Here is a 68,522-nt window from a genome sequence, read left to right as displayed (position 1 = left end):
TAGCATTGCAGTAATAATTTTACATTTATTCCAGTTGTCTTTTTTATTTTTCTGCAGAGGATCTCAAAGCCTCATTACCCTATACAGAAGATGCAGCATGACAAGCAGGCAAGCCAAGAAAAAGTTCTTGTTCAATTATAAGTGTGCAGTCATTTATAAATATGACTAATATGTAAGTTTTCAAATCCTGTTTCATTGGCCTTTGTTGACTCCATCTTTTAATCCATTATGCATCACAGCGAGCTGTTTGAAAAAAAGACCTGCCTGTTCTATTCAAGCCTGTGTTAATGCATACATTCAAAATGAGGATCAATGGACCATAAAAATACACGATTAGATGAGCATGCCTGTGTCCATCTGTAGGTACGCACAGTAAGGAATAAACAAAGTCCATCTACTGAACAACATTAAACATCTTCTGGGCTTTTTAGTTTGATGCTCTAGCAGCTGAACGAGTGGTGTCATTTGAAAGGCTTTACATATTCCAATCTAGAAAAGAATAAAGCCTGCCCAGAAGCACTAAGAGGCTCTTTTATTTGTTTGAGTTGTCAAGCTAAAAGCTTTCGGTTCTGAGTGTTGGTGTCTTATGGAGGTGTGCAGAAGGTGCCTTATTTCCTCTGGGTATCTTTACAGTCTCCTTAGTTCATTATCCTGGATGTTTTCAGTGGCCTGCATAAGACTAATGGCTTCACACCTTTTATTGCTCACTGCAGTGCTGTGGTGGTGAGGGCCATTACATCCGAGTGGCTTAAATTTACCTCTCTGCTGCAAGCTAGTTCACAGTAAGGTTTAATGAGGGGAGAGACCCGCTTGAAAATAAATCCTCCATGCGAGGTCAATGATTTTTTTTTACCTTCCTTCCCAAAGAGACCGTCAGGACATCTCTTAAATTAGGAAGCCAGGGCTGTTGTTCTGGATGCCAGTGGCATTGACAACTTATTCCACACTTGTCACGCCTCCATCTGAGCTCTTGTCCTTGTAAGTGGTGGAACTGGTGGAAATGGCAAACACATCTAAATATCAATCTTGGCTGAGATTTAACGTAAAAACACATGGATGTGCTGAGACCTTACTGCATAAAATTGCTTTTCACTTAATTGATTTTACTCCATGAGGTCAATTAACTTCTGTGCAATTTATTATTCATTGATATAAATATTAATCTAGCCTGTCTCACTTAATGCAGCGTTCCACTTTTCTGAAACACTGAAATAGCTTGTAAACTAGAATATGAATGATATGTGAAGCTGATATAACCACATATGGACATATGCAAATGGACAGGGAACACAGCTAAAAAGAAAAGAAGTGAAAATCCCGGGAAAAAAACACAAGGCTGAATGGATGATATAACTGTTATAACTGAATGTGCTTTCACTGGTTTGAGTTTTTTTTAGCCGTTTTCATCTTTTTTTTTCTTTGACTTGTCACACCGGCATCACTATAGAAGATCAACTCACTCTAACATGGATTACCTGATCGTCCCAAACTTCTGCAGTCTATACTCAGATATTTAACACAGCATTTAATGGAAACAGAAAAATTGTAAGTTTTAACCCAGCCACTAGGGATACACACGACAGTATATTTCTAGATGCCGGTACCAGGTCCAGGTAATAGTGGAGGATAGTGCCAGGAAGGACATCCAGCGTAAAACTTTTGTGGACAACCAGACAGTGCGAACAAGAGCACCCAAAGGATAAAGAAGTAGAAGAAGATAAATATTTGAGCTCATGAGTGTGAGTTTTTGAAATCAATTTAGACACCAGGACCCCCACATCAAGGTAAACACAACAAATACATGTCTAGAATCCCAGGAGATTAGACACACACTCATCCTGTGTCTGAAATGTCAACTCATTTACCACACACTGGACTTGTAATGCTGTCCAAAATCTCCACTACACATTGCATACAGTATACAGTGCGCTACATAGTAGCAATCGTAATGCACACCATTACGATTCTCACCTGTATCCTGACAGTTTTCATCATAGTCTACCCTATTTACCTCAATCATCCCCAGCAACACTCTGTCCCCCCACACGACATCTGCAGACCCTTATTGTTGTACCACCCTCTAGGTCTTTGGCAAACAAACTGCCTTCTGCGCCAGCCAAATATTTCAAATTTAACTCCCCAGTCCAGATCACGTGCTGCTATTTTTGTGAGCTTATACCTGAATATAATCGCTGCAAGTATATCTACAAGTATATGATATGAAGCTGGTTTGAAAGCAAGGGGCAGTAACACCATATATCAAATATCTATCTATACAGTTCTCAAGAAATTATTAAATAAGACCTGCCTGACAAAGTGGTGAAGACAAAAAAATTAATCAAAAACTAGAGAGCCAAAGATGCAGAGAGCCAAAGAGATTCAGGAACAAATGAGAAGTTAAAGTTGAAAGTTAAGCTTTATTGTCATTTCAGTTATATATGTGTTAGCTAGTACATAACAATGTTTCTCCGGAACCTGGTACTACATGTAACATTTAAACAATTAAACAAAGTTACATACTGACATAAAGTGCACACAGACGAACTGGGCTACATAAAGTGCAAACAGGGGACACAAGTAGTGCAAGAGTAACATTTAACAAAAAATGTAGACAATGAGTCAAAACAGGTGAAATGATAAATAAATGTGTGAATTAAAAATAGTACAAATACTGCTGTGCAAAATGGAACAGTGCAATAATAGATAATATTACTCAATATGAAAGTGAAGTGATTGTCACAGTGAAATTTGACCTCTGCATTTATCCCATCACCCTGAGTGAGCAGTGGGCAGCAGTGTCAGTCCAGAGTGGAAAGTCCCGTGTTCAGGTGTCTGATGGTCTGTGGGATGAAGCTGTTGCAGTCAGGGCCCGAATACTTCGGTACCTTTTCTGGATGGCAGGAGGGTGAAGAGTGCATGTGAGAGGTGTGTATATTCCTTCACAATGTGGGTGGCTTTCCAGATCCAGTGTTTGTGGTAAATTCATGTAATTGAGAATGATCCGTCTCGAAAAGGTTATGATGACAATGATTCAAGATACACCAGCAAGTCCACCTCTGGCTGAAGAAAAGCAGAATGAAGACTTTGGAGGGGCCTATTCAAAGTCCTGACCAGAATCCCATTGAGATACTGTGGCATGACCTTAAATAGGCAGTTCATCCTGCAAAATCCTCCAATGTGGCTGAATTACAACAATTCCGCAAAGATGAGTGGACCAAAATTCCTCCACAGCGCTGTAAAAGACTCCCTGCAAGTTATCACAAATGCTTGATTGCACATGTTGCTAATAAGGGTGACCCAACCAGTCATTAGGTTTAGAGGGCAATCACTCTGTTACACAGGGCATTGTAGGTTTGGATTTTCTTTCTTTGTTAATAATAAAATCCTTCCATTAACCCCATTTTGTGTTTACTTGTGTTGTCTTTGATTAACATTTCCATTTGTTTGATAATCTGAAATATTTAAGCATGACTTACATGGAAAAATACATGAAATCAAGCGAGGGGGCAAACAGTTTTTCACACCACTGTATGTGTGTGTGTGTGTGTGTGTGTGTGTGTGTGTGTGTGTGTGTGTGTCTGTGTGTGTGTATACTTAGAGTCACTTAGAGGATCAGACTCTACACCTTCTTTTTGTAAATTATAATAATTTGTTTAAATAATAAAAGCACACTAATCATTTCAAATCAAGCTAACATAGCATCTAACCTAAACCACTTCATTTATTTTTTGTTCAAAACACACAAAGACTCAGTCTTTACACAAAGACTCATTAACCATGAATGATTTATAAAACTCATAAAAAAAGGACAAATTTGCAGCATTACAATCTTTCACATATCACAATGTTGTGAATATTAATACACCTGAAATATACAGGTTGTTATGGCAATCCATTTGATCATTTCAGTGGATCAATGATCAATGAATGGATTAGAAATAATTGCTAATGAAATCCATTTCTATGTAGTAATAAATAAATGTATAGAAGAACCGTAATTCTTATTTGCAAAAGTATGGACCTTTGGTATGGAACATCCAAACACATAGATGTTAAATTTTTAAAGCCAGTGGTACCATAACAAAAGTCATTGGATGGGCATAGTTATGTCCCACCATGCAATGTGTGGTAGTTGGAAAAGCTACTGTAGCAGTTCACTGCTTTTTCCTCATTCAATTAATCCAATTTAACAGTGTGCTGTGACGTGAGGCTGACAGCTGCACACACACAATCTCAGGGAAAGCAGTGTGAGTGTGATACATAGAGGCTCACACCATACCACCCTGTCTGTGTCCATGGACTCCTGGTGGGGACTAAGAGAGGGGAAAACAATAGAAAAATTGTTTACATCTTCTTGAATTACATCTTCTTTGGTCTTTGCCCAAAGGATGACTAAAACAAAACTGGCTCTACACTGCTGTAATTATACTGGACATTACAAGAGCCACCAGCCAGGGTTCATGACTTACTGTTTAGGTTTTTGTACTGATAAGCTGAAACATCACAAACAAACTTTTTTTAAATGCAGTGTTGCATGACTGATCTTCCTCCAAAGGATGAACAAATGAATGAACAAATGAATGCCCAAATGCATGGTTACGAATCAGCTCGTAAACTGATTCATAAGCATGTGATTTCAGTAACTTATTTAAATCCCCATGTGTTTGACACTTCGTAGACATTAATAATATACTGATTCTGGCAATGTACGAAAAAGAGGGCGTCCCCAGAATTATTCACAATTACTATGATCTGTAGGGGTAGTGACCTTTTATTTTAACCAGGAAAACTCGCTACACCCTCCAGAAATGTCTTTTATATGTTTTATTAAACAAAGAATACAAACCCCTAGAAGTATAGAAGTATAGAAACGTATATGATTAGATTTCATTCATCCCCACATTCATGATACCAGTATAATGATAAGATGGTAGCTCTCGCTTAACTCGATATCAGGTTAAAACTTGTATGAGCAGAATGGTGCAGCAGATGTACGCAGACCCTTGTTTAAGCTGACAGACGAGATGCAACGAGTGTATACCCCACCATTAGTAACACACCAGCAGCTTGACATGTGTCTGTGCGTGAGTACTACTCTCAGGCAGGCTGTGACGTCAGCTGGCTGCGGGCCGCAGATTCCGCTTCTTGCTCGGGCCTTTCGCGGGTGGTTGCCGGATTGTTGGACGCCTGGTGGTCGGTGATAGGCTACGAAGTCGTGTGGTGCACGAGTCGAGCCTAAGTTTGGAGTCCGAGCGGAGGCAGGTCAAGGGTATGCTGGCGGGAGATCAGGCGGCAAAAAGATCGGCGAAAAGACGATCAGCGATAAAACTATTTACAAAAGAAAAGGAAATTTGGAGGATCAGCGCTATTATTGTAAAACTGGGTAGAGAACCGAGCAAAAAACTCTCTCTCCACCCACAAAAGCACTTTATTCAAACCACTCCAACTTGATGTTACCTGGCAGAAAGAAAGGTTAAAAAAGGCACAATAGGGGTTAAAAATGAACAGTTTCTAATTTATTAACACCGGTAAATTATTATTGCAGTTACATGTGAATATTGTATGTAAAAAGGTACCAATGTTACAGAGAAAACAAAAATGAGAAGAAAGAGTAAAGGGAGGGAGAGCGAGAGAGAGAGAGTGAAAAGCCATTAGAAAAAATGAGAGGATAGAGCAGACTCTAAAACCAGAAAATCTGGAAAGGCAGCTGGGAAAGAAAGTGAAGCCCCTTCGCCACATGTGAACAGATCTTTATACCCCTGGCCTACAGGAAGCTGTCACAGACCAATCAGAACCTGTTGTTTCTGACGTCACGGCCCCAGTGCCTCCCGTCTGAGGAAGACAAAGAGAGTGGTCCCAATGGCCGACACCTCACACGTTTGGCTCGGGGGAGGACCGGAAAATGTTGCAATGCTGTCCGACAAAACACATGTAAAACGGAGGTGTTGAATCTTCATGCACAACAAAGGCACAGGAATGTCATGACTCTGCGACATCTCTTCTTACAGACGACCGCTATGCAAAACAAATGCGTAGAAATGCCATGGGTCCCATGGTCCCATCTTACATTATGCTTACTATTGATCCCTGCCTTAGAAAATGCCGTGGACCAATAAGCGGAGTTCTAAGAAACAGATCTGAATCTTGAGGCAAACCCCCCCCCATCCCTGGTTGTGCAGGGTTGGTCTGTGTCCTTTGCGACTCTGTTGAACTTTCTTTAAGCACAAAGTTGTCTTCAAACACCATACCGTAAAAAATCTATTTCTTCTCATTCAGACACATTCATCAGCATTTCTATCACACAATTCCGAAGAGAAAGATTCCAAACATGACCTACTCAGTGTTTCAACATAGCATAAAATACCGTTTATACTAATACACTTCAATAGAACATGGTGGTATATTAATAAAGTCTGAGGTATTAATGCTGATGAAGGTGGAATGATTTTCGGTTCCTTTAGAGTCCTTTGGAATCCTGTATGTCCTGTATTTTATTGATCGTTCTGAGTTCTGTCAGTGAGTCTTGCTTGTGAACACATTCCAACAGGAGAGGGGGGAAGCGGTGGAACTCCCCTCTCAGCACTGAATCTACATGGGTTGTGATGGGTTAATGCCTGTGATCTGTGAATTACGGCGCGTGGTCATGGGTTGTCTGTTCAGAGCTTCACTCCCGAACCACAGGAGGGAAAGTAATTAATTATTAGTTATTAATTAATTCATTAACCTGAAGAAAGATGTTCGGCCATCTAGATTGTGACCTCTGGTTTTGTGGTGTCAGTGACCTCTGGTTCTGTGGTGTATTTAGGGTTCTAATGCCATAAACCCTGGAATGTGAATAAGAAGGTCTGTTTTGAGATGATTCAGGTTAGTAGTGCAGTATCCAACCTGTATGTTCCCTCCAACAAGATTACTTGAAGTAAAAAGCAGACGTTTCAGGAGATTTGGATGCACAAGATGCTCCATTTCCTTATGTAGTGACCTTTGGAAGTGGAACCCAAGGTAGATCAGTGATGTGAGGGGAATTGCTGTATATCCACCAACTGGCCGGGAAACATATGCACTGTGAGAAGAAAGGATGAATGGCTTGCCATTGTGGAATCATTTCGCGTCTGAATGAAATAAATCCCAAGGCCCTCTTCAACAAGCTTTGCCCCTATTTCATCATGTGGAATTTGTATTTTATTCACTTGGGCATCATCTGCTCAGTTAATCAGCGATAAATATTTCATCTGCTGATGTGTCAAGAAGGCTCATAATTTAGTATTACTTGTGAAAAGACAACAGCTGAATATGGATCTGTATAAATATTGCATGTTTCTCTTTTAGGAAGCTCCTTTTCATGCTTTGCATCATGCCTTTCAGAATTAAAATGATCCTCTATACCGCATTCAGGCCTCAAAAGCTCTACTGGGGTTAAATAAATCATATACATATTTTTTTCCAGCCAGGTCCAGAAGGACAATTATAATGGGAAAGAACAAAGCGCAGTAACCTGATAGAACTGTGTAGCACTATTTATTTATTTTTTTAAAAAGTTCTTCATTATATATATAAAGAAATTATATGTTCTTACTACAAAATAAAGATTTAGAACACACACACACACACAAACACAGAACAGTTAAATGGTTTTAGGTCAAAAAAATTTTAGGTCATCATAGCTAACATTATATATTATTACTAACTATGAAAAAGACATATTGCATAAATGTTTTATTTAATGTTCTTCTTTATTCTGCATTTCTCAAGTTCTATGGGGCAGTGGTGGCCTAGTGAGTAAAGAAACACACCCGTAATAATCAGTACTTGGAGCCGGATTTTGAAGGTTTTTGTTTGTCGCCCGCCTCTTCAGATTTGACCACAAGTTCTCAATTAGATTAAGGTCCTGGGAGTTTTCTAGTGCTCACCTTTTCCTCACCAGGCAATCATTTTTCCCGATGCTGCAAACAATCAGAAAAAGGCATTGCAGAATATCAGCCTGTCCTTGATGTTTTTCTTGGAGAGAAGTGGCTTCTTTTCTGCCCTTCTTGACAACAGGCCATCCTCTAAAAGTCTTTGCCTTACTGTGTGTGCAGATGCACTCACACCTACCTGCTGACATTCCTGAGCAAGCTTTGCACTGGTGGCACCCCGATCCAGCAGCTGAATCATCTTTAGGAGACGGTCCTGGTACTTGCTGGGCTTTCTTTGGCACCCTGAAGCCTTCTTCACAACACTTGAACATTACTCCTTGAAGTATTTGATGATCTGATAAATGGTTGATTTAGGTGCAATCTTAGTAGCAGCAATATACTTGCCTGTGAAGCCCTTTTTATGCAATGCAATGATGACTGTATGTGTTTCCTTGCAAGTAACCATGGTTAACTGAGGTGGAACAATGATTTGAAGCATCACCCTCCTTTCAAAGCATCCAGTCTGCTATTCTAACTCAATCAGCATGACAGAATGACCTCCAGCATTCATCTGATCACTCTTCATAACATTTTGGAGTTTATGCAAATTGCCATAATAAAAACAGAAGCAGAAACTTTGTGAAAAACAGTATTTGTGTCATTCTCTAATATTTTTACCATGACTGTACATCATGTATAGCTCTAGATATCTAAATCCAGACAAAAAATATTTATGTACTGATGCTGAACTGGGAAGCAGATTGGTTTGCTCTGTTAGTAAATTCAACACTTGTGCATATCATTTCATTCTGCTACAGCAAGTCAATAGCATAGCAAGTTAACAAGATTAAATAATTTAGTGCTATTGACCAAAATAAATTCATCCAGCAAATTAGCACATCCAACCTTCTAGAACAAATAATGAGAATTTTCATGAACACTTAAACAAAAAACATCATTATTATTTTTTCTCCAAAACTAATAGCAGACATTGTGCTCCTTCTAACCACTGCAAAACTTTGCGTTCTATATATTTAAGTCAGCTGAAAAAAATGAAATTATAATTGATTCCTCTGCATCAAATAATGATAATAATTTACAATCAGTGTAACAGGAATAAGTGTCTCATCTGCATTGGTCATAACTGCTGTCATTCAGGGTCATTCATTCAGTAACGACTAAACTGCATAAATGTAACTTGTGTGGCTTGTTGTATTTTGTGTCACTCCGGGTAGCTAGGCACTGCTGCGCATTGAATAATCAGTAGGTTGATGGTTCGAATCCTGATAGGCCAAGGTGCCACTGAGGTGCCACTGAGCAAAGCACCGTCCCCCCACACACTGTTCCCTGGGTGCCTGTCATTGCTGCCTGCTTCTCACTAAGGGTGATGGGTTAAATGCAGAGGACAAATTTCACTGTGTGCACCATGTGCTGTGCTGCTGTGCATCACAATGACAATCACTTCACTTTTAATAACAGTCACAAGTCCTACGCCTCGTAGTGCGTGATGAGATTGTCCCAGTTCAATTTTAGGTGCAACCGCTCAGGAACACATTACACAAACACACAGGAGGTAGCACTCAGGATCAAATAGGCTTAAACAGGGGAGTAAACATAACAGGCTGTGAGGATCACTATTCATGCCAAAGTGTAAGTGAAGTGATTGTCATGGAGGTACAATGCACACAGTGCATTTAACCATCACCCTTAGTGAGCAGTGGCCCATGAAAGGCACCTGGGGAACAGTGTGTGGGGACGGTGCTTTGCTCTGTAGCACCTCAGTGGCACCTTGGCGGATTCGAACCGGCAACCTTCTGATTACGGGGGCCTCTTCCTTAACCGCTACAACACCACTGACCCACTAGGCCACCACTGGCCCAAATGTTGAATCTGTGTATTTTTAATGCATTGTTGCATGATTGATCTTCCACCTGAGTGTGATGGGATCAGAAGTACTTGGAGTGAAACCAAGGCTGCTCTTGAGAGGATTATTTTCAAACTTGGCACAAACATTCACTTAACCACAAACAAGGATGGAGTGTTTTTTTTAACCCATTTTGGTTGCCAAAAGTTAATGACATTGAGAGTGATTCTTTAATTCTATCCAGTACAAGAATTTTAGTGTGCAGCTGTTGTCTTTGTAATGTCATTTCAGCAGAAAATGTGTGGTCAGATGACCATAATCAGAGATCACTTAAATATTTGTGCTCTGTCTAATACGGAAAGTAAAAGCATTTTCACATGCTCTATGAACAAAATGGATCTGAAATGAAAGGCACTTCTCAGTGTGCCCAATCATATTCAGATTGCTAGATTGGAAAATCTGTTCCAGAGTGAAGGCTGTGTCCAGGTATCAAAGGAAGGGTATCAATCCATATTACCTACAGTGCAAACCTGTGGATGCAGTGCACAGGCATATTAACAATAAATTTTCTACAACTTCTGCAATTCTGCACTGAAATAAATTGCATTGGTTTTACTGAAACACATTAAAATATTCCAAAAACACAAACGGACACAGTGTCAGAAACAGAGCATGGCAGCCAGCCACAGAATCTGCACAGCCACTCCACAGGAAGCATGATCCCTAGCCATCAGATTCACCCTCAAACTGCTTCAAGCGAAATGTCTCCACACACCTCATTCCTCTTTCTGATAGCTGTTTCTCTATTCTGCTCCCACCAAGCAATCTGTTCCAATCAAGAAGAAATTGTTGATAAGCCTACACAATCAGTTCCTGGGAACAATTTCTGAAGTTCCTCACTTTGTCTTTGGATGCCGAGTAAAACAAATTGCGTTGCTGACCTGGGTAATATAGGCACCAGCTGCTTCCTGTTCATCCTTTGCTGCCTGCACACTGTAGATATGTCACTGTAGTTACTTACTGTACTGTACATAAATACAACAACGTGTAGTCTTTCCAATCAGCTTTGCAGTTTTCCAGGCTGTTCCTGATATTATCATTTGATGGATCAGTACCCCCCCCCTTGCATTTCTCTCTTCTTTTTCTTCTTCCTTTTCAGTCTTTTGTTCAGTGTTCAGACCCAGCTAAAGCAGTGTGAACTGAGATCAGGTTGTGATGAGCACAAGGTGGGATTCCAAGATGATGTGCTTCAAATTTTGACAAATGTGAAACAACAAGTGACATGATATCATATATTATATCTTAGTTGATGATAAAGTCATGAGGCTTTCAGAGATTTCAGATTTCAAAAGACTTCAAATTTCAGTTTATTAACCACTTTCATGTGGTGTGGTTACCAAAGTTGGAAGAAGAATATCAGGTGGATCATTACAATGGTGAGGTAAATATGAAAACGTGCATTTATTAGCAACTAAAGCCTATTTTTCTTCTCTTGTTCCTCCCAGTTCTGCTCTGGATTTCACACCTGGGTTATTCTACATTTTTCCTTCCATTAAACCATTAAACCTGAAAGTTATTTGGAAGGCAGAGGTGTTTATTAAGCTTATTTAATCAGTTATGCCATTTCAAGGAACCTGGTGACTGAAACCATTCATCTTCATCTCAGATTTAGTTCTCAGTTCATTTGAGGATTCTTGTTTGACTCGACAGAGGGATTGGGATTGGATGGGTGATGGGTTGATGCAGTGAACAAGTCATCCAGCTGCTTTCTGCTGATTATTTCCAGATACTGGATGAGATTTGGAGGAAAGAAGAGGGCAAATTCTGTTTCACTAAGTCCCACTAAAATGTGCATGGGTAACATCTAATATAACATTGCATGCTGAATTAGAGAAAAAGTACTTTTGATAGCGTGTCCTAGAAACTCCTCCAGCTGTTTTTTTTCTCCGCATCCTGAGCACAAAATGTGTGATCCATCAAATGCCTCAGATTCAGTGAATTCAGGCCTCTGTTTCTAGCACTAATAAATTATGTGACAGCATCCTCTCAGACAGGTCCTCTCAGACAGGCTTACTGAACTGACTGGAACTGCTTTCCATCATGCTACTGAACACAGGACATTACACATAAAGCTGTCTGTAAAGTACTTCCATAGAATTAAAATGAATATTTAAACTGTCATCAATTGTATCTAATTCCACTTGAAATATTCTAGTTGTTGTTATTTGTTTATTCACTAGAGGGCAGTGTTGAATTAAAATATAATTTTCCTAATCTGAAATGCACAGGTCATCGATGAATAATTATAATATTAAGTAATGGGTCAGTGTTACCTCTGTCCTGATGTCACTGATATGTAAATATATTGCTGAATTAATTCAACATACAAAACCTGGGTTGTTTATTGTCATACCACATTCGTTGACGCCAGAGTCTCCATGGCAACCAAGAAGACTCTCCTTGAAGACAGTGAAGGAAAGCAATGACCAAACACATTCCATATATAAAAATGAATAAATTTGACAGAAAGTGACCCTGTAACCTGTTTAAAATGAATGAGCGTTTGGCTTCAATAAAGTGTTTTTGCTGACGAGCGAGGTGAAGTGAAGGTCTTCCGACTTACTTCATTTGACCAAGGGCTCAGAGAAGGAAATTGCTTAACGCTCTTAAACATTGATACTTGCAGACAGTACAGAATGCCTGCAGAATAGGATGATGTTCTCGCTTCTAATTTCTTTGACAATTTACAATTAAATGAGGAACTGAATTTAAAGCATTTTCTCCTCAGAATTTTACACTGATTGTCTACTTTGCAGACAGCATCATCTCAGCATCATCAACTCAGACAGCATCATCAACTCAGACACTGAATGAAGTGCAGACAGATTATGAAACATAAAAAAATCAACTCCTTTACATTTGCTGATGTATGAATTATGCAGAGGACAGTGAAAAGTCCTGTAATGCAGCGTGCCACCATGTGTGATCATCTGTAAGATCCTCTATTCTGTGCTGTGTGTTCACCCCACTCATCAATTAACAGCACGTTCCACCACTACATGTAATCACTGGGGTTAAGTGGAAAGATAATTACCTGCATGGCTGAACTGTAATTGTCCTTCTGTGTTCACAGATGAAACGCTAACCACAGTGCGTTATAAATTAAATGCGTCTTTTTTGTTTCTATGGCAAGCAACCATACTCATTTCAGCAGAGCCAGAATTCATTTTTTTCTGGATCATAGCTGCTACTGCAGTCTGGATCCAAGCCACGCAAAGTAAGTATGAAATCCCACCATTCAGACGTCTGAAGTGGAGATTTTAGTGAACTGTGAGAGTAAGCATTTTTCTGGCATAAGCTGATCCTTGTTTTTTTTGTGTGTTTGTGTGTGTGTGTGTGTGTGTGTGTGTGTGTTCACTCATCATTCATGGGCTTTTGCATTTTAACAAAGGCAAAATAAAGCCACTTTCACAATTGCTATTTCACTATCAATGCAAAGGCAGGTTTCCTGATCCAGATCTTAATATCATAATTAACATGAACAAATGCTATCAGGTGAACTGGGCCTAAAGTGACCGCCTGCAAACAGACAGTGTTTGAGTTGGACTACGTGGGAAAAAATGTCCCACTGCAAAAATGAATCCCACAGATTACCAATTAGACCATAAAGTGTACACCTACGCTGACCACCATCATCCCAATGAACCCCATCCATTAGCTTAACACTGTACTTAAAGAATGTAACTTTTACAAGGAACAAAAAGCGTGATTGTCGTGCCAAATATGACTATGATTAAATCATAACAGAGCAAACAAACTCTACAGCACACCACACTGTCCTTCACTTTCTGTACAGTCAATTTGATGAAAACCTTTTGATGAAATGCATGTTTGGAGTTGGGCTTGGTTTAAACACTGAATTTTTTTTTACTAGAAAAGCAAATTTGTCGCAGGTCACAAAGTCAATAAAACAGAAATGACCTTAAAAGTGCAATACAACACACAAAGAAGACACCTGTCAAGTCAGACTTGCCATTTGCAGGTTACTGGTCAGGTGTTGCTGTCTCAGGTGCTGAAAGTAAGACAGGTTGCAATTTAACGACAGAGGCAGGTCTTAATGCAAATAATACAAATAAAATTACGGTTCGTAATATGCTTACTAATGCGTCATATCAATAATTTGACGTTCTCCGTTGCATTTTTGGAAACTGATTCATAAGATGGGATGATTTCATTTGCTTCATTTGCATCTTTTCATTTGTAGGTCTGTTGTTCCCATTCGGGTCACGCGCCGCGCGCGCTCCTGTGTCCGAGGGACGCGCGGGCGGAGACGCGCTTTTCACTTCACTCAGAACTTTTCAAACCTCCGGTCCTGGAGGAGAAATTCCGTGGATTTATCGTCGCGGAGAGGAGGTGAGAAGCGGATCTGAAATGGTATAAAAAAAACCAAATACTAAAATGCATAAACTCAAAACTATGATTAATGGCGGAATTTACTGGTTACATTTAACACGCTCTTTTTCATTTGACAGAAACACATCACATCTGTAGCGTCTTTATTTAATTTTCTGTTTACTTGAATTTACTTGATAGCTTTTAATGAAATTTCTGCGTGCCGAGAATGAGACTCCTGCTTGTGACTGGTGCATTGTGGGACGCAGCGTCATTAGTGCAGTGCTTCATTACAGTTAATAAGAATGTTTCATTAATTAATGAATAAATGTGACAAATTGTGCAAATTCAGCTTAGATATCATTAATATAGAAACAAACTCTGTTTTTGGTAAATGCTGCAGCATGTTTTATAATGTGTTACAATGAAACATGTTCATACATTTAAAGTCATATTAATGACATTTTAAAATATTTGAAACTTTCTTTTTTCTTTAATTGTTGTTCTGTTGGGGTTAAAATGAATCATGGATGGGCATTTGCTTATTTTCTTTTATGCATTTGTTTGCCTTTTGGTTAAACAAATTGTTTGAGTGCAAGGGAACGTTCACTTTGTGAAAGCGACCTGGAGAGAATAGGGGGGTCGCGGTGTGGGCACAACACCCATTCATCTCTCTGTGGCTCCCGGTGCAGAAATAGGTCGAGCCTCTCTCATTCTGAGCCCGACTGACTGGGAACTGGCAAATCCCGGGATCTTCCTGCACCCCGCTGTGATGTTATATCCAACATGCAGGACATCTTCCCTGAATCTGTCTCTGTTTCTCCCACTTCATTTCTCAGTCACACACCGGTTTGCCCTTTTTATTTCTCATATGTACATACTGAGCGGAGACACTCAGGGTTAAGTGTCTTTCTCAGGGGTTCTAACCTGGGTCTTCTGGTTCGTAAACGAGTGTGTTACGCACTAGGCCACCCACTACTACCCACACTGTATTAATGAGTAAATGATCTTTAATGCATTACAGGAAGTTGGTGGAGTGGAATGTAGCGGCTGGTTTTGTTCTTTAAGAGAAAGCAGCAGCCAATGTTGCTAATCGGGCCTTTTAAGAACTTAAGGCTTATGTCATTCAGCATCTTTACCATGTAATTAGAATTGGAGAGAGAGCCCAGTAACTATGGCAAAATAACCTCAATAATCCAATTTATACCTATCTGGATTCCCAGTCTGTCCCCCTCCCCACGCACCCACCCCCATTGTCCAGGATTTACAGGTGGTTAATGTCTGGGTTTGGATTACGTGAGCTGTTCCAGGGATAAGACCTTGTGCGAATCCTTCTCTGTCCAGTAGGGAATGGGGGCAGAAATCTTTTGTGTATTTTGTAAACAGGGAGTTGCGCAGAGCGGGCTGGAAAGGAGTAAAGGGAGCAGCTCGGCTGTATTCATTGTGGTCTATGGCTGCAACTAATGATCATTGTGGTAGTTCACTAATCTGTCAATGTATTTAAGCCTTTTTTTTATTCATTCTGATTCATCATTGGCTTTTGGTTTAGCCTTCTATGAAAGTGCTTTCTGTAGATGCGTTACTTGTTCTATGCTCTGGTTCATGTCTTTTGGTCATTAATGCAACCTTGCGTTTCAGTTAAAGTGACCAGTGTCACATTTCCACAAGAAACAAATTGTAAACATTCATTTTTTTTCACCTGAAATTGAGAAAAGCACTTTTCGTATAACCCACACAACCTTCTTGGAGTTCAGCTTCAGTCCCCAGGGGGCAATGGCATGGTTGCCCTGGGGTTTTCATGGACAAGGGAGTACCTGGCTGGTCTTGGCGGGCTTGTACTTGCGATGTCACAGTCGAGACAGCTGTGCTGAGTTGCTGCTGAGTGCTACTGGTGCCGCTGCTGTAGCTGGATGTTCACCAGCGGCTGGCTGAGCATATCGTTCATGGATGCCAGGTCCGCTGATAGGAGGACACGGTGCAGACAGAAGGTAAACAGGATCTACCAGGGCGATGCTGCAGTGAAATGCAGCAGGCTGGAGGGGAGTCAGGTGGAAGTGGTCGGCACCAGACGGGCTTGAGTTGTCATAAGATGAGGCAGTAGAATTGTGGGGAGTAGCGGTGGTCGGGGTTCATCAGGATCAGACCCGAGCAGACAGGAAAATCCAAAAGGCAAGGTCAGGGGAAATCGGAAACAAGAAAGGTAAGAATACAAGATAAAAGAATAATTATACGATTAGGATCTTTATCCTCTTCCGCTTCAGGGGCAGCGACCCTGTAGGTGGTTGTGCGCCCCCTGTGGATTCCTTGGTGGCCTGGCAACCGTGACATAATTATTTAAATGAACAGCCACGGATGTGTAGACAGTCTTTGAGACATTGATCATAATCCAAATTATCCATCTTGCTAATAAATAATGTGTTTGTGCACATCTTATAGATAGCCGATTTTTTTTTCACAAAGTGTAGCTCTTTGTCTGTAGAAATAGGCATTTTCCTTTCTGAAATATGCAGCGGGCTAGAGCCCTGCCCTGAGTCCCAGAGTCCTGGAAGTAGTTACAGTACTGTCCCTGTAACTACTGATTGTAAGTCACTCTGGATAAGGGTGTCAGATAAATGCTGTAAATGTGATTACTTGCAAAAAGTCTTTTGCAGCGCTGTAGAGGAATCATGTTGTCCAGCATGTCCCCATGCTCATCAACCATTAGAGGGTTATGGCCGAAAAACAGGGAAAACAAAGGGGAGAATGAAAACTAGTCCGCAGGTGTGTGCCGATTGAACACTATACACATAAGTAAGTCCACTGAGAAGGTCAAGTTCACAAAAATGTCACAGCTGCTGAAGGGTGGCTCAACAGTGCCTTTTAACTGCACCCTAATTGGGCACAGATTGTCTCCAGCTGCAGCCAATTCTGACAGAGCCCCCCCTCCAAGGGCTACTTCTTCGGAGCCTCAGCAGTACCATCAGCGGAGGAGGTGGGGTGGGCGGCGTCAAGCACAGGGCTCCTGCCCTGCTGTGTCCTCCCCTTGGAGGATCCGGACCCTGGCTGGCTCCCAGATGTCGTCCCGTATGGGGGCCTCGGTCCCTTCAACCTGCACACAGAAAACATCAGGGCCAACCCTTCCGGGTACGTGCGAGCCCTGTCTCCGCACGTCCCCTCTGATGCATCTTGCGTTGTTTCCTGCACTGTGCAGGGTTAGGACCCTCAGTCCTGGACCCTCAAGCAACCATTTACGGCACCTCTGACTGGTGCATTCTGGGACCATGCAGCCCCCCTCGCTGCACATCCCTGTTGGCAGAGCGACCAGCTTCTCTCCCTGCACCAGGTGGTAGTAGCCTAGTGGGTAACACACTCGCCTATGAACCAAAAGACCCAGGTTCGAAATGTCCCTGCTGGCAGAGCAACCAGCTTCTCTCCCTGCACCGTGCAGGGAGGTGGTCCCGGGCCCTCCGGCGACCTTTCACCACACCCCAGGCTGGTGTCTTCTGGGCATGTGCAGCCCCTCCCACTGCACGTCCCTGGTGCGTCCATTGGGAAAAGCAGGCCCTCTTACTGCTTGGGTCCTCATGCCTTCTAGGGGGATCTGTGGACGCAGGCCCATGCCTGGCCCGCCCTCCTTACAGCTACCAAAGGACCAACCTTCATTGCTTCCCCACCCCCCCCTCCTCTCAGGAGGAGCCCCCAACCCAAACTGCACCCCTCACAAAAAAAACTTGGCTGGACTTAGGGGTACCTTGGGGCTCGTCCACCTTATCCTGGACCAGTGCAGTCGGGTCAGGAAATTCCTCACTGCCCAACTTGCGTCTTCATCACTCTCGTTGTCGTCCGTGTCTTCCCAGTCCATGGAGAGCCTTGCCAGCAGAGTGCAGAGTTCCTGGCCAGACACGGTGAAGATCATGGGGGTCAGTTTCTCTGCGCTTGCTGCCCACGTCACTTCCTCGCTGCTGCCGACGCCATCATCCTCGCTCCGCCCACTCACCCGCCGACGGTTTTGCGGACATTTCAGGGGTTTGACGTAACACATCGGTGCTCCTCACCACGACTCAAACCTCGATTCACCAGGAGGAAAATGCTCAACCAGTACGTGGGGGTCGTATCCAAGGCCCAGAACGTCTCGGCGTGGATCTCCCCAACCCTACGGGCGACCATCCAGCGCTCCCCGCTGGCATCTGCACTCACCATGGCTGGCTGCATTCATCTGCGTGGTTCTCCTCCTCTGCCTTTTGTCTCTGCGCTTTTGGCAAGAGCTGCGACATTCTTTCACGTCAGTGAGCTGATGAGGTAAGTATGCGCAGAGGTGGAACATAATGAAAACAATAAATAAAACAATTTATTAATAAATACAAATAAACAAGGCGCAATGGTCAAAAATAAAGGGGATATCACGGTCCCCGGAATCAGAACGTGAGCACGTGTGGGAGGAGACAAGGAACCTCGGAGAGGTGGAATGCAAGGAGGCAGGTAAGTTCCCTCAGAGTTAATCTGCAAACGCGTTAGGGTACCATAGAGGACGGGACAGGACGAAAGGAAAGTTCAGCAGAAAAGGATTCGATCAGGGCAGGAACGGTCTTACGAAGTGGCGAGGAGAGAGGAGCCGAGTCTTGATGACGCATGTCAATCAATGACTGAGCGGCTGGCAGTGGCCATCTAGCCAATTTATAGGAGTCACGTTACCTCGTTTCCGTGTTACTCCCAGTCACATGCTGGAATCATGGAATCATGTTACAAGGGGAGAACGGAAACTAGCCCACATGCGTGTGCCGATTGCCAGAACTCAAACACTATACACATAAGTAAGTCCACTGAGAAGGTCAAGTTCACAAATATGTCGCAGCTGCCGACGGGTTGCTCAACAGCACCTCTTAACCCTGATTGGGCACATGTCTCCAGCTGCAGGCAATCCTGACAATAACTTTCTTTCTCATTTGTTCCTGAATCTCTTTGGCCTTCTGCAGTCTAGCTTTTGAGGATCTTTTAGTCTACACCACTTTGTCAGGCAGGTCTTTCTTTTACATTACATTTACATTAACAGCATTTATCAGACACCCTTATCCAGAGCAACTTACAATCAGTAGTTACAGGGACAGTCCCCCTGGAGCAGCTTAGGGTTAAGTGTCTTGCTCAGACACCTGGGTCTTGTGGTTCATAGACGAGTGTGTTACCCACTAGGCTACTACCACCCTTTCTTGATTGAGAGCAGGTGTGGAAGTAATCAGGCCTGGGTGTGGCTAGAGATATTAAACTCAATGTTGAACCACTGTTAAGTTGTTTTAACAGGGGGGAAATCACTTTGTCACACAGGACCATGTAGGTTTTTTTCTCCCTTATGAATAAAATCCTTCACTTGAAAAACACATTTGGTGTTTACGTGTGTTGTCTTTGACTAATATTTAGTCTAACACTTTTTTTCACCAAGCCAGTGGCCTGATGAACAAGTTTCTTGCATTCCTATATCTTCTGACTCCTCCTTATATGCAGTGAAAGGATCCAATGACAGCAACTATATTTGTGTTTCTTATTTTACATGAACAAAACAAAAATATAATATTTGGGTCAATATGCTAATTGCTCATACATATGGGCCAATTTTGCTAATTCTGAATTGACTTTGGATTGGTACTGAGTGAAATTATTAGTCAATTGTTGTTATCTCAGGGGTGTTCAATTTCTGTGCTGGAGTGGAGGAGTGTGACCAGAATGTCCAGTTCTCTTCTTTATGTCCTGTCCATCATCTGACCTTTTTGATTTGTCTCTGCCCTGGTTTCTGGTCTCCTGCCTCAAATTCTTGTCACCTGAAAGGGAGAAACTGAGGATCAGGTGTGACCCTTAGTGCCACCCCTCAATACCTTCACTCCAGAGATAATTGAAAAAGCAATATTCTTTAGCAAAGCTTACCTCCACACTCAGAATAATAGAGAGATAGAGCAGAAAGATAGAGAGACACACAGAGAGAGAAAGCTTCCCAGCCTCCCCCCTGCTGCAGCTACTGGGCACTTGGACAAGCTCTTCTTCATTCATCAGGACAATAGGGCACATTCCGCACGGTGAATATGGACATGGCTGTCTGGCACTTTAAGTGGTCCACACTTCGTTCTCTCCATCTCTCAGCATTGAAGCCAGCCACCCACCACCCTCACCCACCCCCAAACCATTATGTCCAATTCTCAGATAATATTTTCATTGTCATAATATTGGAAAAATGTATAAATAAATGTCATAATATTGTAAGTATAATATTGGCCTCAAAGCAGGAGATGACATGCTGCAGATCAGACCCACAGTCACACGTAATTTTTAAAGGACAATACATTAAATAAGCCCACTGTACTGATGACAGGCACTTCAGTGTGTGACAGCAAGTCTCAGACCTGAACAGGTATGTCTCTCAGCATGCAGAGAAAAATATTATTAAAGAAAAAAGTTTGGTCTGAATTCCTATTTGGTCAAATACAAAGGAAAAATTATATGAAAGTTTTAATTAACAGTGGTGCTCTTGGAGTTTTACTAGTGGGTTGCATGTCTTAGTAAGTGGTGGGTAAAATAAAATATAAAATCTAATAAAAAAATATGTCAGGAATTTAGTCATCTCATGTTACAGACATAAAAAATTAGGATGGACTGACTCCATGTCCAAGTCAGGCTTATTCATAGGAATGGGAATGACAGCAACATAAGCTACCAACATGCTGTACCCAATAAAAAGGACAGCACAGTTTTCTACAATGCAAGATTAATTTCAAAATGTTACATAAATTCTTGCACATGTCTCTCTGCTTTCAGCTTCTCCCTACTGTAAAAGGCAACTGGCTACGAAGCATTTTTAAGTTCTTTCATCTTCACGCCTATGCCACAACTATATGCAACTAAATGCAGCTGGTTGCCTTACATTTTTAAGTTTTCCTAACTTTTAATTTTTCTGTTTCTAACAAGAATAACTTCCATTCAAAGCTACCAACATCAGAATATAGTAATAAAGCAACAAATAAAGCATATTTTCTTTGTCCCACCTCAATTTATTCATACAATATAATTTTTCATAATAATTATTTTTTATAATTATGTGTAAAAATACACCATAAACTGTCAATAAAGTACACAGAGGAATCTAAGAAATATTAAAGCTGTAAAAAATGAAGACCCTTCTTATTCAAAGGCAGGAGTGAACAGTGCCGTTTTGCATGGTCTGGATTTAAGGTTGTGGTGGGGAGAGTCTGAGATCAATTTGATGTTTCCATGGTGCCTAAAAGCTCCTCACTATTAACAATCTACTCATGTGGTGTCTTCATTGAGGACCTGTGTGGTCTGTCTCATCCTATCCTACTTTTGGATTTATAAATCAGCATCCGCATTTCAGTACTGACTGGTGTCTGTTGTTCTGTAGTCTTTTTCAGCCTGTGGTTTGTCTTCATATCAGATTACTTTTTGATGAACTGTAACATGCTGTTTCAAGTTCTCACGCATGGGGGAGGTTTTTGGCCTGCTGAAGAGCAGAACTAATATTCTCTGCACACTGATGCTGGCATGCTCTACCATTGTTGCTGAATCTGCCATGCTTGTTCCTGAATCTGGTGGAAAGAGGATTAACTGAGACTGCAATTTATCACAATGACACATGAACTGTAGGACAGCTCTGGTGTCCTGTACTCCTAATGGGACATTTTCATCTGTCTGCACCGCAATTCATATGCAAATAGACATCCATTCATCAGCGTCTTGCCTTTATACACGCCTTCTACTGCTGAAGTTTGGCACTGTGTGCTGGGCAGCACCTATGTATGGACCACAGCAAGCTTAACGTTCATTTTCATTTGAGATCTGGCCCTGAACACCATGAAGTAAGAGTTGGTTTTGTATAATAAAAAAAGAAAAAATCATATTTGAAGACTCCTAAAGTGCTTCATGCTCTGAATTCAAGACATGCGTTCTGTGTTTGTTGTCATTTTTTTCTGAGGTATTCTTATGCATTTTAATGCAGGGTAACAGGTGTTATGAATAATGAATATATGTGGTGAATTAATCTAACATGTTGTAACGTGAAATTCTATGTCTAAATGAGTCATGACAGGTTGTTATTTTGTGGGCTGACTGTCTTTATAATACTTACTTGTGACATTTTCAGAGGATGAGAAAAGTTACTGTCGTTGTCAAACCACAATTTTGTTGTTTTTGGAAGCTGCATCAGTCACCAGAAACTGACATGTTTGCACAGGTCTGAAATTTTCTGAAGGAAACTACCCCCACCCACCTCGAATTAACCTCCAGGGCTCCGATCAAAGTACAAAAGTACAGATTGTGACGGACCTTCCACCCAGTAGAGTGGTTTTGAATTTGATTTTGGATATCAAAATGTCACCCTGGCTGAGCTATACTGAACTGAACATTTATGGGGAACTTTTTGTCTTTGAAATGTGTGCGTCTCCCGAGCACACCTTCAAAACAACATTGGAGATGAATGAGGCTCTTGGTATAGAGAGCAGAGGACCAGCCCATACTTGCAATGGTAACAATGGTACAGGAAGTAACTGTTTCAGAAAAAAATACTAAACTGAAAACTTATTTAAAGTTTTCATCAGTAAACAGGGTAGGTAACACTTAATTACAGTGCTGTGCACAGTATCTATATTTATAAAAATAAATTGCATTGTCTGTCCAAATTGGAGGAGTTTGTTGAAATATTTGCTCTATAAATACTCCATCAGTACAGCCTCACACACAAGAGGAGCATAGCAGGCTGTGGATCATAATTATTTTTAATGAGCAAAATTCTAACACTGTCCAAGTGTCTCCTTGTCCCAGGAAGTTGACTCAACTTGGATCCACTAATGAGAAACACAGACAGAACAACAGATTCATTCATCAGTCTCCAAGATGCTAATATGGCCAGATCTTAACAATTCATTCTGCGGTTATGACACTGCTATATAGACTACACGCTGCCTTTACTGAATAATAGTACTTTTCTGAGGCTGTTTCCAGGTGGGGCTGGTTCAGGATGGCAGGCCATCACTAATCACAGTGCAGGTATTTTGAATTTTATCAGTGGGACAGTATCTGTTTATCAGTTTTCTGCTGTAATACGCTGAAGATGTGTTGATATTTCAGGGAATGTCAGAAAACATTGTTATCAACAAGTTCCAACCAGTAGTGAGCTGAATGGGTAGTAGTCGCCTGCAGGCACTGGTTGAGAGCTGGTCTTGTATTTCAGTTCAAGATTTATATAGCAGGCCTAGACACACAAAGACGGGTGGTGAAACAAACTGCAAATGCTGTATACACTGGACCTCTACAGTGTAGCCTGTAAATGTGGATTTACAGTATGTGTTGTCTGGAAATAAACAAATACAGAATATTATTTTATAATAAGAATTTACTGAAGTCTGAAGATATGTTGTCTTCTCTGCAGACAGGACAATACACTTTAAAGCAGTTAAACCTTACTATCACTTATTGCATTGGTCATAAATGTAATTTAACATTCTGATGCAGTGTTGTGATAGCACAAATCTAATTAATAAGTAGTTCCATGCCCAGTATTTTACCTGGGGGACTGCTATGAGCGTAACTCATAAAAATTAAATGCTTATGGGTCCAATTTGCTGAGAGTATGCGGAATTGGCAAGTGTCAGTTGAATTTGCAATAACTGTTCCAATTGCAATTCCTGGAAGGACAGCTAAATTTCATTATTGCATTTTGTGTAAACCTGCTCATGAAACATAAGGCCGCCATCAAGGTTAAGTGTCTACATAGCAAATCCACATCCGGCCTTAGTGCAAAACACATGACAAACTAGAAACCAAATAATGGAATCTGTGCTCAGAAAGACAAATAGTACAATGAAACAATGAAACATTTACCAACACCGGGTTAAATCTCAGAGCCTTTTGTTCATGAAGAGCTTGACCTTAAACATCATAATGTGTCCCTTGAAGGTTTTAGAATAGAAACTGGAGTGCAGTTCAGTATTAACCATTTGAAACGCTTTTTCTGAGGATGAATAGAAGAGCTCCAGGTGTAACAATTGTGTGTCTGGCGGTAAACCTGCTAATCTGAAACTCTGTGGTTTTTCTCTTCGTCTTGTTTGCACAAAGCTGAATTCAAATCCAGGGTGTGTTACACTGCATGTCTTTCTGTTGAGTAAGTGGATGAATGGGGGATGAGACTTTAATTTTCCCCCAGTCTTTCCTGTCTTTCTCTGGACAGTTTTGATTTTCAGGTTGAGAAATACCACTTGGCGTGGCCAATCTCCCTCTTTCGTGTGGAGTGCTGAGAGAGGATCAGACCACAGGCAACTGGTAAATGGATGAGGCAGAATACGAGGGGGCCGAATTGTGAAAGTAATGATTTCCTTATCTCCAGCGAGCAAGCGCCATCACTGTGATTAGGACTGAGTCTGGCAAGGCATGCTGAGGGCCGGCAAGGGCCCACAATTTTGGGGGGGAGGAATGGAGAGTGACTGTCGTCGAAGGTCCTGAGATGCAGCTTTGCTTCGAGACAGCTGCAGTGGGCTGATTACGCTGCCGCCACCACCACTTACCTCATACCGATATGCTGACCTTTCAAAGGAAGGGGTGAAACGTGCTGAGCACTTCTCTGGACCCGTAGGGAACATTTTGGCAGTTTTAAATGCTGTGAAAGGGAATGAGTGCCTTGTATTAACCGAAAAGCCCATTTTTTGACATGTCAGAGGTGTCAACTTCATTGATGGAAAAATTGATTTGAAAATATGCAACTATGCATCTGTAATGTGTCTTGACTGCACACATCCATTAAAACATTCCACAGTCTCAATTTATTTAGTCATGACATTTAATGGCTCATGAAGCATCGGCTTCTATAAATAACAAACATGTTACTTTGTTTTCACAGTAGCACACTGTAATCTCCATAAATGTAGATATATTGAGTATAGTTATATAGGCATTAATAACCTCTGTTGAATGAACAATCACAGACTATGCATGCTGCAAAACCGGTTTGGTCATATCCACACAGTAGCTACCTGCTGGTGGTTCAACAAAGAGTTAATAGTTGAGTCTGTAACAGCAGTCACTTTACGTATCAGTGGAGTGAGCTGTCGAGTCACCTAAGACTAAGAGGCTCACTCCAATAACTCCATCAGAACACTTGTCATGGCACCAGTCAGGTATTTTGTGAGCATACAAATAATTTACCAGAAGTCATTGGGTCTACAGGAATCCTGTCTTGATATTTCAGACACATGAACCCCAACCTTTGTTCACTGTTACTATTGTGCCAGTTGAGTTAGTTATTTTTTGTGGTAAATGTTTTTAGATTGTAGACACCTGTTATAATAGAATGGCCAAGCCCTAGCTCGCACTCCTGGAAGACTGGAATGGTGTGAATGGGATGTGCGATGCACTGCTTGTACCTTTGGATTTTATTTTTGAACTCCAGCCAATCCAATATTTAACCATTGCATTGCTCTTCTCCTTTTGCTCCTCACCGGGCAAGCAGCTCCAGACAGACTGCACCCCTCTTCTCCCCTTTTGTGGAGGAGATTAAATCTACCTTCAGCCAAACAGACAGTGAAGTAGAAGGTTTGTTCAAACTCTACCACCTGCAGCAGGTAAGCTCATCTGTCAGCCATTATACCTCTAACTTAATGTCTGGGTAATAAGGTGTAATAAGGGTGCCATCCTGCACCCACCAATGCTCTACTTAGGTGACTGTATGTGCCAAAGATCTGCCTTCAATGGGCACTCTGCATTTTCTGAACACTGGCTGACCTTTGTCACGCTTCCTGGTGAACCACTGATCACACAGGGTAGCATTTTGTCTTGGCCTGTGCGGTGTGCAGCAGGGCCAAAATCACTAACTCACCATCTCCCAGGGAAAAACAAACCTGGTTGCACTTTGCTTTAAATTCTGTTACCAGACCTGCAGTATTTGGGAGGCAAAATCACAATCCTCACCATTGTTGACCATTTTTCCAAGGCTGTTCATCTAGTCATGTTACTTGGATTTCCCTCAGCTAAGAACCTCTGCTGGAGCATGTGGTTTATCTGCATGGGTTACATAGTCTACAAATGGGTAGTCCATGAGTCCAGAGTGACCCCAGCCTGCAACCAGCCAATAACCAGATTACTACATTCTTTATCAACTATGTTCCTGTTGCGCCATCTGCCTCCAAACCTGAGTGGACACATCTTCATCACTCATCTCCGATGTCGGTTAATATGACCGCCGGAGCAATCAGCACTGAGTGCTCCACAGCATCTCAGTGATCCTGCAGCTCCATGTCTGTAAATGCGACCCCCTGGGAACAGCGCTGACAATATGAAATTGCATTAATAAATAAAATAAAAAAAATTAGCTCAGTAAATCTCGGTGATCTGTCCATTGCCAGTCACAAGTGAACAGCTGTGTAGATTTTTGTACAGGATGTTGCAGCAGTTATTGATGAATTTACAGTGAATTGGACATCCTGATGGGAGAAGTTTTGGATGCTGGAATTTCCTGCAGATAAAACCAATGCAGCGCTTCATTTATTTGATCAGTGTTACACTCTTTCATGATCAAGTTTAAAGAGGACCACCTCAATGAAACTTTCAGGTACACCTTCCCCAACCTTACATATGCCCTGCCTTCCAATTTTTTGTCAATCATGAATATTATATATTATGTATTTATTAATTATTAATTGTAATTACAATAGTAATTATTTATACTAAATAAGTAAGAGTCTTTATTAGGCAATAGTGAAACACACCTTTTGTTGTCATCTTGTGCTAAACTTTTGTAATGCACACACTTTGCTCCCAGCTCAGAGAATAGATGTCTAATGCAATAGAGAATAGACTAATGAAAAAAGTGCAACAGTACTGAAATGGCCTATTTGCACTTTGTGCTAACTTTTAGAGAAGCTGAAGCCTGCACTCCAAATACAACAATCTGTGTTCAAAAAAGGGACAAATTAGTCCGGTGCATCTACCAAGGCATGATTTAGAGTGGCACACATCCTGACCAAGCACAAAAAGGTATGGATAATTAAAGAGGCTATGACTGCAGTAGCAGAATCTTTATTCCAAGACTGTAAAACCAACACAGAGGTTCTGTCTGCTACTGCCAGTGCTCTACTTGGTGAAAATACTGTGGTGCAAATACTGAGGATGCAGTGATGCCTGTATAAATTTTTTTTTATACAGGAATGTTTCTTTTCGCACTTTTTGAAATTTAGTAAATGCAACGTGCACATGTGAATTTAAATTTCGAAACATAAGTAGCTCTGCAACGCTTTCAGTGGGTGAAAGTAGCTCACGGTAGATAAATGGTTGGAAAACTCTGTTTTAGACATTTTAAACTGCTCTGTCTAGTGGAATCCGTTTTCATCCATGTCGTTTTTCTTTTTCATTAGTGGTGGGTATGTGTAGTACTTTTATGCAAAACTCTCAAATTGGACCTAATGATCTGAAAATCACTTGCCACTCACTTATGCCTGTATGTAAGCACATCTTATCTATTTTTATTTTCTGAATTTTAAGGAATTGAAACAAAACTTGTGCCAAAATAGAATTATATTGTGTACACAACCTACTAAGCTATTTCTTGGGATGCCAAGGCAAAATTCCTTCAGTAGGTACTGACATTTGCCTATAATGTTTTCTGAATTCAGGCCTGGGGCGAATTCCTTAAACTGGAAGCCCTTGGCCCTGGCGACAAGGTGATGAATGTAGACTGATGCTCCTGCAGGCTGTGCACAAATAAACAGGGACACTTGCTCAGTCTGCGGGCTGGTATTTCAGTAGAACAGATGGTGATTCGTTTTTTGTTTTCCCCACATTTCCACAGAAATGTTCATGATATGATCAGACTCCCTACTCCTCGAACTCCCTCTCTGCATTCAGACTTCACGGGTTTCTGTTTGTTTGATGTGCAAGAAACTTTGTACCACACCTGTCTTTCTGGTTTCACTCTGACAGTGTTATTTACTCGACTCTATAGTGTGTGTGTGTGTGTGCGCGCGCATGTGTTGGGGGGTGGACAACTATGTGTGTTTTGGATTCCTGCTGGCCTTATAGGTTGGTGCCTGTTTGCGCACTCATCAGTAGTGTGCAAAATTCAGAACAGCAGAGACGGAGACAGGGCTCTTACAGGTATGATTCTTTTAATTTAATTATATACATCCTGTTGCTGAGCTACACCAAACAGCTATTTTCATTTGTTTTGTAGTAGTAATGGGCTAAATATTAGTTATATTCTGAATGAAGTGTTGCTGTTGTTTAAACCAAACACATAGAAGATCAGGGTGATAATGTTGTTTTTATTGCTCATAATTAAAGGTTAACTGAAAAAAGGACTGAGTTAGAACATACAGAAATTTGCTGAGTAGATTTGGATGAAAACCATGAAAAGAATGTAAATTATTGTTACATTTTGATTTGTTTGCATTGAACAGCAACATATTCTTAGATGTACTGTCTGGGTGATATTGTGATTTTTTCTTTTGTATATAAAATTGATTGTTCTGTTCTGTTGGTCAAATATCATGATCACTTATAGTTAGATAAATTGTGGAGGGATTGTAACTTCTGCTTACTGAGCTGCAGTCTTCTGTATTTCTTTGAATGAATCTGTATCTGAAAATAGGGGGCCATGCTCTCCTGATGTTATATAAGATGCAGTAAATTAGCTGTTTTCACTAATGTCACATTCACAAGTGGGAGTGGTCCTGAGATGTGTACAGCATTTTACATTTACAGCATTTATCAGACGCCCTTATCCAGAGTGACTTACATTCAGTAGTTACAGGGACAGTCCTCCTGGAGCAACTTAAGGTTAAGTGTCTTGTTCAGGGACACAATGGTAGTAAGTGGGATTTGACCCTGGGTCTTCTGGTTCATAGGCGAGTTTGTTCATAGACTACTTCTACCCTGAGTAGAATGGGTATTAGAGACCAAAGAGAAATGGAGTAGAAGGGAGGGCAAGGACGCTACACCTGGGCATGTCACATATTTACAGGAGGGGGTTTAAAGCATTCAGAATGAGGAAGTTGCATGCTTGAAAGCTGTCAATAATAATCACCCCTTCTGATTAAAAGTTTTGAAGTTCACCTTCTGGATGGCAGAAATAATTACACTCCGACATCAAATATAGTCCATACTGGAAAATATTAGAATCATACAGTCATATCTCAGTACATTTCTTATGAATCTGAGCAATAATGTACAAACTGAAAATGTAACAGTTGTACAGAGATTCTAGTAAAAGTAAGTAAAGTGAAAGTATAGTGAAAGTGAAGTGATTGTCATTGCGAGCACAGCACACGGTGACACAACATTTAACCCAGCGTCACCCTTAGTGAGCAGCGGGCAGCCATGATAGGCGCCTGGGAAGCAGGGTGTGGGGACGGTGCTTTGCTCAGTGGCCTCTCAGTGGCACCTTGGCGGATTGGGACTCAAACTGCAATTATGGGTCCACTTCCTTAACCGCTAGGCCACCACTCCCCTCACTAGATTTTAAAATAATAAAACATCATATAAATAAAGATAAGAATCAAAGCTCAACCAGTTGCCGATTTAAGTAAATAAATCACTGGTAATGTCACCTGTGACACACACCCACAGAATCTGCTTCTGAAGTAACAGCAAATTCCAAAATTCCACTCACATAGCTTTGAAGTGTATGTGTATGATGTTTTGTACACCCAGTGCGAGTTTGCATGTGAAAAAAAGATTTTGATCTGTTTGTTTTTTGGCATCAAGCGGAACATTTTCCATTTGCCAGTTACCAGTGAAAAACGCTTGAAAGTCAGAATGTGCTGCTCACAGTGCAGCAGGTGCCTGCAGGGTTCCTTGCAGCAACCTGAAACGTGTCCCGTCCCCGGCGGAATGAAGATGACTGCAGGTCCTCACTTTTTTTTCCACCGAGAAACGAGACCATCCTGTTCCAAATTTACTGATGTGTTCGCAGTCAGGCCATTACAATGTTAAACTATCAGGGGTTAAAGTGGGTGAACTCCTAAACCCCGAAAATCCCAGCTGAGTTGCTGAGTTACTACTACAGCAAATTGAAACAAACGTCTTGATGGACATTCGTGGACATTTCATATTCTTCAGAGCTGTGCAGCATGTGGTGATGGTTATCAGCATGCTTTTATGCCTTAGGGATGCCATTTGAAATTCAGGGGAAGAAAAAAAACTATTCACAGAAATTTCCTGATTTCTGCTGACATGAAAGCATCTTCTTCAACACAATACTGTTCACTTTCCCTGCTCTTGCCATCAGTAAAGGTCTGTCACAATCATGAAATTAAGCTAAATAATTGGGCTTGACAAGTGCATTGTCATATTTCTGTGTTCAATTGCAAGTAAGCCGAATTATAGTTTAATTCGGCTTAATAAGTCTGCACATATACCTAATAAAGACCTATTTATTTAGTCACTCATCTGAAAGCTTGGTGACTAATATGGAACAGAGGTGGCAAATAAGGTGGGGTGAAATATGGTAGGGTCAAATAATATGAATAAAACAGAATAGAAACAGTTACGTGCAGGTAACTGTGACCCACTGAAATAACCACAATAGTTATTATGTAATAATTGTCACTATTATGTACTAATTGTCACTATGTTGATTCGCTCCCATATCCAGTAGCTCCCCAGGAAACAGGCGTGCTCTTCCCAGTCATTTTTTTCACACTAGGCTTCTTTGAGTGCGTTTGTCACATCGCCGTCTCCACTGTCACACCAGCCCGCGGACCATTGTTTGTTCAGTTGCATTTCTGAAGTGTGTTCTGAGTTCTTATGTGTACGCTGCCACGTGCTCGCACGTCCCGCTGTCCAAACACGCTGCACCACGCCTTGTGCAATCATTCCCTTTTAAGCTGTGTGCGTTGTGCAATTCGATCACATTGTAACCAAAGAAAAGAATTATAGAAAATTCTCAGTTCCTTTATCCGGAGACTTTATCCGGAGACTTACAAGTGTCTTTACAAGCAGCACATCTGCACGCCAGCATTAGGAGTTAAGATGATAGTCTTTTTCTCTCTAAGAGGATTGCCCTTGCTGGCGCTCTGCGCCAGACTGTCACTAATCAAAGCGGTATGAGTTTTAGGTTGGAGGACATCAGCTTCGAGGTGTGACTAGTCACTCTCGGCCGGGTCAGAGCCAGGCTCGCCAGGACATTCCTCCACCTTTGCCATCAATTCATTAGTTGCCTGTGAATAGCCCAGATTGGGCTTTGTTGGAATCATTGTCAGAGGCTTACTGAGCTTCCTTTTCTGAGCGGAAGGCTTTGCAGACATATGTCTTCTCGGAGAATCCCTTTTACTGCTTTGGCAGAGTGAGGGGGGTGTTATGGGTGGTTTTTTTTTTACACGTTCAGACAGACCGGTGAGGCTTGCCTGAGTCTCCAGAACAAGGAACGCTGGCCAGGTTTCTGGATGTTCTGCTCCAGGACTGCATGACTTGTGGATGTTGGATTGCAGCCTGTAAGTGCATATACTGACCTGGATTAAGTTCTTTCTGATGATGGTAGATATTGTGGTGGTCTGTTTAGGTTGAGGGATCTAGGATGCTGGCATGGTTTTATAGATTTGACGAAGCATCGTACTGTGTACCTGGACAAGTAAAAACTTGCTTTAGACCACATGAGAAGCTTGCTGTAAAGGAAGATTGTTTAAAGTCTGTAGTGTGAAGAGGTGTGGGGAATTTTTAATTGATAGTTTACTTGTTTAATAATAGCCATTAAAGCAAATCCCAAAATATATGAATTCATATCATATATATAGGGTTTCAAATTTGTATTTATTGAACTTGTTTACATAAATCTGTACTTACATGATGGATTGCTTTTTATAAGTTATCATTTTTCTACAGTCACATTTAAAGAATAAAAAAATATTCAGCTATTCATTATATGCTAATATATTAAATATTGACTCATATTCCCTGTATCATGAATTCCCTGTATCATCTATTTTTCAATAAGATTCTGGCCAATACACAGTCTTATTTGTCTTAAAACAAAAGTCGCTTCCCATTTTTCATCAGCCTGCAAATTATAATATTTCAGCATAAAAGCATATTCACATTTCCAAGCTTAATCCCAAGCTTTGAGGGTTGTTTCAGTTAACATCTTTTTTCTCTTTTTATGGATCATTCCCTGGCGTTATAATGTGCCAATCACAGCTGGAGCATATTTGCATCGCAGCACGCTGTTGTTTGTGGTTTCCATCAGCTCTTTCCATAATGCTCTAAACGGCTTGTGGTTTTAAAGTGCTCTGAATGCTGCAGTAATAAGATTTCAATACATTTACACTGCTTTCAGTTAATTAAAGCTGACAACTTCTTCTTAATAAAATATGCCCATGCTATAGTATTGATTTTATGAAATACTTCTTCACGATTCTTTACGAGCTGAAATACTTGGCCGGCGCGGCCATGCGTTAAGTGTAACCTCTGGCTACAGGACCTGGGCCTGAGGAAACGGTTAGCCTAAAAATGCAGGGTGTCAGTCAGGTCTGTCGTGTGACGGCCTGATTATGTGTGGAATGAGCCCGTGGCACAGGCAGTGGGTGTGTTTCCATCCGATCTGAAAAGGTGCATAAACACGTCAGTCTATAATCTCTGCAATTGACATTAGCGTCTGTGTTACTCTCAGGCAATTCTTTTTGGACATATTTATGTTTAAACTTTATGCTGGCAATATTACAAACTACATGTACTAAAATACAATAAGTTCTTCGCACTTGTGTTTGCGCAATGACATTATAGGCTAGAAACCCCTTTCTGAGAAACTTTAGAGATGAAACTGAGTCCATTCAGTTGTGGCAATAGCAGCAGCTGGTCATGTGAAATTGTGATGGAAGGAAACAGAGTGATATTTAAAGCGGTACCGCATCAGAGTGTCACTCCCCGAGTGTCTGCCAGCTCAGAACTACCTGTGCAATTATTGTCCAGTTTTACCCTCTTACTCACCGAGACAGACTCTGTGTCTTCTGGAGCCCATCCTGTGACGTTGGGAACAGGGTGAGGTACCAGCAATTTGTACCTTCAACACTTAAGTTGCCATGTCAATCAATTTCAGTCAGTGTTAAAAACGCCATCGGCTGATACTGGTTACACCAAATCTTTAAATGCTACTGCTGCTGGATCAGATGCACAGATTGTGAGAGATTGTGACATCCCTCCACAAACAAGCACATCATCTCTTTTTATTTTATAATTTCGAAACATTTGTTTGATGATGTACACATCATCAAACAAAAGAAATTGGACATTCAGAAATATATTTTGCTCAATGCAGGAAAAAAGACACAATGGAATATTTCCAAAAAGAATTTAAATAGTCATAAATGATTGTTCCAAGTATCTGAAGCATTGTTGTTTTCATACCTGAATAAGTTACCTCTGTTTCCTGTTATGCTCATTTTAGAGCTGCAGTATGTTGAAGGTTTCATGCTGTAACACACATGTTCAAGTAAGACTAGGCTTAAAACTTTTAAAAAGTTACTACTCTCCATGTATTTTGTATATGTTATATAAGTGGTGTATACATGCATGTTTTATGCTTTATGTTTTGTACAGTGCTTTGGTGCAGTTGGTAAAAGGCTCTAGAAATAAACTTGTCTAGACTTGACTTATTTTGGTTTTATCAGGCATCGGCTTCTTTCTGGGGAATTGTTTGAAGACGTCATTTAGACAATGTTAACAGAATCGCAGTATTACAACAAGTACGCACGTGAAAGCCAAACTTCATCTTCATCTTTCATCTCAGCTCTTTCAGTTCGTGAAAACTGCTGATAAAGCCAGAACACAAACTGCTGCAAAGTTTAACTGTTTATTCGCCTCTTACCTATGTTCATGTGTCAGGTTGTGCCAAAGCATTCTTATTTGGTAGGTGTTAATTAAATCATCCACAGTGGATTGAACATATCTGAGGGTTTGCAATGTTGGAGGTTCCTTGGGCATGTAATGTATTGACTTTGGGCATGTGATGTATTGACTTTGGGCATGTGATGTATTGACAGAGAGGGTTCCATAATGCAGAAGTACAGTGTTTCAGAGCAAAATCATTGAAATCAATCCCTCCAATTTCAAACTTTGTTCATAAAAACATCATCAATGGTCATTTAGTTGTTTTATCCTCTTTCAGATACAGAGAACTAGCAAGCCGTCCTCTCCTATTTTTATCAATTTATTTGTGTAGTTGCTGACATCACATTAGCAAAAAGACATTTACCTTTCATGTCAGGTCCTTTTGTCAAACTCCACACAATCCCCTTGGTAAATCTGACATGAAAGGTTCAGGTCCTTATAGACTTATTCCCAGAAAATTCTTGTGTCTTTTGACAATTGCTTTTTACCCACCCTGAGAGGTAACATCTGTCTCGAGGTAACATCACATCTGCTAGCAAAGTAAGAGCAGCGTCGCCATTTTCTCTATGTAACACATTTGAATTTGTTTCCCATATAGGTCTGAATGTAAAGAAAGTGTGAAGAAGTGCTGATTGGATGCCGCTCTTCAGTTTCTGGTTGAAACCACAGTAAGGGTGATGAGATTACGCTGGGGCTGCAGCCTCTGGCTCCTCTTGGCCTTGTCCACTCCCACCTTCTGTTTCCAAATTCCCACAGAGGGTTAGTGCATTGCATTTACACACATTTACATTTATCAGATGGCATTTATGGCATTTATTCATCCAGAGCAACTTACAATCAGTACTTAAAGGGACAGTCCCCCAGGAGACCCTCAGGGTTAAGTGTCTTGTTCAGGTACACAATGGTAGTAAGTGGGGTTTTATCTTGGATCTTCTGGTTCATAGGCAAGGCCTTACCCACTAGGTTACTGATACCCATCTACACATATACCTAAAAAAGACCTATTTATTTAGTCACTCAGTTGATAGCTTGGTGACTAATATGGAACAGGGATGGCAAAATTAGGTGGGGTGAAATATGGTAGGGTCAAATAATATGAATAAAACAGAATAGAAACAATTCCAACAATTACATGCAAATAATTGTGACCCGCTGAAATAACCACTATTTGGTTATGGTTATGTAATAATTACGTAATCATCTGGATTGTAACTATTAGGTTAGGTTAGGTTTTATTTGTCACATAGATGATGTACACGTGCAACATGCAGTGAATTTGGAGACATGGCTAATACCACCCTGATATTGGATGTTTTTTTCCTCTGGTACACTAATATGTGGCCATATAGCTGATAATGCTTTCATTTTAAACCAAAACTGTGTGGTTTAGTTCAAGAAACATTTAGGCTCAGTGTGCAGGTGATTTATTTTGATAACTCATCTTCATTGTGTGGTTTTTGGCGGCTTTCCTTTTAGTGGAGCAACAGCCAACTATCACTGTGAGGTCCCCCGGCTCCCTGATTGCCTTGCCATTCGATGAGGGCTTCGCTCTGAAGTGCGAAGCCAAAGGCAATCCTCCGCCAGTGTGAGTGCAACGATGGTGGGATCCGTGATTACTGCTGAATGTATTCAATTTACAGCTACGCCCACAGCGGGGAAATTGCTTTAGTTTTGATGTGCCACTTCAGTACAACAATTGGGTTGATCACCTGTTGACTCTGGCAGATATCGATGGACTAAAGATGGACGGGACTTCGACCCTCGACGAGATCCCAGACTCTTTTCTGAGCAGAACACGGGGAACTTTGTCATCCCAAACAACAGATACACCACTCAATATCAAGGAAAATATCGGTGTTATGCTTCTAACAAACTGGGGACGGCCATCACGGAGGAGACTGAATTTATCGTGCCCAGTAGGTGTTTTCTGAGTTTTCCCTTTCCCAGCATGGCCATGTAATCTGTTGTTTGCTCTTTGAAATAATTTATTCAGCCCAACATTTCTTTTATTCCTTCAGATAGGTTAGTTTCTGAGTAGCAGAAACTGTCAGTAGCCACGTTTCTATTACTACTTTGAGAAATATAAGCATTTTCGCATGGACTAGTTCTACTTTGAAAGACTTCTTTGTCAATCTAATTCAATTGATACACTTATCAATATCAAGTCACAACTTCAAATTGTTCAAATACACACACCCACACAAGCTAGGGTGCTCAGCAGGTTTTTGAAACATGTATCACATGTGAAAACTGTGGGCTGTATGGGTGGGTGTCACTACGTTTTAGGCAGGATAACATGCAGAGAAGCCTCAAGCTCTCCCTCTCTCTTTCCCCCTTACCCAGATGTTCCCAAGTTTCCTAAAGAGGTGATCCCCCCAGTGGAAGTAGAGGTGGGCCAGTCTACAGTTCTGGAGTGCAACCCCCCAAAGGGCATTCCTCCTCTTAACATCTACTGGATGACAATCAGTGAGGCTCTTTATTTTCCTATTCATGCATACAGTCACACTCTCTCATCTCTGTCAAATGTAAAAACTCTATAAAGGACTCTATAAGAGATCTGAATAGGATCTATGGGTGTCTTTTAGAAAGAAGAGTTGTGGCTTCCTAAGGGCAAATTTACATGAAGCACCTAGAAAAGGATCGTGTTATGAATGCACAGTGCTTGAGGTTAGATTGTAGCGCTCACTGTTGTAGTACATGCATGACCGTTGTAATGGCTATTGCTTATAAGCCACATTTCATCCAGAAATTAGCTGAAAGCAACTTGTATTATATTCTACTCTATATACACTATATGCTACAACATGGATTGTCATCATTATTTGAACTCCTGTCGGAGTCTGTGCATTTTTGATACAAATAAGGGGTACTCCCTTATTCTGCCCTTATTCTAATTGAATCCACCTGTTGTTGTATGTATATAAGTGAGCCTATAACTCAATCATTGAATAGATAGATGCTGATAGATCTAACACCCCTCCAGCAAATAGCTGCACTTTATAAATTTGTAATAAGACACAATTTGTGTGGACAGAGGCTGATTTAGACCCACTGATTATATGTTCGGACAATGGAGTTGGGAATTTGCTGCTGAAGTCTGACTTCTCCATGACATTACAGTCACTAATATAGTCCAAAGTCTGTATGGTACAATCACACATACAGACCTACAATACATACAGGGGCATTGGTGGGTGCCTTACATGACTGCCCATTGCTCAGGGTGATGGGCTAAATGCAGAGGACCCATTTCATTGTGTCACCGTGTGCTGTGTTGTGTTTCACAATGACAATCACTTCACTTTCGCCTCTTAACTTTCTGATTGGCTCACAAACAGTGCATAGAAAGCTTAATTGATAAGATGCTTAAATTAGAAAGCAAATAAGAAGTTTTTAAGAAGAACTTTAGCTTAGAATGTGAGCCTCACATGGTTCAGTAGAGAACATTGATGCCTATGTGACTGATTTAAAAAACATGACAACAGACAAAATTCTGTGATCATTTGTCACGTCCGTGAGCTGACAAGGATAGGAAGTGCCGAGGCGGGACATACTGTGCTACATGCTGACCCAGTCAGATGCATGAGGATGGTGGTGATCTTGTCCATGTCTGAGAGTGAGGGAAGAGCATCAAAGTACATGCCACAGGATGTTAGAAAGGGCTGGCATGTACCTGCTGCTCCAGAGAAGGGTCCAGGCACCATGGATATGTCCCACAAGGGGATGGGCACGTTGTTGGAGATGGTCGTGGGTTTGTGGTGTGGAGGGTGATGGTCATTCTCTACAGCAGGCGAGGGCGCTGGTGCTGCGCTGACATTCAGCTGGGCAGAGGTAAGGCGTGTCGGCGTCCGGAGCTAGAGAGGCAGATTCCCCGCGAAGCAGTCCCAGCAGCGCAGTTGCTGACTGGTGACTTCCCGTTGCCCTCTTCCACCAGCATACCCCCACATCGCCGTCTTCCTCCTCACTGTCCGGCTCTCTTTCTCTGTTCTCCCACCACCAGAAGTGACATGGGTCCTGACAGACCTCGAGACGATCATGGATGGGTGCAATGGGCAGAGCCATCCTGGCACAAACCACCCAACTCGCGTCATCATCACTCTTGTTGTCCGTGTCTTTCCAGTCCACAGGGGGCCTTGCCAGCAGAGTGCAGAGTTCTTGGCCCAACATGGCAAAGATCGTGGGCGTCGCATCCTCTGCGCTTGCTGCCCACGTCACTTCCTTGCTCCCCCCATTCACCAACAGATGTTTCCGCTTCCGAGTTTTGCGGACATTCGAGGGATCGCTGTAATATCATGGCACTGCTCGGCACGGCTCGACCCCTGTATCACTGGGAACAAACTGCTCAGTCACTATGTGGGGGTTGTATCCTGGTCCTGGCCCATCTCACCGCGGAACACCCTGACCCCACGGGCGACCCTCCAGCGCTCCCCGCTGGCTACCGCACTTACAACGACTGGCTGAGCTCTTCCCCGTGGTCTTCTTTCTCTGCCTTTTCTCTCTACACTGTCGGGTAGGGCTGCGACATTCTGTCATGTCTGCAAGCTGATGAGGATAGGAAGCACAGAGGCGGGACATACTGTGAACAAGGATTTATTAAGCAATAAAGAAACATGACACAATGGCCGAAAACAGGGGAAACTGAATGGGAAAAACACAAACAAACCCGCAGGCGTGTGCCGATTGCCAGAACTCAAAAACTATGGACATACATAAATTGGTCCACAAAGAATATCGAAGCTCCGACCGGCTGCTCCACAGCCCCTTTTAAACACTGTCTTGATTGGGCCCAGGTGTGTCTCAAGCTGCAGCCAATCCTGAAATCATTGATACAAGACAGAATTGTCTGTGGAATTGGGATGACCGTGTGAATGCAAGATTATTAACAGAAGCAGATCTCGCAATAAAAATCCCAACCTCTCTGAGGGAAATGCTCCACACAGAAAGCTGCTGTTGATCAGAAAAACAGCCAGATGAAGTTTTGAAAACACTGATTATTACACCAACACTGAAGTTCTATGATGTCCAAAAGCCTGTGACACTGTCAATCACTGTCAGATCTGAAGGCATTGGAGCCGTCATTCTTCAAGATAAGTCTGTAGATTATGGGTCACATGCACTCAGAGATGCACTGCATTGATACAAACATTATCATTTAGGCAGGATAACATGCAGAGAAGCCTCAAGCTCTCCCTCTCTCTTTCCCCCTTACCCAGATGTTCCCAAGTTTCCTAAAGAGTTGATCCCCCCAGTGGAAGTAGAGGTGGGCCAGTCTACAGTTCTGGAGTGCAACCCCCCAAAGGGCATTCCTCCTCTTAACATCTACTGTCTGTAGATTATGCAGATAGAAGCTGCGTAGCCGCTCGTTTATCTGTTTATGTTTCTGGTCAGAGTCTTGGGTTTGTGGTCTTGAATGGAGGCTGTGTGACTCTGGGTCAGGTGCACCGTTGGGTAAAAGTCTTGAAATTGTTTGGTTGTTTCTGGTGGACCTCTCTGAAGCGAATCCCAAGATAGTGGAGTGTGAGTGGTGTGCCTCGTGTGAGAGTGTTACTTACTTGCACCTGGGTCCTCCTCCCTCCAGTCAATTCAACTGAAGCCCATTTTTGCCATACATGGCATTGCAGACATTGTAGTGTCTGACCTCAGTATGTCTGTGCAGAATTCAGCAGGTTTGCAAAATAATGAAAATTCAGACATGTTACCTCCAGCCCTGGACATGCCCAGTCCAACGGACAGGCTTAAAAATTTACTCTTAACAGCCCCAAGATGGGAAAGGAGATCCCCAACATGTCACTGTTGGAATATAACAGCACTCACCCGCACAGCTCCTGTGGGTCATTGTTTGAAGTCCAAACCACCATTTCCACTCTGTTGACACCTGAGAACAACATCCTGATCAGAGACAAGGAGCTTCCAGAATCCAAAAACAAGAGGAATGGCATGTTGTTATCAGTAAACACGAGCAAACTCGATCATTCATTGTTCAGACTCCAGATGACAGGACCTACATGAGAAAGAGAAAACACCTAAATTCAGGTGAAACATAGTTTGTTTTACTTTACTCTTGTTTGGTTTTAATGTTGCCTCTGCAATGGAAAGATTTTTTTTTCTGTTCTTAAAATACTTTAATATTTGTAAATTAATATATATAAGAGCCCTATTTAATTGAAGTATTTCCTAACAAGGACAGCCTTAAACTTGTGTTTGTAGATCTTTAGTTACTCAGCTGTTGGAACCATAGGCAAAAATCCCGGGGAGGACGGAGGGGACCTGTCCCCCCTGACATAAATGTGTCCCCCTCAAAAGCACAAAATATGTTTTATTTGAACAATATATTCATGTTTGTTGAACACACAATTCAAGTTGTGCTACTTAAAAACACATTGTTTGAGAGTTTTAACATCACCCCCGTTCCTATCCTCAGTGGTTCAGTCCAATGATCTGTTTCTCCGATGGGAGGGGCTGCTGCTGCTCACACCCAGTGCACTGCTAGGTGCAGAGCAGAGCTGAGCAGCCTGTATATAGTTACTGGTTATCGATCACTACACTTGTTCAACAAGCACATCACAGGACACATAAACCTACAGTTCAGCTCCTTTGTGCGAAGTCTAGCATGTTTCACATAGACAACATATATTGTTAGTTTAAGCAGCATGATGTGTTTATGTTAACGCTGGGTTAAGAGAGGAAGACAGACAGATATGTATATATATAGACAGGTAGCATATGGACTAATAAAGAACAAAAGATATTATTTAATATTATATGATACATTTAAGAAAGTGTCAGCAGCACATTTTTTTTATGTTCCCCTCAGGAATTACTCCTGAAAAGCTTGTGTCTAATAAATTTAATATCTTGTATGACTTCCATGAGCTTAAAGGACTGCATCCATGTGGTTTGGCAAGGATTCATACAATTTATTGATGAAGTCATCAGGAATAGCAAAGAAAGTAGTCTTCTTTGCCTTGAGGAACTTTGATGTGGAGATGGATGTATATGATGGAGTACTATCCTGCTAAATTTGGCCTCTTATATGGTTGGGAATATAAAATGTAGCTAAGATTTCTTGGTAATTTTGACTATTAATGTTGCCTTCCACCCTGCAGATCTCTCACACACACCCATACTGGATGTAACCCCAGACCATGTTTTCTGGGTGAATCTCAGATCCATGCGGGCTCCAGTAGGTGACTGTGGTGTAATTCAACAGAAAATTTATCTAAGCTGTGGGCCATGGCAAATGCTATATGGTTTTTTAATTGTCTTTCTGGGTACTGATTCGACCATGGAGACCATTTCGAGACAGAATCTGACAATCTGTTCTGGTTGACACAGGGACTTCAGGTGACCAGGTCTAGTGGAGCTCTGCTGCAGTGGAAAATGGGCTGGCCTTGGATTTTCGAGCCAACAAACGGTCCTCTCCAGCACTTGTCTTGCTAGGTCTGCCTGACCTGGGCTTGTCAAAAACGTCTCCAGTCCAGTCTCTTCAAAATTTTTTTGAGACACATTGAGTGTCTGCCACATCAGCAGTGGACCTGGTCTTCAGATTCTTGATAATCAGTCTCAGGGTGAATCTTAGGCATGTTTGCAGAGGTCTAGTTGCAGTTGATGTGAAGGTCTAGTGTACTGGGGTTCTTTTTATACACACCTGAGACCTAACTGATCCATTATTAGTCACAATTAGTCACAGGTGAAGCTCAAATGACAAGGCGACAAAACTCTACTAAAAATGTACTCAATGGGCTTTACCAAGCTTTGAATATTAGAATACTTTTTGACAGTTTTGTTTTGCCCTGAAACATTACAAAAGCTGTTGGGAATAAAATGAGCCATTTCTTGTAAAAAAAAAAAAAGATTAAAATATATTTCACCGGCACTTGAGGTCCATTTGTACACAAGCAACAAGACTGTAGTCTCCAAGACAGAGAAGACTCTAGATGAAAGTTTTCCTGGTCAAATTCACTCCATGCCAAGAAAGTTAGTGTCTGTATGCAAGTGAGCTTCTGCCGGCATGATTAAATCTCAGCTGCTTGTTACGGTTTGGGTATCACGTTATTCTTCTTGTAGCATATGCTTGTAAATATTTCCTGCCACAGGGGTCAATGTGTGTCTGTTAATGAAAGATTACCAAACGGGCTGACAATGCACATGTAGGTGGAAACCAGGAATTTTTTCTTCCTTTGTTCAAAATGGCTGAACATGCTGTCATCCCCACATTCATTGGGGTGAATTCTACCCCACTGTGATTCATTGCCTTGCCTCCAGTTGCCAAGAAAGAATTAAATGAAATTAAAATTATTCTCCTGAAAGTCCCAACCGTCTTTACCAGTACTGTGAGGTTATGTGTCAAAGTTCAGATGTTGTCCAGGTGTTCTGGGTGATGTTATGGTGACCTTCTCATCCCCATGTGAAGCGCCTCTCCCCTTCAAGCAGGTGCTTGGAACCAGCTCAGCCCAGCTCAACAGCATGCTTTGTTTAAGATTAAAACGCATGATTGTTGAAGAGTGGGGAGGGGATCAAGTGTGTGCCTAGCTCTGAATTTGCCAGTACGGTGAGGATCTGTTCATGAACAAAAATTTTTCAAACAAAAAAGAAAATAAAAGGCCCTTTCCACTAAGCAGGGTTTAAGCGTTTAATCCAAATACTAGGACTGATTGTGTCATAGTACAACTAGTATAAATAAAAATAATAATTATTATTGTAATGTTGTTGTTATTTAACAATTCTTATTGAACTATTGTTATTAACTCTTATTAATGAACTATTGAAAGATTCCTCCATTGTGGTCTGGTCTGATGGTTATTGGCTTTCCTGCTGCCATGGTTTGACACAGGTGCCACATTTATGAAAGTGAAGAAGTGAAAGTGAAGTGATTGTCAATGTGAAAGCACAGCACAGCACACAGTGACACATCAAAATTTGTGTGGGGACGGTCCTTTACTCAGTGGTACCTCAATGGCACCTTGGCGGCTCGGGATTTAACCCGGCAACCTTCTGATTATGGGTCCACTTCCTTAACTGCTGGGAAACCACTGCCATCATAATCATGAGGTGACAAATTATTCTTCATGAAGTGTGATGGATATACATCTGTATATCCAAAGGGTAACTTACGTACGTTACCTTTTACTGTTTTGGATCCTTTTCACCCAATAACTTGTGCAATGTATATGCTTAATTTTCTCCATCTTGTGTCCCTTCCTATTTGCAAGCATGCTTCTATTCAGTCCCTTTAAAAAAAGATCAAAGATCAAAACATTTTTCTTTTTCAATAAAAAGTACTGGAAGCAGCCACACTGGAGAGTCTTAATCTTTAGGATGAATTTCAATCAGGCTTTCGGAAATGCCATTCTGCAGAAGCTGCATTTTTGAGGATTACTAATGTCATCTGGTATGGGTGACTGATCTATGCTGGGTCTTCTAGACCAGGCGTGCACCTTTGACACTTTAACTGTTTTGTCACCAGTTCCCTTCACTGGTTCCCTGTGTCCTACAGAACACCGTTTAAAATCTTCACTTTTACAGACAAATCACTGCCTATGTGGTACATATTGTACGGGTAATTTTCACACTCACTCATTTGCACACTTTCTAAAGTCAAACCGTCAAAACCTGCTCTCTGTCCCACATAGCTGTGCAGTGAGTGAGATTTTAAAGCTGTTGCCTGCAAATTATGCAAAGCCTTATGCCTTATCCCACCATCATGGGTTTGGTAGTGACTTAGTGGGTAACACGCTCATTTATGAACCAGAAGTCCAAGGTTCAAGTCCCACGTCCTACCATTGTGTAAATGTTTATACAAGCATTTAATTAGACAAGATTTGGTATAATTTTATGACAGGTGATTTATAACAGTAAGCATTTTGTGACAATTTTCTGTCAAAAGTGCTATAAAATAAATGTTAATTACTTGTCTTACTTGTTTTTTATTATTATTATTATTATTATTATTATTATTATTATACCAACAATAATACTCTGAATATGCAGTTGAAATGGCATATCCTTTCAGTAGCTTTCATGTCAATAATGGAGCTGAATTCTCTTGACTAACTCTGTAGAATATTCCATTCAGTATGTCAGTTGAATGGATGTGTGGTATGTATTGAAAGGTCTGTTCCTAGACTACATAATATTTGACAATCATTCCCAGGAGAGAATAAAGGAAGATCTTGGTGAGGGTGATGAGTCTCATGTGCCTAAACCATTAACCTCTGTGATCATAAAATACAGCCAGACCCCGGTTGTGTTCTTCTGTGCCAATGCAGTGTGAAAGACTGTTTAATGAATGAGCAACTAATGTGGATCCGATTGTCCTTTCCAGACCTTCAGCACATTGAGCAGGATGAGAGGGTGTCCATGGGCCTCAATGGGAACCTTTACTTCTCCAACACTCTGGCGAAAGACAGCCGTGGAGACTACTGCTGTTTTGCGGCTTTCCCAACAATACGCACCATTGTGCAGAAAAATGCCATGGCTGTTGTGGTCAGGCCCGGTCTGTACTTTCATCTGAGTATTGTTTTTATATACTTTACTGTAAAAGAGAGCCTATTCTGATTTATTTTTCTTTAGTTGTCTCATATACAAATGAATCTGAGGACAATGAAAGTACGGGTGAGTTGTACGATCATCGATGAAGCTGAATAATGGAGGTAAAAAGACTAAAATATCTCCTGTCTGCCTCATCTACCTCACAGCGCCCCCCATACCGGAGCGCCATCCAAGCCTTCTGCTGCCCTCTGGTGACCAATCAGAGAAACATATCATCAAAGGAGACGACCTGGAATTAGAGTGTATCGCTCAAGGATTGTAAGTGGAAAATCCCCCAAAAATCCTTTTATTAAACACGTAAGCCATCATCACAAATGCAATACAGAAGGAGAATGCAGAAAATAATTTTTCTCTTCAGAATTGCCGCAATCAAATCATCTTTTACTACCGGTTTACTACAGTTAAATGACTGCCATCTGATCAATCCATAGTGTTTACTTCTTAAGTATATCAATTCATCTGTGTGAATCATTCGGCAGTTATCTCCCAATTGACAACAATGTGACAGCCTGCTTTTTCTCACCCCTTGACATCATACTACGTAGCCCAACTCCAGTAATTGAATGGACCAAACTGGGTGAACTTCTGCCTGAACGAGCAGCCTTGAAGAATTTTGGGAAACTGCTGACACTGGCAAAAATTGAGGAGGAAGACAAAGGTCTTTACGCCTGCAGAGCCAAGAGCAGTGCGGGAGAGGCTTCTCACTTTTTCAAAGTCTCGGTAGAAGGTGAGTCTGTAATTTCTCACACTGGATTGAGCAATAAACACTTTGTTGTTATTCTAACACAACAAGATTGTGTTATTTTAAATCAACATAAAATATTAAATTATTCAGTATGAACAATATTACAATGTAAGTTTAATGGCATTTAATAGAGCCACCACAATGGGCATTTGAGCCACCGAGAAGTCAGCTGGCCACGATCGGGTCTGATGTGCACATCAAGTGCTCAGCCAAAGGCAATCCCACGCCAACCATTACCTGGATGATGAATGGAGAGCTGATTGGGGGTAAGAATGAATTTTCAAAATTGAACAGTAATGGAATATAAATAACTCTAAATGAGATCCACATCTGAGCAGTGATGCCAAACGTCAGTGTTATTGTTTCTGTACCCTGAACACCACAAGTTAGAATCATGGCATCTCCAGAATGTGGTATAAATGTGAATTACATTTACATTTACATTTACGGCATTTGGCAGACAGGGTCTTTTACTGAAGCTGCAATATACATTTTTTAAATGTGAGGGAATAGTTAGAAACATACATTATAGTAGAGTTTTCAGTATATTTCCACTGTATTTGTATATTTCTCAGCCATTTAAGGCTGTCCCCCACTGAGATCTGAATACACTCACTGCATATTGGCCTGTTTCCTTTTCAGATTCGCCCACAGCCAACAGGAAGGTGTTTGGTGACACCATTATGCTACACAATGTCCAACCCAATGACAGTGCTACCTACCAATGTGAAGCCTCCAACCCGCATGGCACCATTCTGGCCAACGCTAACCTCTTGGTTATAAGTGGGTATCATGTGGTGCGCTGCAACAAAAGGCAATGAATTAATTGCTCTAAAATTTAACACTCAGAATCGAATAAATATGTGCTTATATTATATCTTGCTAAATGTGTGCATTTGTGTTCGTTTTATTGTCATTTAGCATTCGCTCTGGTGCTTCTGTCTAGCATTTAAAAAAATCTAAATTATCACTTTCCACTGGAGCGGTTTAATTAGTGCACAATCATGCACCCTTTTTTTCAGACCTTGCTCCTATGGTTCTTACCAATAATTACCTGGAATATTCAGTGGTTCAGGGTAGAGATGCCACCATGAACTGTGAGGTCTTCAGTTCACCACCAGCCACCATCAAATGGTGAGTACCAAACCCAATGCTATTTCCGTCCATCGGTTCAAAGCAGCACCAGGACTGTTCCACAAACCCCGCTGTATGATTATTTCAGGACAGCAGTTGATGCTTCAAAGAATACAAATAGCAGGAGATTCTCAGTTTCGGACAACGGATCGCTGCTGTTTAGGAATGTTGTGAAAGAAGACGGGGGCCAGTACTCATGTCTGGCCTCCAATTCAGAGGGAGAAGCTGCCATCGTGGCTAGGCTAGATGTTAAAGGTATCTGAAATCTACTCCATTACTTGCTCCTACCTGTTGAAAGCTCAATGTTGAGCTGACATGCCACAAACCGAATTCCCTCTCCACAGATCCTACTGTCATTGTTAAACACCCAGAAGATCTGAAGATTATGAGAGGTGCAGTTGCCCAGTTCACATGCCACGCGTTCTATGACCCTTCTCTCAGGAGCGAGTTTGAAATTCAGTGGGAAAAGGAAGGGGAAGACTACTTGCTCCGAAGCACAGAGGATTCTGGGTAAAAACCATTAGGCTTTTGCAGAAGTGAGGTATGTCCCACGGTCCATTCAGCGAATTGTGGTCATTTCAGTTACAGGTACTACATAGATGACGGGATACTGCGCATTCTGAATGTCAGTCACAGTGATGAAGGGACGTACACATGCATTGGCAGAACCAACCTCGATCAGGACCAGTCCAAAGCATATCTGACAGTTTTGGGTACAGAATACATCGAATATCTTTTTTCTAATTGGCTTTTTCTTACAAAGACCAGTCTGTATCTGTGGACTGTATTTGTTTGTTGTATTTATATTTCGACACATTAATACCAACTAGTTTTATCATCATGCAAGGCCCCATTAGCATTTGCGTATACCTGCAGTGAACCACATACAGTGTGTAAAATGGTAAAACCAGTGTATACAGGTGCTCATCTGTGTCTTTTCTCTGGGCCTTGCTTCAGATGTTCCTGATGCCCCTGAAAATGTGGTATTGTCCGAGCCCAGAAACCGAAGTGTCAAACTGACCTGGCTGGCTGCAGATGATCATCACAGTCCCATAACTGGTACCAACACCTACTATTATTTCTCATGCATATGCTCATAAAGTGATGAGGAGATGTTCTGATAGCATAAATATATTCCTTAATGTTAACCTGGCTTAGAGATGGAGGTGGCGTTTTGTTAAAAAAAAGTTGCACAAGATCAAGTGCTTTAGATGTGACCCCCCCAATTAGATACCCAGTGCCTCATTGAGGCTGCTGGCGCTGAGGGGCTGATTAGGCTTCTGTGACTGCATGAGCAGAGTTCATCATCGAGTATGAGGAGGACAACTGGGAACCGGGGCGCTGGAAGGAGCTGCAGAGAGTTCCGGGGAATCACGACGCAGTGCTGCTCTCGTTACACGGACACATTAACTACCGGTTCCGAGTATCTGCAGCAAATGACATGGGGACAGGGCCTCCGAGCACTCTGACCGAAAGATGCAAGACCCCCTCCACAGGTTCGATCTGCTCTCTCGATTTCATGCAAAGAGTTACAAGTGACATACCATTTGATAACTGAGAAATGATTGTTTTGTGTGGACAGCACCGGACCGGAACCCGGACAAAATCAAAATTGAGGGCCACTTGCCAAATCAAATGGACATCAGCTGGGAGGTAAATTTTGCACAAAACCAGATACCAGTGCACATGGCTCTTTCTGGCTCAGCTCAAATATTTGGTATCACACATGCTCAAGCAATGGCCTAGCATTTACAGATTAGCAGTTTCATGAGTTTTTCCCAGGCATGAATTAGTAGCAAAGGTAGTACGTGATCAGTGAGTGATCGCGTCAAGGCGTTAATCACTTGACAATTTAAAACTCAATAATGTTTAGTCTTTATATATTATACAGTATATCAAATTATAATAATAATTTGAAAGTATGTTTTTTTGTTTCATATTTGATACTTTGGGCAAATATGATGCGCACAGCATCATCATCATGTTTTTGTTTTTTTCATGTGTAGGAAATGGAACAATTAAAGTGACAAATTGATATTCTGGGACCACAGATATGGAAAATTGATATTTGGGGACCTTCAGAACCCACCTCTTGAAAGATCAGACATGTTTATTAGCATAGAAATTATACTGCAGAAAAAAAATAAACTCATTCAAGTTCAAGCTAGTGTAGCTCCGGACTCAGGATAACAAGCATTTATAGTGTTGAGATGACTGACATTTATTAGAAGTTAACTAATATGACTAAGTGGCTTTGAAGCAGACCAGCATGATCAATGTTCCTTCTGCATCTCACAGCCGCTGTTGCCAATAGAACACAATGGGCCTGGCCTGGAGTACAAGGTGAGCTATCGCCGGTTGGATGTGCAGGACGTGTGGAGCGAGCAGATGGTGAAAAGGCACTCGTTTGTGGTGAAGAACACACCCGTGTTCGTCCCCTACGAGGTGAAGATCCAGTCACGCAACCAGCGCGGCTGGGCTCCAGACCCGAAGGTGGTGACGGGCTACTCCGGAGAAGACTGTGAGCATCCTGCTCTATTTTTGTTAGTCATTCTTTACATGTTTGCTTTTGACACTGTCATTGCATAAGAAGAGTCATTCTTTTTTTGCTTTGCTTTGTTATGTCTGAATGGTGGTGCACCAACATGATCAGAATTCTAATGAAGCATGAATTAATCATTTTTCCAACTCCCCCACATGTGTTGTAAAACAGGACTAATTTGGGCTCATTTTTATATAAAGTTATATTTTTTATGCTGGATACGCTGCATTTGAAATAACCCCCTCTTGTCTTCAGTCGTCTTTTGGCATTGTCTGAAAAATAATGGACCAGGTCTGGTAATTTTTCTTTCCCTGTCAGAGTATGTCAGCTGAATGCTAATTAATTGTGAATGTGAATAGATGTCTCAAGGGCATTTTCCTCACCACCTCCTTTGATAGTCTGTACACCCTAGGTGGTAATTATAATCATAAGCTAGTGAACCTGTCTGGTGTGTGTAGGCTTATATGTGTAGGCTGTGAATTTCGTCGTTTGGATCTGAAAACGTTGATTTGTACAGAGGAAGAAAGCCTTTCATTGTAGACTTTAAAAATGCTCTTGCAATGAAAGTGATCACTGGTACTGGTGGTCCAAATCCTTACAAAACCAGAATTATTTTCAGCAGATTTCAAGGCAGAAATCCTTCCTCTTTGCAAACAAACATTTCTGTATTAGCATCAGTGTGGGCATGAAGCGGAGATGCTGAACGTGTGCGATCTGTTCTCAGTTCCGATGTCTTCTCCTGACGATGTGACGGTGGAGGTGATGAATGCCACTGCGCTCCGGGTGAGCTGGAAACCCGTCCCCACCAGTGAGCTGCGCGGCCACCTGGGGGGCTACAGCGTGAGTGTTTACACTTCAGCATAGACCCCAGAGCCCGGCACTTTCACTGCTGCCTGCCGACACACACTTGAACCTGCTTCACCACCCCTCCTGCCACAGGTGCAGTGGTGGAGGACAAGCAGCCTGCTCACAGCTAAAAAAATCGCTGAAGATAAACAGTCTGTGAGAGTCCCCGGGAACCACAGTCGCACCATGATCCCGGGCCTGAAGCCGTTCTCTGAGTACAGGTTGAGCGTCAGTGTTTTTAACACCCGGGGTTCTGGACCTAACAGCCCCCAAGTGACTTTCAGAACTCCACAAGGAGGTTGGTCTTAGTGTTCAATACTATACTCTATATATATATATATATATATAGATAGATTTTTTTCTCAAGTTTCAACCCTTTGGCAGACATTTCTGTGATTTATAGTACTGACTTGTTTGTTGTGAACACAGTGCCAGAAAAAATACCAATTCTCAAACCAACAAACGCACAGAGGAACTCTATTACCCTGGTGTGGGCTCCACCCCTTGAATCCAATGGCGTTCTGATTGGCTACAGTCTGCAGTACCAACTGGGTATGTATTTTCATGGCTTAAACACACACCGTATTTTAACTCATGGCATTAGGTGCTTGTTGACAGACTCATGTTTGGTGCAGATTTGACCTTGTGTGACTGCTGAGAACATAATAACCTTTACAATAGAGAAATGAAGCAAATAATTCTCATTCATATCAGTGAGAAGTGCAGCAAGTGCTTATTTCAGCAAGAATGGGGAAAATGTGCAACTAGGATTTCTGGCTTATGGGGTAACCAGTGCTGTCTATGAAAGTTCACTAGGTGGCAGTGTTTCATATAAAATGTGTAAGACTGTTCATTGCGCTCTGTGAATGAGAAGCCTACTAATTCTATATCTAAACATTATTATAAGGAATAAACTGAAATAGAAATTAATTAATGGTAGAAAAGGCAACTTGGGGTTGCTGGTAAAGCAAAGGTGGTGTTTCCACACATTATGGCTCTGGAGAAATGACTGATGCAAATGTGTTGTGAGGTTTCAAGCACATTGTGGATTTTTTTGTTGGTAGTGAACGACTCTCTGGATCTGGACAAGCTGCAGACAGTGAACATCAGCAGCCCCGACATTACCCAGTGGGTTTTGGATGACCTGGAGGCTTCCAGCAGATACAAGTTCTTCCTGAGCGCCTGCACAGAGGTGGGCTGCGGACCCCATATCAGTGAGGAGGGCACCCTCCCTGCAGAACGTAAGTGGAGCAGGTGAAGCGTGGCTGCTGATGGAAGGGGAATCTCTCAGTCTTGTGTGTCTTGTTCTGATAAACATGTGGGTGATAAAGATCTGCTCCAGAGCTGGGTCTTCTCTGTTTTCCGTATTTCCCATCATATTTACTGGAATGAATTAGAGAACCAGTAAGTCTGTTAATGAGTGTTTGATTATTTTTTTAGAAATACTTAAAAAACATAGCTGACTGGTTGTAAACCTGTGAATCTGCTATGATAGGTGGTTTCATGCCCATTCAATTACACTGACACTTTCAATACATTATATTGGATGGATGTAGGACAATATAGAGCATTGACTGCCTATGCATTTTTAATGCAAACTCCAATCAGAATTGAGCATTTAGCCAGAACATGATAAATAGTGTTTATCATATATACAACAATATTGCACTGTATATAATATAATACGATCTGTTTACCCATTTCTCTAAAGATTTATTTACAACACCAGTGGTGGCGTCTACAGAGACCTGTATGTATTTGAATGTTTGGTGTGTAGATATATCTCCTTTGTGAAGAGTACATTAGAAAGACTGTCTAACTGGTTGGTAGTAGCCTAATTCTAATATCATTATAACAGAAGTGGTGCTGCTGTACTAATAATAGCTGCCATCTTTGTTAGAGCTACAGGAACTAATATACTGTAGAATTTATGCAGTACATGCATTCGGCAAGTACATTGTTAGGGGACTAATCATGTGCTACTAACTGAGCATATATATCATAGTTACTTGAAATGTGCTTTTTAAAACCACTGCAGTCTTTATATATGCATCCTGGCCTGGGGAAGCCTAATTAAGTCTAGTCCTAGTGTTGTAGGTACAGTATCACCTAGTTGTCTTCTAAAGTGTGTGACTCTTGGAACATGCAAAAAGATATAAAAAGTGTATTCTATTTGGATCTTGAAGGTTAAAGACATCCAGACCTAGAGGGCCAATTTGCTGTTCATGGATTAAGCCTAGCCCTAGAACTTCAATGAAATGCTATTTTGTCTAGGACTATGCTTATTCCATGAAACTGACCCATTGTGTTGTAATGTGTCCTTGTAGTTGATCTTTCCTCTTTTATTGAAGATTTAACCACAGCTACAGAACCGGGGTCCACAGAGATGAGTATGTTTGTGTGTGTTTTCAGTTAGCAAATGACTGCTTGATCTCAGATTAGTTATGGTTTTCAAGTTGATTCTTAATCATGCATAATTTCATCATGTTGCTTTATTATTGTCTGCAATAATAGTACACTAAAGGTTTTATTTGCACACTGGCCCTAAGTGCACATTTCACAAAGATGTGAAATCAAGCATATTCCTAAATGAATCTTTGCACGCTGTACAAAAATGCAGGATGTGGGAGGAAAAACAGAGTGGTTTATTGAAATTAGGGGGATCTTTTAATGAAGTCAGCATAGGTGCAAATTGATCATTTGAGCATAAGACATTTTAAAATCATATCTACTCTGTTTGCATTATTGTTGATTTCACTCATATCACTGTTGATGATGCCATTTCCACGAATGCCATCTCAACTTCTATAGGTCACTCTCCTCCTTCTCCTGCCTCTCTCCTCCTCATTTGCATTTAAAGCTAAAGACACTGGGGAAATCTCATTGTGGGTCTGGATCAAAGTGGCTGTAATTCTGCACCAAGGCAGAATTTTTTTAAGAGACTTCAGAAACAGTATTAGGGGACCACAAAGACCGATATAAAAGCAAAAAAATTATAATTTAACAGTAAAATAGAAAGAGTATTTTTGAAAAAGATTTTATGGGTTAAATGGATTCTGTTACAGTGATGAAAAAAGTTTTTTTTGCAAACAATATCGTAAACATCAATAATATTAACATTATAATAAAGTAACATTATTGCGGATCAGGACCGAAGAGAAGGAATGCTGAATTTGTCTCAGTCAAAGATATCATTGTCTGTCCTGGCAGACAAATGGAAGTCCTGGTTGTCCTGATTTCAACCATAAAAAAATAGAGCTTTGAAATCATTAAAGCATCTGACATGATTTTTTATACTTTTATACAACTTTATACTTTTTGTTTCTTTTGACTGTAATGTTTGTCCAGCAATTTATGAACTTTGTTGACTCCGTCTCTAAAAATCATGCTTTTTGGAAAGGAGGATGGTCCTAAAAGGAAGATAATAATGTAACTGATAACTCCCAGTAAAAAAAAACACCTGGACTGCTGTTATCATTGTTAAAATGTAAAACTATTTTTTTACATTCTGAACATGGACTATGACTATTCATCCTATTAGGGAAAACAAAAGTAAAATATCAGTCAGCTTATTTGGCTTATTTCTTCTATGCTTACACAGCGCTTCACTCAGCTTCAATTTATTATGAATGAACATGGCTGAGCACATTACACTTGGCTATTCTGCTTCGCCTTTCAGAGAGCGGGAGCTTAACTGTGCATGGCCACAATTGTATTCTCAGTATATTTCTATCACAAATTGACAACTCATTCTGAATTAGGAAGGTTCAACTAGTGGCGCTTCCTTGAAGAAGTTGGATGCCGGACAATCCCAGTTTTTTTAGAGCTGAATATTCCGTATGCCCTTTTAAAATATCCTCTACCTGAATTTCCCATGAGACATTTCTTCATTATAATGAAAGCATATGTAGACAGCTAACCTTTGCATTGTGTACGTGTGGAGCCATTGTGTGGGTTTGTTTGAAGAGCAGACAGTTTTACTACTTGCACATGTTAATAGTCAGCCTTATAGTCTTATTAATGGTACCAGCAGTGATCTCTGTTCTCTGCATTTTTCATGATTCTATTTAGTCATTCTGTTTGCTTTTATGGATCATCACTTGTGCGATCACAATTGAACCTACATTTCACACCTGTCTAGAGACTGAACATAAAAGGTGTACGTTTCCCTTTCAAATGCAAATTCACTTCCACACGAGGTGCACAGGAAGGTTTTGCTTAATATGCATCTGATTTAGGCTACCCCCTCCTGTACAAATGGCCTTTCGTTCTAATGTGTTCTTGAGAACAAGGTGTAGTCTTCTACTTTTTTGTGGTTTACGCATTTTATTCTGTTAAACTGTTTTAATTCAGTATAATGATCTGTGCACAGGATGGGCACATTAAGGCTGACTTTCTTTTCCAGGGCAACCATACTCTTCCACTGCTATCGCTTTTCCTGTCAATACAAGCCTTCCGACTTTAGGTACATATGAATATCAAATTCATGCATGTTCTCTTTGTTATTGTATCTATGAGTGTCTTTTAAGCTCCTCTGAAATTTCTTTCTGCTTTCTGTTGAATAATCAAAGTCCGATCAATAGCTCAGGTCAAATGAAGGCTTAAATGGATTGGTGACCATCGAGCCATGGGCAGATGTCCAATCAAATGAGCCTTCTTGCTATTTAAGAGTCAGATTGTCTATTATTATTATTATTATTATCATAATTACTTACTTATTCACTTACTTTAATTAAACCCACAAGTTATTTGATGTAAAGCTATCACTAAGACCAGAAATATACAATAGAAACCTGGGAACTTTTGACAGGTAGTGTATATTTCACTCTCTGGGAAATACGGTCTGTCCTGTCATAACTAACAGCTCCTGCTCTCTTCTCTCTCTGTCTGTTCCTTCAGCTCTTTCGAATGTAAGATACTCTATCAATGACACATTTGCAAAAATCAGCTGGACTGTGGAGGAGAAGAGGCGGGACTCAGAGCTGTACATTGCATACATGAATCACCGTAAGCTCTTAGCGCTTCTCCCTGCCGCTGTACATGGAACCGTCTACTGGTGCCCAAATCGATGTGCTAAAGCCTCCTGGCTTCCTGCAGGTGACGGTAAATGGAAGATGTCAGAGGCCATAAACGCGTCTCAGACTTTCCACGTCATTGAGGGCCTCAGGCCTGGGAGTGTGTACACAATTCGCCTCCAGGTCAGCCACTGGCTTGATAATTCGTACATTGTTGAAGAAGTAATCCAGACCAGTGGGCAAGGTGAGAGCCATGGTGGTCTGAGTAGATGTAGTACATTATACTGTTTTTTTAGCGCTGTCTGTCCTCTTTGTTTTGTTTGATTTAAATGTTATCCTTGCACTACACTTTATGTCGCCCAGTTTGCTGATGCTGCACACATTCACTATAAAGGAAAGTGAAGTAAAGTGATTGTCATTGTGATACACAGCACAGCACACAGTGCACATGACAAACTCATCACCCTTAGTGAGCAGTGGGCAGCCATGAAAGGCCCCCGGGGAGCAGTGCATGGCTTCATGGGGGCCTGTGCTCAGTGGCATCTCAGTGGAACCTTGGCAGTTTGAGATTTGAACCAGCAACCTCCCCAATTATGCCACCGCTAGGCCACCACTGTCCCACATATGTCAGTATGTAATTTGAGCACCAAGTTCTGGAGAAACCTGTTTTGTTTTATTATGTACCGTCTAACAAGTATATAGCTGAAATGACAATAAACTTGAACTTGATCTTTATAAAATGAAGTGTGGCCAGGCACATTGTTGGTGAGTTTCTAGTGGGTTTTGACCAACAAAAATCAAATCTATAGTCAATGGCACATTATTAAACGATATTTCTGTGGGAGAAATGGGAGGGTGCACACCACTTCTGATGGACCTAACAATACAATGTTACAATCAAAACATGTTTGTTTTACCAGGTAAAAATTCCATCACACCTTGCCTTTTAAAGGCATGCTAGGACAACCTCTGTCCAGCTTCTGTGATGCTGAACAGTATGTTTTTTCTGCTGCAAAAATAATCAGATCAAAATACAAAATAATTTTAATATATTTGAGATTAATGATTACACTTCTTTAGAATATAATGATTAAGAACTACTAAGTGTCATATTTAAGTGTTTTAATGTTTATATATTAACTTTTTTGTTGTTTTTTAGATTCATATCTACGCAATGCAGGGGCTTCATCTAAAGGCTGGTTCATCGGAGTGCTGTGTGCGGTGGCTGTCCTCACCCTACTGGCCCTGATCGCCTGCTTCGTGATAAGGAACAAAGGAGGAAAATACTCAGGTTCGAGCCATACTGGTGACCCCGTTCTAAGTGTATGGGTCTACTGAGTCATCAAGCTTCTGGCCAGAGGGGCCGAGCCCCTTTAAGCGCAGGGTCGCTAAATGCAAGGGGTTCAGCTCTCTCTCTCAGCATGTAGGCAGCGGTGGCGCAGACCTACGTTCCGGTCACACTTTCTTCACTCGTTTCTTTATCTGGCAGCCATGCCACAGCCGCACTGCTTATTACCAGGCGTGTCAAGCAGACAGGCCGAGATCAGCTGCCTTTGTTTTGCCGTCTTCACCTGTGGCTGCCTGACGCTTCTTCCCGGGCCCTTTTGTGTTTTCATCTCAGCCACACAAAGACGTACCGATCGGCCTTGCCTGCCCGTCTGGCCGCCTGCTGGTGTTGTTGACACAGAGCACTGAATATTTCATCACTGCTGGATTTTTCCTCACACCAATCAGTTGCCTTTGCAAAACTCCTATTTTTGGCTCATTTGAAACTCTTTTATTTTTTAATCATATTTACTCAGAGAATTGGAGGAGAGTTTATTCAAAGAAAACAGAGACTTTGAAGTGGAGAAGAAAAGATGTGACCCCATTGTTTTTGCTCTTGGTAAATAATTTCGCGCTCTACCATGTAACCAGGTGCTGACTGCTAACAAACATCTGCTGAACTTGACTGCAGAAAGTTCAAGAGGCCTACTACACACATACCCACCATACCTCCACCGCTGTCTCCTATGAAATTCTCGTATTAAGACATTTGAACGTCATCAGGATGACAGAATGAAAATCTGCAGAAATGTATTGCACAGAGCAGACCGACGCCAGAGTGAAAGATATCAGGGCTCTGATGGTGCAGCTGATATCAGCCTTGCCGCACAATGCAAGCTGAGTAGTGCTGATATTAATAGTAGAGAAAGTAAGGAAACTGTTTTTTTTTGTTTGTTTCTGGATGGTAGGTCAAAGACTCCCAAAAAGCTACAGAAGGAAAAAGCTGAATCCCAGTATATTATAATGAGAACATATTTCTATTTGGCTAGTTTTACCATTGTTTTATTATTTGTATGGCATCTTCCAAAGCATGGAAGGAAGAATTTGTTCTGAATTTGTTCATAATGCCCAATTCAGAAAGTTATCTGGTGAATTTCTTGGTGACTTGTTTGATGGCTACAACATAGTACATATGAAAGGGTATCACAGTCACTGCATTTTCCTGAATATACATTACTGGCACGGCCGCCATAGACACCTGAGGGGACAACGACCCGGAAGTAGTCACTCCGTCCCTGACTACTTTTTGGCCTCATCCTCCAATGTACCTGTTCAACCCCCCATTTGACCCCCGCTGCCTGACGCCTCTACAACCTGCCACTTTTAAGTACGTGATAATGCTAGGTTTCTCTGCCTCCTCACGTGCAGAGTCTCCTGCCGCAGAGCCATCTCTCGGAGGGAACCACTCCCCACGAGTTCTCACATCCTCGCTCTCCTTCTCCTGCGGCTTCCCTGCTGTATCACAAACGGCTTTTCTTGTAACCCTCAGTTTTCAGCCCACCTGTGTCTTAGTTGATAGAACCTAAGAAAAAAGCCAACTATAATGCATATTTAAAACACCCTGCAGGCACTGGTAATAAATAAATTGCAACTGAAACTAGAATGTGTTAGTAATGATAAGTAAAATGTTTCCTTCCTTTAATCTGACCTATAACCTGTACAGTTAGTGGATAAAATATAAAGTGGTTGAAGCACCATTTAATTGAGGAATTTATATTATTTCTTGTTTGACCTGTATCATTGATTAGTAGGATGTTTGCATTGCCTTTGGAAGTTTTGTGTCAATAATGTTCTTTTTGTAAAATAATTAATTTTCTCCCTACTCTGCTCTACAGTAAAAGAGAAGGAAGAACGTCAACCGGATGTGGAGTCAAAGGGCACGAATGAGGATGCCTGCGAATATAGGTACGCTGACCTCATCTGACCTTTTCCCCAAATAACCTGTTGTGATTTTTGAGGCTGTCTGTTCATATAACTCCATGTTGTCTTCACCTCACATGCATGCATACGTGGACCATGACAGAAATCAGAGTTTTCACCAGTTAATGGCCTGAGTCGTTTCTCAGAGTATGTAGTTTGAATGTGGTTGTATCGTCTATAGTTCATAGATGTCCTTGTCCTTGTGCTTATGCATGGGTGTGGCTTCCCTAGCACATTTTGATAGAATGCTCAAACTCATGCTCATCACATGGCTTCAGTGTATTAAATCTGCAAGCACAAGCAAAAGCATTTATCACATGATCACAGAGAACACCCCAGGTCAGTAATATGTTTCCATCTCATTGCACTAGCAAATCAGAGAATAAGGTACACTGGTCCATCTTGAGCAGAAAATTATGTCTGGTGAAGTTCTTGAAGCTGCTTCTCTTGCGCAGTAAAAGGAGAAATAAGTAGTAATATGTCTGCCTTAAGCCTGTCTAAAGCTTGGGCAAAAATGAGACATGAATGCAGAATGAATATAGTGCCGTAAATGCATTCAGAATACTTTAAGAATATATAACGCACATATTTTGTATTTACATGTATACATTTGCTTTAGCAATACTTTTGCTATATATAGGACTATATATGAAAAATAATTGTATTCTAAATACAACCTTTTAATATGTAATGTGGACTGAACACAGACATTTCATATTCTGACAACTGACAATGAGAAAACAATATTTATTTGCAAGTCCCAGTGGCTTCCTCAACAGTGTAAGACTTGCATGTAGATTTCCAGACACGTTGGGCAGATTAGATCTTCAGCAGGGATAGAGCAACTAAAACCCATGACTGATGGATTCTTTTCAAACAAACATCAGCAGCGCAAGTTGCTGCCCTGAGGGGGAACCATGCGTTGGCTGTACACAGTAAGTACACTGACATCTGGATGCTAAGAATAATACACCCTTGTAAAAAACCACACAAAGGGTGTGGGTTTTTTGTGGTGACCTTGTTTTTTTTCTCTCTCCAAAAGTCACCTGAAGGCTGGCAGAGTGCCGGCTTTTAAATTGGCATCTAATCTCCATTTGCTCCCGTGTCATCCAGAGAGAATTGGTTGGCCTGACAGGCTGTTTGTCTGATGGTGCAACCGTCCGCCCACCACCCCCATCCCACTCTTCTCATCCCAAAAAAACATCCCTGCCAGCGTCTGCAGGGACTCTTAATTTCCGCAGGCCCTCACGAAGCCTTAGCAATTAGCAATTACCAATTAGCGATGTGCAGCAAATGGAGCTTTGCCCGGCGCCTTAACATGACACCTGTACCGTGTTTCACAGCGACAGTGATGAGAAGCCACTGAAGGGCAGCATCCATTCGCTCGACTGCTCGGACAACAAAGAGGACGAGAGCGGGGACAGCCTGGTGGAATATGGTGACGGGGATGATGAGTTCAATGAGGATGGCTCCTTTATCGGGGAGTACTCCGGACACAGACACCGGGGGTCAGCGGAGATGAGTGGTCCCACGTCATCTGTCGCATGAACATGGGCTTTATGAAAGGACAATTAGTTTTTTTTTTCCACATCAAGCACACTCACGATTGCATTGCTATTTTTCATAGATAAAATACTGCAGTGAAATGGACAATATATTTTGTAATGTTTTTAGTGAACTACTGAAAGCATTGATAGATGTTGTCCAAATGAAGGCCATCCACAAAAAGACATGAACGACTAGGGACCAGGGACAAATCAGCCGAGCTGTTTATCTGCAGGATTGTGTTTGAATAAGTAAAATTAGACCAAAAATTCTGTTCTGCCTGACCTATTATTTTTTTTTAGATTTGCCGGCACTGGCCAATGTTTGTTACATAGGTTACATTTACAGCTACTCTATGAAGTGTCTGCAAAGAAAAAATATATATTTGTAGATATTCAGCCTCTTATTTGTGCCTGCCTTTATTGTTTTTAAATTGTACATACTGTAAATAACTAATTGTAATCCATTTTCTTTTTTATTGTAAAGACTCAGGATGCCTTTGCGATTGATATGCATCCCCACAGATTTAATTTCCCGATGACTTACATGCTGTATTTAGGATAAGCTCCATTGAAAATGTGGGGCATGTTGAATTATTTTTGGTTAATGCTGTAGGTATATGGAGTGACTTATGGACACTGTTACTAGGCAAACAGATTGACTATTCAAAGTTTATTGTGGTATGCAAATCTTAGGAATTACATGTATGTATTTATTTATTTTACAGTGCCGGAGTAGAATTCTACACTCACAATTCTATTAGCACTTAAATAATTTACATGATCCTAACATCAGTAAAAGGCTCTTTTCTATTACTGATATTATTTCAATAAGTTCAATAGTGGCCATACATGCATTTAACAGCAGATAAATGTTTTATTGCTAAATAAAACTGAAAATAGTGGTCCTGATTATCTGTTTTCATTTATTGATGTCTGGTTTTATCACAGAGCCTTATCATTTTTAGGTTTGCAAGTCTACCTAGGATTGGACGTGTTGTTTCAGAGATTCCGATGGAGAAATGGTGAGCAGAATATTGCTTATCATTATAGGGGAGGTTGTAGCCTAGTGGGTAACACACTCGCCTATGAACCAGGAGACCCAGGTTCAAATCCCGCTTACTACCATTGTGTCCCTAAGTTGCTCCAGGGGGACTGTCCCTGTAACTACTGATTGTAAGTCGCTCTGGATAAGGGCATCTAATACATGCCGTAAATGTAAATGTAAATAGGCATGTTCATGATCATTCATATGGACGCTCAAATCATCAAAATACAACAACCAGACACAGAGTAGACACAATGAGGACACGTTTAACATGACAGTTGAACACAATCAGTGAATCAGGAACACGCACAATGAACATGAAGCCCCGGCTCAGAAAGCGAAACCAGAGCACCCTGAAAAGTCAGAAATAACCCAAAAGTGATACGGTTGTATATACAGTACCTTATTGATGTGTACGCCTGTGTGTGAACACCATGTAAAGCTGTATAAGCAAGAGTATAAATTGTACCCCTTCATACCTGATTATACCTGGCTGTGGTGGCAGTTGTAGCACAGCAGGAACAAAGGAAGCAGACCCAAAATCGGAAGGTTGCCACACCCAGATGCATATTTATCAGCACAAACATTTTTTTCTCTAAATTAATCCCACATTAACAAATTAATCTCAGCTAACACTTAAGAACAGAGCCTGCCATAATACAAATTTTAAATGATGTAAAACCCTAAATTCGACTGTTACGTTTAGTGCTGATTACTTACTTAGTTAAGTCAGGCAACTGAATACTTATTGTTGCTTCTCACGTGTATCAGACTTAAAGGTTGATTCCCTGCTAGGTCCTACGGCTAGATTCTGTCCTCTGTTACAGTAACTGAAACATATGGATGGCCACTTGAGCTTAGTGCACGTCTTTGACTTTTGCTCCAGTTGTGTTAGTTTGCTGGCATTTTTGATAAGGAACATCTATCATGCATGTTTGAAGTGCATTCCCATTTGTCTAAGCAAAGCTCCTAAAGATTAAATAGGCATCCAGCTGTAATCAGATGATGCTGGGGGTGCTGCACTTGAAAACCACCCAAATGCTCTCTGTTAAGATAAAGGTCACTCAGAGAGATAATCCCTGCATTGTGGTGGATTATTGCTTTATCCATTTTAAAATTGCTTTCTCTGCAGAGCAGCATTGCCGCTAAACAACGGCAACAGATAATTCTCCTTGTGGCATCAGCTCTTGGCCTTGTCAAGTACTTAAACAAATCAAATAAGAGTGATTTTGAGCCTGGAGTTTTGTTCCAAGATCATACAGGTGACCTTTGCTGCAACTGCAATAATGCTGTTAATGTGTGTGTTTAGCTGCAGTTATGTAATCATCGTCAGAAATCGAAAAGCTCGAAAGGGTTCTGCTGTCATTGTGATGTGAATATTATGTAAGTTATAATCCCCACTTATTTGTGGGCATCACCAATTGTTGTGTATTTATGACTCCTATTTCTCTGTGTAAAATAGCACTCCTCTGTAAATCAGAAGTTCCACTGCTCTCTCCGCATAGCAGAGTACTTCGAGCAGAATTTACAAGGTGGCACAGCTTGAGCTGCAGATTGCTTTCGGGGGTCCCTCCATCACGCCCCACCCTCCAAACTGATCTGTGTGAGAGATGCTAGACCCAGTAGCTGTGGCCGCATGGAAGAGATGCTGAGGTCGGCACTGGCATCATTCTCAAAACCCCCAGTGGCTTGTGTGATTGTCCTGTGGACTTCACACTGTGCAATGGTGGGTTGGCCAGATGAGGCTGTTTGTCACCTCTATTAATGCATGGTGAGCACCTAAAAAACATGCACATTCACCTGATCTGTTTCTATTAGTCTGTGTGGTTGGCACAAGCTTTTGGCTCAGACACCTTTTTTAATATTTTTACACCTTTTTTATATATAAGTTGCCTTTGTGCATCCTTGAAGGGACTGAAAAAGTAAATTGTAAATAGTTGCTCTGAGAATCTATATGCAAATAGTCTGTAGAGTTTCACCCTTTTGAGGAAGTACAAAACAGAACAAAATCCCGCTGATCTACCTACGGCTGCACAGCTGCTTGCTGAAGTGAGCAGAACCAGGATGGCAGCAGGAAAATTTTAGTTCTTTCCACTGTCAGCAAGTACTGGTGCAGAAATGCAGTGGCAGTCAGCACTACTCCTTAACATTTAATAATGAACATCTGCAGAGAAATTACTGTGAGCTGGGATTCACCCAGTGAGTACTGATATCTAATCGTCACTCGAAAAAATTCACATTCTGTTCAAACAATCCTGGAACTCCAAACGATGAAATATCAGAAGTTTCTAAAAAAAAATGCAATGTCAAAACATTAAATTCCACACTAATTTACACCCAATTGCCTCAGCATCTGAAACATTTATCTTTTTTGGCAGTACTATGTCATACAGTACTATGAAAGTAAAGTAAAGTAAAGTAAAGTAAAATTTCAAAGCTTCAAATGATTTTTTTAACATGAACAAAATATTGATTTACCTAAACAATTTTTTGCTGAATTCAAGAACTAAATTTTTCACTAGTTATTATTTGTATGATTATCAGTTTTATATAGTCCTTTTCTAAACAATGTCATAGTTACTGTTCTGAGTATTTTCGTTTTACAAGACGTTTGCCTCGTGTTCTGCATCAACCTTTACCTACAAGGTTTGACTTCATGCTTTTAGGATGATGGTGGTTCCTCTTCACTGTTGGTGTGCTTTCACAACAACCCAAGTTTCAAATCTATAAACCACAAATGTGGTTCAGAGTTCACTGAGGGGAAAACAACTAACAGAATATTAGATTTCTCCAACTCACGCACATCCAAGTGTTGGGCTAAAGGAGGTACAAGTAACATTCACACTGTTGCATATTTTATTGTGCTCTGCCTCAGTGCCTTTTAAAGCATAATAAAAAGAGCATTGTCTGAGGGTTACACCGAGCTCTGTGAACAAGAGCCATGCTCTTGTGGGAGCATTACATTTAGAAACAGCCAGTTAACCATGTTCAATTGCTTGCTTCTTCAGAACTCAGTCCTGGGCTGTGCAAAATGCAAGTCTAACATAGCAATCCATAAATATCAATCTTTTTTTCAGTCAAATTCAAAATGACACCCAAAAAACTATTCATTTAAATTTGATTTGTGAGGATGCTATATTTTTACTTTGGTGGGTGGGTTTATCTGAGAAATAAAAAAAAAAGCTCACTCCTCTTTATACCTTTTTGCTATTATCTGAACATGGGCACATTAACCTCTACTTTTTCATTTAATTTGTCTCACAAGAATGAAATGTCTGATTATTCAACACAACAGAAATGCACCTTTCAGAGGGAAATAATTTCACAGTAAACTGCTTTAGACACAGAATGACCTGTCGCAACGTGTCATCAAGCCCATGGAAATGAGCGCCAACAGCGGGTACGGGAAAACGCTCAGGCATGGCGGAAAGCGAATGAGAACGGAATTGGTAATAAGACTACAAGCCACTGTCATTTTCATACTGATACAGGATACAGGACCTTTCTGCCCGTTGCCTCTGAATGGAGCCGCCATGTCTCTGACCTCTCCGGAGGTACAGGAATGGAATCCGAAAAAAAAGCTGGCATTGTGGGTATAATTGGAGGGTGCCAAGGAAATACATGGTTACAGTGATTCTCCCACTTCGGCCAGCATTAGAAAAAAATGGTCCTGGAGGGTCTTGCTTTTCTCCTGGAACAAATTAAAAGCCACCTGTTTCCTTAACCCATCTTCTTTTTGAAAGATTAGAAAATTATATTATGTTTATTATATGTATATTTTTAAAGTTCCCTGTGATCTTTCTTGACCTTAAGGTACATGCAGGTAAAAACGATTTTCTTTTTTTCTTCTGGTGGTCACTAGACCAGGAGATTGACACCAACCATAATTAAATGTGATCCAGTTTACTTCAAAGTGGCACCATGGAAAATAATGAGCCTGGGAAGAGTGTATGATAGCACGGCAAGGTGAAAATGCAGATATGCTTGCTTTTCATTTTTCATCCAGATATATTTCATCCAATGCAATCACAGAGCACCAGCCATTAAACATGCATGAGGGCAATATTAAACGCTATAATTTGCATATGATGCAAAATGTTGGCTGTAGCTTTGATCATTTAACGGTGTCTTTAAAAGCATTTGACATCCTGTTAGTATGGTGGATGTTTTAGAGGGAACACATGTTTAGTACATTACTAATTCAGCTGTGATGGAAAACTACTGTAATTCATAGATGTGGAAACATCTTTTACACATTTGAACTGAAATGTGACTATTGTCTTGATTATATTGATTATATTTATATATGCTGTGGAAAAAAGCAAAACCATAGATGATACAGTTCTGATGTCCCACATGGGGGAAAGTGTAGATTCAGGTATGATGAGGCATTAATATTACACCGACCAGGATGAAAAAAATAATCATGGCATTCACTAAGCAGCACTTTGATTTAAGTGACACAAGCTTCCGAACAATGGAAGATGCAAGTGTTACAGCTGCACTAAAGGATCGAGGATGCATGGAGATCAGGTAAGGAATGGGAATATGAAAGTCTTAAGAGGACATGCATTTGCCCTTTTATATTTCACAATTTGTTTAGTTATTTTGTCATTATTTTTGTGAGTCCCTGAGCCATACAACAATTTCCCAAAAATATATAGAAGAATTAATTTAAGTGTGCCAGTCTCATTTCTCTAAATGTAGGTTAATAAAAAGCTGTTACATATTGAGTCTAATCTACGTTCTACAACATCCATAGTTTGATAACCAGAGCAATGCTTCTTTAGATCTCTGGAAAATGATGCTGTCATGGGGGTAAATGTTTTGTTATATGATGACAAAAAAAGCTCACCAGAAAACAAAGCAAATAACTCATTATCATAAAAACTACATTTCTGTCATTATGATGACAAATACAAATCTCATAAAAAACTGTCTAACCAACATGTGCGAATGCAAGGCCTTTCAAAGCTTCTATTCTAAGAAGAGATGAGTCTTCGCCTCTGTACTGTTTGAATCTCTTAGCTTGTGCCATTATTTTTGTAGCCCTAAACAAAAACAGTTATTATGGAAGAACACTTTAAGAGGCCAGTGAGGAGAACATTGCAGTAGCAGAGGTCAGAAATAAAGATAACAATTTTTGCAACAGCTTTACTGACTTTTGCATTTACAGTTACAGCATTTTGCAGATGCTCTTATCCAGGGCTGTTTAAAACAGTGCTTTAAAATGTCCTTCATTGAAATCCCTCATTTGGTTCACTAATACCCGATCTGTAGACACCATTTGCTCAGAACCCAACTTTTTAAAATGTAATATACATAAGAGCCGTATTTAATCTGAAAATTTCCTAACAAGTAAGGTTTTCAGCTCATGTTTGAAGTAACTCAGCTGTTTGGACATCTAGTAGAAGTTAATTCCTCCAAGATCCAAGAAGAGTCTAGATGAAAGCTTTCCTGGTACCTAGTGAGATGGTGGTACCACTGGAACAGTGCTGGAGGATCAGAGAGATCTGAGGTGGGATGGTATGACTTTTTTGACTTTGTAGGCAAGCATCAGTGTTTTGAATCTGATGTGGGGGCAATTACAGGAAGCCAGTGGATGGAACGTAGCAGTGGAAGTGTGAAGGAGAAACCAGACAGAAGTGACAGTTACAGTAGTAGTCCAGTTGGAAGATAAGCAGAGATTGTTCCTTCAGTAAACAATTTAGGTGTGACCTTTCCCACTGATCTATTATTTGACTGTGACATTCAAGACATTTCTGTCACAGCATACTTCCACCTAAGAAATATTAGAAAGTTTCTCCAATGCAGAGAAATTAGTACATGCATTTATAACATTCTGGTTGTTCAGCGGTTTCCCTTAATAAGCTCCAACTTGTTCTTACATACACAAGATGGTGCAAACACATTCTGGGTTGCCTTCTCTGCACTGGCTTCCAGTTAAATACTGTATTGATGTCAAAGTTCTTTGAATAGTCATGTGCAGACTGATCATATGACATCATTGAACCCTGTTTAACTCAGTTTGGCACTAACAAGTCATCTGCTGATACCCACCTAGAACTTAAATTTGCTACCTCGGTGGACCTCTGAAACATAATACAAAACTGGACTACAATAACCTCATCAATAACTTTACCGTTCTCACAGTTCACAATCCAGTGCAGATCTGAGGAGGATGGGTTCATCTTTCTTCTTTCGTTCAAACCGGAATGTGGAGTCGGAGACCCCCCACCCCCCCACCCACCCCAAAGTGAGGATTGTGTCAGATGTTGTTAGCTGGCCTGCTTGGGCTCCCGTGGTGGTAACATGTGGAAACTGTGCAGTGTCCTTACTTTTTACAGTTGCACTGGTTTATCTCTGCAAAATGTACTAAATTACACTATGCATTGGTGCATAGTGTCTCTCACACTCAAATCCTGTGAGACCAGGTAGACATATTTAGGCCAAGCTGCTGAACTTTAAATAAATATGATACAAAAAAAACACAATATGCAAAGTACATATCAGTTGTTCCCAGTCAAATGAGTATATCTGTATCACTGTCAATATCAAGATGGGGAAAACACTTCACTATTACTTCAAATTGCTAATATAATTGTCTGGTTTAAATGGGCTCTTCTTATCTGTATTTATATATAATGGAACAATCTGATGAAGTTTAAGGTCTGATTCATGCAAAAATAAAGAAAGTTCTAATGGGTTCACATACAGTGCTTCCGGAATGTATTCAGAGCATATCACTTTTTCCACATTTTGTTGTCAGAGCACAAAATGAAGTGAAAGGAATTGTCTGTAGACCTCTGAGACAGGAGTGTCTCAATGCACAAATCGGGGCATGGTTAAGAGACCACCAGGACTCTTCCTAGAGCTGGCCAGCCACCTAAACTGAGCGACTGGTGGAGAAGGGTTAGTCAGGGAGGTGACAAGGACCTGATGGTCACTCTGATAGAGCTCCGGAGGTCCTCTGTGGACAGAGAAGAACCTTCCAGAATTACAAGAAGTGGGGTTGTAGTAGCTTTGTGGGTAACACATTCGCCTATTAACCAGAAGACCCAGGTTCAAATCCTACTTACTACCATTGTGTCCCAATCAGGCCTGTATGGTAGAGTAGCCAGACAGAAGCCACTCCTTAGTAAAAGGCACATGGAATCTTGTCTGGAGTTTGGAAAAATGCATCTGAAGGACTCTCAGACCATGAGATACAGATAATTCTCTGCATTGATGAGACAAAGATTGAACTCTTTGTTGTAAATGCCAGGCGTCGTGTTTGGAGGAAACCAAGCCCTTCCTATCCAACCTGATGGAGCTTGAGAGGTGCTGCAAAAATGGGCCAAACTGGCCAAAAAGTTGTGCCAATGTTATTTAAAAAGACATGATGCTATAATTGGTGCCAGACAACAATTTTTTTTTTTTTTCATTTAGTCATTATGGGGTCAATACTACAAAATCAGAGAGGGGATGGGTCATTTGGGCTCAATTTCTCTTTTCTTTTAGTTCCTAGAAACATATTCCAGTGTGCTTGCAAGTCGGACCTCTGCTCTGCAACTGTAAGGGCGCTATCACAACATTTGCTTTTGCTTTGGTCCAAATCAGTTGGTGAGTTTGCAGTATTGTATCATTTTCCTCTTGGTTGACTTCAAATAACGTGAGGTGTACAACCACGGAACAACAAAAGTAAATAAAGTAATTCTGCTGTTGTGGATTGTGTTTGCATGAATCTGGAGGGACATGATGGAAGTAAATTTATGCGGATTGGCTGCTGCCCTGGCGATTATGTATTCAATTATATGCATTTAGCCATTTAGGAAAAACATACATTTTGAAAATGTAGCGCATTACATCTTGAAAACAATACTCTGAT

At 41.0% G+C, this 68,522-nt stretch overlaps 1 protein-coding gene across 14 annotated transcripts; it reads left to right on the top strand.

Annotated features, from left to right (window-relative positions):
- Positions 1-14,065: 14,065 nt before the first annotated feature.
- Positions 14,066-60,520, top strand: chl1a (cell adhesion molecule L1-like a). 14 transcript variants are annotated; one of them, XM_028993103.1, is made up of 32 exons: positions 14,068-14,169; positions 25,622-25,733; positions 34,583-34,743; positions 35,461-35,569; positions 35,710-35,900; positions 36,328-36,450; positions 44,309-44,479; positions 44,557-44,598; positions 44,682-44,793; positions 45,081-45,262; positions 45,412-45,546; positions 45,923-46,063; positions 46,303-46,414; positions 46,503-46,669; positions 46,759-46,924; positions 46,997-47,127; positions 47,372-47,473; positions 47,713-47,910; positions 47,997-48,067; positions 48,713-48,935; positions 49,681-49,796; positions 49,896-50,100; positions 50,232-50,354; positions 50,867-51,043; positions 51,514-51,552; positions 52,130-52,192; positions 54,208-54,267; positions 54,702-54,809; positions 54,900-55,061; positions 55,977-56,108; positions 57,979-58,048; positions 59,407-60,520. In XM_028993103.1, exons 3-32 carry the CDS (start codon positions 34,662-34,664, stop codon positions 59,609-59,611), a joined length of 3,918 nt encoding a protein of 1,305 aa, XP_028848936.1. In that variant the 5' UTR covers positions 14,068-14,169; positions 25,622-25,733; positions 34,583-34,661; the 3' UTR covers positions 59,612-60,520. The 14 variants fall into 14 exon arrangements, with proteins under 14 accessions (XP_028848941.1, XP_028848936.1, XP_028848942.1 ...); XM_028993106.1 differs by having other exon boundaries at positions 14,136-14,190; XM_028993107.1 differs by lacking the exon at positions 14,068-14,169 and adding an exon at positions 21,863-21,980.
- Positions 60,521-68,522: the final 8,002 nt, after the last annotated feature.

This window comes from Denticeps clupeoides, chromosome 10 (genome assembly GCF_900700375.1).
Source record: "Denticeps clupeoides chromosome 10, fDenClu1.1, whole genome shotgun sequence".
NCBI classification, from domain to species: Eukaryota; Metazoa; Chordata; class Actinopteri; order Clupeiformes; family Denticipitidae; genus Denticeps; species Denticeps clupeoides.
Note: the sequence above shows the minus strand (reverse complement) of the source record. Positions and strands in the feature narration are given on the sequence as shown.

What these genes read in the sequence shown, in the direction of transcription:
- chl1a (XM_028993108.1), top strand. Translation starts at nt 34,662, where the DNA reads ATGAGATTACGCTGGGGCTGCAGCCTCTGGCTCCTCTTGGCCTTGTCC. An exon ending in GGCTGTTGTGGTCAGGCCCG is followed by an intron (nt 44,480 to 44,556) that starts GTCTGTACTTTC and finishes ATTTTTCTTTAG; the next exon opens with TTGTCTCATATACAAATGAA. An exon ending in TACAAGCCTTCCGACTTTAG is followed by an intron (nt 54,268 to 54,701) that starts GTACATATGAAT and finishes CTGTTCCTTCAG; the next exon opens with CTCTTTCGAATGTAAGATAC.